Genomic DNA, 72089 nt, shown 5'->3' on the forward strand with positions numbered 1-72089 from the left:
AGAAAAAAATTAACAGTTAATAAGGTACCAAAACACAAAAAGGAGATTTAGGGCCCTTGCTTGGCCATCAGCCGTCTACATGTTCTAGGGTTTTTGTCTGGTCAATGAACAGAAAAATGGTTTTCTTGTTTGCTTTGAGGTTATTTAACTATTTCAGTACAATTACTGGATAAAAGGCAAGAACGTGCTGTTCTGATTGTCTTGGGTCTCTTTCTTTTAGTGGCCCCAATATTTACCGTCTGTCATTCTTCCTCATCTATAGGTGTTCTTTGTATCTGATTTCTTCAAACGACCAGTTGTCCCTTCTGAGGCACTTGATGAGGACTCGGAGGAGGCCCCACAGACCAATTTACAGGAGAACACTACCAATGGACACCACTATGGGAGTACCTGACAGACTACACTAGACATAAACTGAAGGCTATGCATCAACTAGCTAGCCACTATCGCCTAAACCTATATGGTTATGGAGGACCAAAGAAGTTCTTTGGCATTAACTGCTTTTTATGTTTTTCTTTGACACGATTCGTCACAAAGCCAACGACTCCACCTTCAAGCTCAGGCAGGTATTCCCTTCAGTTTGATGTGTAAACTTTGACTGCAGGAAGAAAAGTGCACTAAGAAAAGTTATGCTAACATGGGACTCAAGTAAACAGAAGCAGAAATGTTATTATGTATGCAATGTATGTAATTCTTATCACTGCCATGGAGATTTTGATTTCACCCTGTCTGTTTGTCTGTTTGTTTGTCAGTGACCAACATATCTCGATATATAATGTACAGAATCCAGATTGCCATGAAATGTGCTGTGCACATTTATGCTCCAAAGAGGAAGAAACTTAAAGATTTTGGTGACCCCATGACCTTTCCTCTAGCGCAACCATCAGGTCAAGCGTTACCATTTCAAATGACCATATCCCTTCACCCCTTAGTCATGTAACCCCACCTTGCCTAATGCCTATAGTGCCAACATGAGGCCAAACTTTCACCTGAGCAAACGGTAGAGATTTTTAGGCCTTGGCAGAGGTATATATGCAGTCTATTGAGTGCATTCTTGTTTAATGACAAAACACAGTATGTTCAGTTTACCTAAAAGACTAATGATAGCTTTACCTTTTACAGTGTAAGCTTGTTGGAAATGTGGTTGCAGGTATATATTGGTCTGTGGCTGTCATGGATGAATGAAATTCCATTTGCCCAGAATATAATGAGTGTCTGTGTGTGCACACTGTAAGCAGGCTTGTAGGCCTGTGAATGAGAAAACCCGGACTGTAAAATGGAGTCGGAACTCAAAAATAATATATTTCTTGTATATATTTTTTAATTATCGCCTTAGCCAAATTGTTGCTGCTACGTATTCTTCCCTCCCTGCAATCATTTATTGTAAACAAATTTGATGGAAAATTATCAATGCAATGATTTCTTTTTTTTTATACTGTATTTATAAAGCTTACTTTGTTTGTCCACGGTACTGCTCCGAAGCTGTAAACATTCCTTTTTTTTTATGTTGTGAACTTGTGACAGAAAATAAGTTAATCTCTGAAACTGGTGGAACTGGTTCTTCATGCATTAGTTTAATGTTCAAATGTTCATGGTAAGGGTATCAAAGGAGATTAGCCAAAGATCATCCTCTGACATATTTGAAACCTGCTAATTAAATTGAGGGCCTGACTAAAGCTGCTATGGTTTTGTCTATTGAAACAAAAGCGATAACTCTCACACATTGTTGAGGGTGATATTGATACTCAAAACCTGTTTGGCTGGGCGACCTATTACCTACTGTATCCTGCCTGTCTAGTTAAGTTAATGTCAATCGAAATGTTAATGGTTTGCCTTTCATCCCAGTATAAGTCTGCATTATAAGAGACAGTAGATCGATCTTCCAGTTCAAGCAGTGTTCTGCTAAGAGGTGTGGTCAACTTGCCCTACATGGGGAAACGTTCTGTCAATACACAGGCTTGGATCCTGTGCTGTAAATGGCAGAAGATCTTCTTTGGAGTTGAAATCCTATTATAGCAACAGAGATATCTAGGTTAAAGGGAGGCAGAGGCTTCACAGTCAAAGCATTAAACAACACCAATCACATTTTAACTCGTGTAAATTTGGCAACTAGTGGATTGTGATTTTTTATAAGACTGAAATACCTCTATGATATAAATTAGGCTATTTATGATCAAAGTCATTCTCATTTTTCAAGCTGCTAGATACAGTATATGAGGTGATAAACAGAGTCTAATGTGATTTTGATCAAATTGGTCATATGACATTTGGAATGCCTTATTGAGAAACTCAGAAAAAAGGCTATTGTCAGCACAAATTTGATAAGAGAGCAAAATGTTTATTTTTCTGACATTTGCGATACAAGGGTGTTCAGCACACAATTGCCATCAAGATTTAATTAATTAAAAGCTCATAAAGTCATGACCTTGTGAAAAGATGTAATGTAGTTCATTCATGATCAGGTTGAAATCAAGGATGTTTGAAATATCTGGTGAAACTTCCTGGGGAAGTTGCAGGGGAACTACAAGGAGGACAGATGCAAGTGACAAATGAGACATCTATTATGAATTTGTGCACCACAGATCAATTATATTGGGCTGTTGCAAATTATGATTATATTAGGGCTGGGTGATATGGACACAAATATCTCAATATGTTTTGACCAAATACCTCAATATCAGTATTGTGATAATATATTTTCCCCCAAATATTTTCTAAAAGCTGTGTTGCAATGCAACACGTTGTGAGATAGCTCAGCTACTTCTGCAATATTTTGACATTCCTTTAAATTTTTGAAAGAATAAAATGATTAAAACCAGGAAAGACAACACGTATGTAATATCACAATATTATGATATCCAAAATCCCAGACGATATCTAGTCTCATATCACAATATAATGATATACTGCCCAGCCCTATATTATATATTGCAATTATACTCTACTATCAGTACTACGACAAAATGTTGCATTTGCCACAACTTCATTAGTCAATTCTATCCTGATGTGAATTGTGACTGTTTATCTGAGCTATTGTTGTGGAAGCAGCAGTGTTGTCACCCTGTCCCAGACAATAGACCTTATTGACAGCAACTCCATTCTGTCTCTGTCACATGTTGCTCATGCTGTCACCAGGCAATGATGCTGCTCGTGATATAATAAATGCAATGCCACTGTGTGCTGTGGAAACAGTCGAGGGAATCTTCACCTCAAGAGCTACATTGTGTTGTAAAACGGGTTATGAAAGGAACTTCAGCTTAATAAAAAATGCAGCCATATCAAGCACACATGGATCTATTCATGCCATCTTCTGCTTTAGTTTCTAAATTTGTTATTTCGTCATAAACAACTATTGTAAGACTGCCTAGATGTGCTTTGTTGGTATGTTAATAAAAAAAATGCATCAAATTCCTTTTGTCATATATGCCATTTTTATGCCTCTCAGTCCTGTGACAAAAGAAAAGAAGTTAAAACCAGAAAATAGAGACCTATTTCAAGTCAACACTCCAACCTGGGTGGCACAGAAAGCTGTTGGTTTGGAGCCAATTATGGCCCGTCTTTGTGGAGTTTCCCCGTCTTCACAAGGGTTTCATTCGGGTGCCCTGGTTTCCTCAGACACCAAAAGACATGCATATTAGCGTCCCTCCTGCCAGTGCCCAAAGGATCAAAGCATTGGCTTTAAAGCTGAAGCTGGTCCCCGGGCACTGAGCAGTGGCTGCCCTGTGATCCTAATACTTAGCCACTTGAACTCCAGCATCCCTATATTCTGGAGGGAACGTTTGCCAAAAATAGTCAATCTACAAGCTCACAAGCTGTGAGCTTGTTGATCGGCTATTTTCAGCTAAGAGATTTGGTGTAGAGGGAAAGAGTGCACCAAATACAGCTGCAACTCAGATCTATTTGACTTAGAGAAATAAAAGGAAAAAACAGTGCCCTCTACCGTTTTCCTTTGAATGTTCAGCTCAGAATCAGTTCTTGAGATTAGGATGGGTCAAATGTACATTATAACTTACTTTGGTAATAACAAGTCATGTCTCAGTGGATAAGGTGAATATTTGTTGAAAATGAAAAAAAGTGTTATTTGATGAGGTAGGTTCACTAGGTTGTATAAGAGGATGTAAGTGGCCTTGAACCGTGCTTAAGCCATGTAATACTGAGGTAGGCTATTAGAAGTTGAATACTTAAGGTGAGATGAACACAAAGAGGCAGTTAATTTGAAGCTTTACCAGATGCCGTAGCTCATGTTTAGCTCTGGTCCATAGCTTTAGTTCTCCTTCCGACGCTATGGACCAGAGCTAGCTCCTGTATAGAACGATGAACTGAAACAATTAAGTCCTATATACGACTGTGTCATATCATATCTACAAGCTCACAAGTCAGAACTTCTGAATTATTTGACAATATAAGGGTGCAATGTAATAAATACATTTTTAATTGATTTATCGATTAATAATCCATCCTTATTTTTGGCATGTCATTGTAGGTGAAGATTTTGGGAGAGATTAGAGCTTTTGAGTCCTGAACTGCTTTAAAATGTTTACCAATATCACCATCTACTGGACACATGAGTACTGCAATAACGAGGAAACCCACCAATAATGAGTGCAAATGCTTAAGATACGTTGTTTTGACATTTTATCAAAAACATTGCCAGGCATGTTACATTAAACACTTCATAGTATTCACATTAAAGCTACTTCAGGAAACAAACGGGGCAAGGCATGATGGGACAAAGGACAGATGATGGTCGATTCCTTTTGACAAACGTCACCATGTTTATTGTATCAAACATTTCAGGCAATCCTGCAAACCAGATTTTATTTGAGGCAAGGCTTACACTTACACTGTCAATACAATCATACAGCGCAACAGCGTTGATGGGCAAACAGGAACAGTACTCATCAACTCTTATGCATTTGTCCTCGGTAGAATGCCCTACGGCCAGCTCAGTACATGTGGGTTTGACAGCCTGGTGTATGCATCGTTAATTCAACAAATGTATCTTGGAACGAAATATATTTAAAGCAACATTTAAAACCCCAACAAGTGCCTACTGTATGTTCTTTTCCAAATAGTATGTTGGCCCATCTGATGTGCCACAAGTGAAATGTGCATACTGGTTCACCAACTTCACTGCTTCGGATTATAATCAAAACAGAATTTTACAGCATAGTAGGGTTGTAAAAGTTTATTTTTCGGAAATCTGTACAGGGAGTTTTTGGCCTTCAGTGTGCTGACATACATAAAGCATGAGGACACAGGACACATAGCATGGACACTGAAGATCAAAGAGGAAGTGCTAGCAGTTACTCGAAACTGGACAGGAAGGTCAACACAATCTGCTTAAGTTTAACATCTGCCGCCTCAGAGATCTTGCCATCGTCCCTGAAACATGAAGTAAAGAACAGCTGGTCAGGACGATTCAAAATAAGACATTGTGGCGTCAAGAGATATCCTGACGCCCCCTCACTCCACGCACACCTGTCCAATTATCAATGTGGCAAAAAACATCTCACCTAATTGACTGCAACAATTCCTGGTGGCTGCTGAGGATGTGTGCAAGGAAAGCCTTCTCGAACTTTGTGATCTTGCTGGGGTCCATTTTGTCAAGGTGACCTCTGACACCAGCATAGATGACTGTTACCTGCTCCTCGATGGCCATGGGGCCTGAAGGGAGGAATGCACACAGCAACAAGTTTAGTATGTTGTGTATATATTCTTTGCATTTTATTTCCACAAACCTACAACAGATTTGATGTACTCACAGTACTGTCCCTGCTTGAGCAGCTCAGTGAGCCTAACACCCCTGTTGAGGAGCTGCTGGGTGGCAGCATCCAGATCAGAACCAAACTGGGCGAAGGCTGCAACCTCACGGTACTGGGCCAACTCCAGCTTCATGGTACCAGCCACCTACCGAAGACAGACTAGGGTTTAGGATGTGTGTGATTATACCCTTCAATTTGAAGAGATATACGACCCATGCTGCGTTTCTATGCAAAAACTCAAGTAGAGGCAAAGTGAAATCTTTACATTTTAAATGTAGAGTTAACCTACCTGCTTCATGGCCTTGGTCTGAGCAGCAGAACCTACTCTGGACACAGACAGACCCACGTTGATAGCTGGGCGGATACCCTTGTAGAACAGCTCAGTCTCCAAGAAGATCTACAGCAGAGAAATAAAGCAAAATATTTTATAGCAGCAACAAATGTTTTTTGTATGTGCCAGATTAGCAACCACCATTGCATTTAACCAACAGAAGTCCAGTGACACACCTGTCCGTCTGTGATGGAGATCACATTGGTGGGGATGTAGGCAGACACGTCGCCGGCCTGGGTCTCGATGACGGGGAGGGCAGTGAGGGAGCCACCGCCAAAGTTGTCGTTCATCTTGGCAGCTCTCTCCAGCAGACGGGAATGCAGATAGAACACATCTCCGGGGTAGGCCTCACGACCAGGGGGACGACGCAGCAGCAGAGACATCTGACGGTAGGCAACAGCCTGGGGAGGGACAATGATCCAGCCATTAGTCGTGCAACTATAGCCTTCAATTAGAGTCAGGTTTTTTTTTCTTCAGATTGCCCACGTTTTTGCTACTTTGTATTGTAATTTGGTGGTGGGGTAAACAAAATATGCTACGCAAGTTAAGGTGCCTCCATCTTTTTTTTTTTATTGCACAGATATCAATATGCAGAGTAATAGCTCAGTATTCACACACCTGCTTGGACAAATCGTCATAGATGATCAGGGCATGTTTGCCGTTGTCTCTGAAGAACTCTCCCATGGAGCAGCCAGCATAGGGGGCCAGGTACTGCAGGGGAGCAGCGTCGGAGGCGGTGGCAGAGACCACGATGGTGTACTTCATGGCGTCAGCGTCAGTCAGCCTCTTCACCAGCTGAGCCACAGTGGATCTCTTCTGGCCGATGGCCACATAGATACAGTACAGCTTCTTTTTCTCATCGGTTCCGTCGTTGAAGCGCTTCTGGTTGATAATGGTATCAATGGCAATGGCGGTTTTGCTGTAGGAGGAAATTAAGACATGATGAATTTTTTTGGGGGGGGTAGACGGTGATGTTGCCAGATTTTCAATGCAAGGATATCGTTTTTTCATTTGTTGAAAATGTGTCTTACTACTACTTTGTATTGAATTTGGTGGCAATTTTATGTATATAGTTTCCCTCTCAATTTTCTTTAATTTTAGACAAGGGTGTCCTACTTTTTTCTGAATTAGACCATTTAATGACGATGTCCCATCTGAGCGATCAATGCATTCGTTATGCTTATTTATACTGGCGTACGAAAGTGTAAAACTCTCAATCGGTTCAATCTCTCAGTTACGCACACACAAGACTACAGGGCAGGTTGTGGAGGAATGATACTTAAGTTTTGAAGTGGAGGTTTGTGGTTATAAATGTACACTCGCAGCGAATTACAAGTGGTCAGATGCGCAGACAGGTAAAACAAACTCACCCAGTCTGCCTGTCACCAATGATCAGCTCACGCTGACCTCTACCAATGGGCACCAGGCTGTCCACAGCCTTGATCCCAGTCTGCATGGGCTCCCTCACAGAGATACGGGGAATGATGCCAGGGGCCTTAAGACCCACACGCCTACGGATGCTGGAGCCCAGGGGACCCTGAGGACAAAAAGGGGTGAATAGACTAGGGCTGACCCAAATAGTTCAAATAGAATATTTTCAGTCATAGTAATAAGTCGCTTGGTCACAACAATGCCATTATGTATTTTTAACACATAGTAAATGTAACAGAAATACAATGGTGACAGTTATTGTATATGAACATACATAACATTTAGTGCCATATTTTAAACTCTGCATAGCCCCTACTTGGGTGAAAAAGTCAAAATGACTCAAGGGCAAGTTCCCCGATTAAAAAAAAAAGGATTAGCTCATGAGGTGCCAACCTTTCCATCGATGGCGTTTCCCAGAGCATCTACTACACGGCCCAGCAGCTCCACACCAACAGGAACATCCACAATGGCACCAGTCCTTTTCACAATGTCACCCTCCTTGATCAGCTTGTCATTACCGAACACCACAACACCAACGTTGTCAGGCTCCAAATTCAGAGACATACCCTGGAAAAGAAATGATGCACCATGTTAGTGTAGAAGGATTTAACAGTAGTAAATAGTAATGTATTTGTATTTATTTTTTTGTCTCAATGGTCCCTTAAAAGCACTCGGCACCACCCAGCAGAGTTCATACACAAACCAAAGAGTCACTGTCTGCAGCCCTTGCACACCAGAATTGCACCAGAGCAAGACTGGCCAGCTTAATAAGCTGCAGGAAATAGTAATATATTTTGCCCAAACTGCATGTTCCTACTTTATTTGTACTGCATCAAATCTACCATTTACCTTGAGTCCAGAAGAGAATTCCACCATCTCCTCTGCCTGGACATTCCTAAGCCCATACACTCTAGCAATACCATCACCGATGGACAGCACACGGCCCGTTTCCTCCAGGTCAGCGGAGGTGTCGGCTCCCATGATTTTCTCCTCTAGGATGGAAGACACCTCAGCTGTGCCTGAAAAAAATATATATATTTGGCTCAGACAAAAGCGGTGTCCATTGAATGTGACCTTCATGGTAGACATGACATTTTTTTTAAAACATGGCCTCCTTACGCATTTGAAGGACAATATCAGTGATCAGAACCTGGATCACGTGTTCAATGACAATAACTTGGTTAAAATAGAGTTAGAAGTTCAAAGGGCGTTAACATATAGGAGGGGGCGTGTCTGCCCAAAAGAATGTAAAATATCCAAAGACTGAATCAAGCTATCTGGGGTGCACACAAAAGCCAGATTAGACATTAAAATGACCCCAGCTAGTTTTGTGAAATACCCTTTTTGGTACATGCAAGTGTCCAACAAACTAAAACCACTTACAAGAAATAAATAGGCATGATGCATGAATGATTACATTGCACTGTGGAATTCATCTCAGCTTATACAGAGACAAGTAGCAGTTAAATATTCATAATTAATAAATTAATTGTTGACCCACTTAAGCACCTCTAGTCAAGTAAGTAAAGTCATGTTCCTTCTCACCTGTCTTTGCTGCCAGCAGTGCTCGGTGTGTGTGCAGATGGTTGACCCCAGCGCAAGCGACTGGCAGTGCCTTCGACACCTATAGGCCAACAACAGTATGAGGACATTCACAAGGTTCTCATAATAAAAATATGCAATCTTCAATTTAAAAAGACAGAACAAGACACTTGGGACATTATGTTAACATTTCCAGTGCAGACTGTGTGTCTACAGAGGAGGACATGCGCTGTCAGCCTTCCTGACCTTCAGACCGTGCTTCAATGGGACGACGCTGTCAGCTAGCGTTAGCGCTTAGCACCTAGCACCGCTTAGCTTAGCTTAACGTTTAGCTTGCATAATGGCTAAGCTCAATGCAAGACGAAGACGGCAATTTAACACGACTCAAATGCAAGGGAAAGGCTTAATTTAACGTATAATATCAAATTGTTTCCATTTTAAGACATGCCTCGCCGCCTCCATTTTGGATCGTGCACATTTTGTCCCCAAGTTCAAGAGCGGTGTGTTCGAGGCCTGCAGCATTATACCCTTCACGCCCGCAATGTTAAACTGTCAAACAACATAATTTCCAGATACACAATCCTTTCATTTCATTGGAATGCTTACCAATCCAGCCCTCCTGGGAAGGGCTCTGGCAAGAGCCGCTGCAACTCTGACTGACAGCATTTTGTATGGGCGATGTGTGACCTGTCCTACACTTGTGGCAACGACCGTCCTGCCTGCAGTGTGAAAAGTAATGGCAGAGCGGAGTTCTTCTTCTATTTATATTATGACCGACGTAGTTGTTGCTGTGCGTCGACGTGCTGCCATCTAGTGAATGATACTGCAAGGACAGGAAGTACCCTGTATGGAATTGAGTACCGAAGTCCTGACGTCACTCGCTCATCCCAATGGGTTGCGGAAGTATTTGCTCTATGGAGAATAACATTGGGTGATCTTAGAATCGTCTCATATGAGAAAATTGTGGTGCAAAAATAAGCAAAATGCGACGGCAATATTGTCAGGGAGGTTGGCTCTGTATTGTTTATGATAGTCAGTCACTCATATTTGATACAGTCTGTTTCTGGCAAAAATGTAACTGTCCTTCACACAAAGGGTCATTGAAACTAATGCTATCTCATTATTTCATATTCATCCAATGCAATTTTTGTAATGCAAACCTTTTTATTTTTGTTTAACCAAACCAAATAATTTAACTTACCATATTCATCCCAACCAGTTTTGACCTCTGTGACCTCTGCTCTGCCCTGAGCCCCTCTGGCACATGACATTTCGTTTTATCACTAAAGCAATAAAATGTAATTCAAGTTCATGAATTTATCCATGCATGTAATTATTTTTAGTATTATATTGCTTTATCCTGCCCTTAGTTATAATTGTATCCCAGCACTGCATTTAGCTATATTAATGTTTCAGTTCATAATACTACTACTACTACTACTACTACTACTACTACTACTACTACTACTAATAATAATAATAATAGTAGGCCTAATAATAATAATAATAATAACAATAACAATAATAATAATAATAATAATAATAATAATAATAATAATACTTAAACAACTACAGCCTGTCCCTATTGGCCCATAGTTTGAATGAAGTTTCTAGGTGAAAGTAGGCCTATGAAGTTATTAGAGCACAAAATAAGTGCTCTAGAAAAAAAATCTCTTTCCCCCATAGATAAATGTAAACAAAAATACATTTTAATTTTTATTATTTTTAATAAACTTTACATGGATGAAAAATGGATGAATAAAGTTAAATATTTAAAAAAAGTATTACATTTTTTATTTTGATAACAAGCACAAAGGATTGGACAGCATTTCTTGCACAAACTACGTGGAAGTACATGCCAAAGAAGTGGCAGAACTTAGAAATAAATATAAAGCGGGAAGATTAGTGTGGGCTCGGTGTGCACTTAGCGCACAATAATCCTACTGTATAAATGCGTGAAATCTGTCTGTGTCTGTAGTTCATCTAGCTCTGGTCCATAGCGTTAGAACTCCTTCTAACGCTATGGACCAGAGCTGTTAGTTCACTTATCTCGAGACGCACACACACACACACACACAGGCCGCTGCTATAAGCAATATAAGCGGTCACTTAGGGCCACAACAGGGCCACAACCACTAGGGGGGGTGGGGAGGGGGGGCACATGCAGTTGAATGCAATCCGCCTGTGGCCCTTCCCCCTCCCTCCTTCAGCAACTTCACTCCATCCAAATCTCCCATTGATATTAGGCCTGTACTTGATTCATGAACAATATGCTTAGAAAAATAAAATCTAGATCTGGTCCTGAAGGGCGGAAGAAGGGGAAATTGGAGGTGACCAAAAGAACACAGGATAAAAATAATGAATCTAAGTGAAATTAATATCTGATTTGTTTTTCTTGCCACATTACAATCATGCTTTTGGACAAATTAAACAGCTGCCCGTCTAGAAATAGATAAAAGCATTATAATATTAATATGCTGGTTTTGAAACGTTTCTCTATCATGCATATTTATTTTTTAATTGCTTTTTAGCTAACCTGAGTAGGATTATAAACATAATGTTTACCTCCATTGTAAAGCTAGCTTTTCTTGTTTGAGTGATTGATTGATTGAATACTTTTTATTAGCAGTTTGTCCCAAAAAAAAAGCATAGGAAAGTACAGTTCAAACAAGGTCTGCTAAGAGGATTTGAAACACAAGAAAGCCTATGGCTTGTTTCCATTGGGGTCCTTTGTACTCAATTCATCGAAACATTTAATGACAGACAAAAATACAATACTATGCAAAACATAATATAAACAGGGGGGGGGGGGTAGCTTGGTAGTTAGCTAGCCTACTTACTGTCCCAATAACCTTTTCTTACTAGCTATGATAAATTGTATTTTTGTAGATATAATTTGGACATATTGGACATATTGTGCTAATTGGATCATTTACATATTTGGATACAATGGCATCTGTTGTGTGGTTAATACATTTTGATTGTGAGGACTTTCTTCGATGGTCAAGCGATGACTAGATAGTTTTACAGTAACTCATATCTATTGTTTTGTGCAATAGTGTAGTGTTAAGTTCATTTAGAATATTTTGCACTAATTGTGATTTAAATATGTTGATTATTTATCTGTTTGAATATTTCAGTTCAATGTTTTTTGTTTGTAATCCTTTAAGCAAGAGCTTTGTTGTTAATTCACTTGTCCATCTCTATGTGTTTAGTTTGGTGGTGTGTGTGGTTACACACACACACACACACACACACACACACACACACACACACACACACACACACACACACACACACACACACACACACACACACACACACACACACAAATTCTATTATTGTTATTAAAGCTGCTACAGTAGCCTTTTTTATCTTAAATGTTTAACAATAACACAAAAAATCCCCGATTATGATAATGTTGATGATGATTAAATGCCTGTGTTTAATCATCATCATCACACAGTCCAGTAATATCGCCCCCTTTCGTGTCGGATACAAAACGACACGTCTGCTGCTTTGTCAGCCGAGTGAAGTGAGCCCAACGGGCCTGTAGATGGCGCGGTTTTGCGGATTTTGAACAGCGCCATCGTGTCCATTCCCGTCGTCGGGGCTCCAGTCTACTCCAGTCAGACACCGTCAGACAACCGAACCGTTAGATGCCGTTAACCGTCTGAATGTAGAGAGATCCGCATGGGCTGTTCTATCTCTCCAAAAAGAACCCCAACGGAAAGATAAGACCAGGATCCAAGGATGGTTTTAGTGCATGTCGGATATCTGGTTCTTCCCGTATTCGGCTCAGTAAGAAATAGAGGTACAGTATGTATATCGGTTTTAAATCCCCCAACAAACATGTGCCCTGTTTATCTTAATATTCACACTGCAGCTGCTAGCTAGAGCTAGCTTAGCCCCTGCTAGCTGTTGTGTTAGCATCGCGCTACCTTAGCTTCCTCAAATCGGACGGAACAAAATAAGAGGACAAAAATTACCCGAAACGTGACATAGTTTTGACTTTTTATTCGATAACGACACGTATAAAATACCAAGTGACTTGTATGTCGCCTGTTGTAATTGTGTCCTATTGTAAGATAAAAAATGTCGCCACTTCAAAGAGAAGCTAACTGGCTGGTTGGGCTCAGACTATTTACTGGAACTGGAACATCCTCCACTGAAACATTTCACACGTTCGGGTTGGAAGGTCTAAGGAAGACTCGGATAAATCACACAAAGAACCTGCGTAGAATTTGCGATACACAGCATTAATCAACGAATCCCAAAAAATGTGCTATTTATTGTTAATGTTTAGGATGCGTCTTTTTTTTTTTCCTACCGTGACGTTATGGTTTATTTGAACTATTAAACACCGCAAAATAGCCGGAGCCCTGCCAGCCAGTCAGCTTATCTGTGTCTGGATGATGTCATTTGAAGATCATCTGCTGCTGCTGTTTGCGACCATCACAAATTCATCACGTTAAACAGGCCGATTGATTTAATTGAGACGCTTAAATGATTTTAAAAAAAACCTGATTGATTAATTGACGCTCACTTCCGTGTCAACATTGTCATCACTCGTCGTTTTAATTAGCATTTGGCAAAACCTAAAGCAGCAGCTGTTTGAAGCTGTCTGGACAAACAACCCAAAACATACCGTTACAGTGTCAGGTCTATTTTTAATCAAGCTACAGTGTAACATTAATTTCACAACAGTGGCATCAATGATTTCATTGTGCTTTTATTTCTGTTCTTATTCCCTGTTTCATAGTATCGAGGCTGGCTCTACATTCTGCATTTATCAGATCTATGTCGTCCCCCCATTGTGTAGCTAATGATCATCTGCTGCTGTGTGGTGTGGCGTGGCCTCTGCCTGTTCTCTGCATTTAGCTGTATTGTGAATCCCTTCTTCATTTCCTCTTTCCATCAGAAGACGACATTGGTATTAAAAAGCACCCCCTCCTAAGAATGTATTCAGCCATAGATTTCCATGTTAAACGGACTAAAAAAAATAGCTAACACCTTTAGCAGAGCACCTTTTGTCTTTTATTTTTTCTGTCAAATTGCTGTAGCATAAACATTTGTAGCTCCTTCTAGATGATCAATTGAATGTCATTGTGTACCTCCCATTCAGTCTTGATAGACAACATGCTGTAAATTCCTGTAAAGTGGATACATTTTGCATGATTTCAATTACCGCACTGCATTGTTGAACACCAGATATTGGCTCATCCTCCTCTTCTCCACACAAGGTGCATTGTACATGACTCAGATGACATTTAATTAAACGCATGCAATTTGGAATCATATGCATGCCCGTCTATTGATCAGCTTAAAACATATCCACTCAGCATTCTTGCCAATGCTGCTATGTGATCACTTCAAATGATTAAACGTACACTGCACCTGCACACAACAACCTGCCATAACTGTCTCCATTTTTGTGTAATCCTTTGTTCCCCCTGCAAATTTCTAAGCTTTGAAACACACTGAATTGTCAGGTCTGTTTGGCCTTTTGAGGGCAAAACAAATCCCTAAACCTAAAGAAAGCAAAACCTACTCACTGGTGGTTCATCACGTCCCAATTTCCCCCCCACTAACAAAGGCCAAAATGCTATCCATTTCACAGGGATGCCTATCTCCTGACCTGCACTGCTAAAATATCCTCTATTAGTAATAACGTCTTTATTGTTTGGTTGTGGTCTCTCTTTACCTTTTTGTTCTGGTAATAGTACTTAAAATGCATGGTCACATTTATGATTCATAATTTTTTGTTTTTTGTTTTTTCTACATTGACTAGTGAAAATCCAATGTAATCTTTCTGTAGTAAAGATGTACCCTGCTGTACTGGAATCATGTGCTGTAGCCAACACGTTTGCTCATTGGATGCCGCTTTTGTTCTTTTAACCCTATATGGAGCATGGTGGGCCTTGCCTTCAGTCTATGTTGTTTATTTTTGTTGCATGGTATTATATACTATTATTATTACAGAAAAAAAAAAACACAAATTCCACATATACTAATATTTTTCAATAAAGAATATAGTGTTTTTCCTAACCTTCAGTGTGCTTCTTGCTGATTTCCATTTATTGTCCTCCCTCTCCCTTGTCCCTACCTGCCCCCCACCCCTCCACCCCACCCACCTCCTCTCCCGCTGTGACAAAGATAGACAATTTTCAAGCTTTCTTCATCACAAGCCCTGATTGAGTCTATCTGCTGTCATTCATGGTGGTTGTTTTCACTTGAGACACTTGAAAATGCAGCGTGCTTCTGTACAGTCCTGAGTGTGAGCCTCGAGACCAAGGGCACCAAGGTCATCCCTTGTCTGGTTTATGGTAGTGCAGAAAAAAATTTGAGAAAAAAAAACAGATGAGGATTATTTACCAGAACACACAATCTGTTTTTTGTTAATTCCGCTGGATGTGCTACAGCAGTGCTGCAGATTTCAAGTGTGCTCCCTAGTAAATGCAATGTAGATGTTTGCCTATTTCCTCATGTTTTTTTCAAAGAGTTAAACTGTTTCCATCAGAACTTGCCATACATGTCTTTTACACCATCAAAGCAGGGCAAAAATGAAATGGAATTATTTTATGTAAATCACGCTCTGTTATACTTGGAGTAACGCATACTGCTTTTGAGTTACGGCAGATGGGTTGTAACGGTGCACAGTAAATGGAGCATTCCTGTGCAGATGTTATTTAGTTTCCTATTGCCAAGGTATTCCCAAGAGGCCTAATATGTTTTACATTTGTCGTTGTAACTTCACAACCTTTACCTAATAATGAAAGCGTGTAAGTCTAAGCACAGTAGTAAAACCATATTGTGCCATAACACATGTAGGCCTGTCTTTCTCCCCTTGGAGCCTCAACTGCTGTCGTTTCACTCCCCAGCTGCCAAATAGCTGTGGTTAGTGAGAGCAGAAAAGCACAGAAATGGCATTCAAGCTATTTCCTCTAAACTCACGAATGGTAATGGGCTAGAGGAGCATGCAGAACTGTACAGTATGTATGGGAGAAGAATAATATTGTCAGAGGCAAAGATAGACTATGAAATAATGAATTTATTACTTTGAGTCACTTTGTAAGTCTAGTCAAGGGGTTGCTTTGTTTCCATAAGATCTACTGTGTAGAGAGATTTTAAGTAAATAAGCAGTACATCTATTGAAAGATTGGTTGAATTGCAATGGATTTCACCCAAATGCAGCAACCTACTGGCCATAATTTCCAAGAATTGCACTGGATGTTATATTCAAGTTATTGGTTGTTAAGCCAATCGCTTGTTCTGGTCCCGTCTTATTGCCTTAAGAATCAGAAGACCAGGAGTGGCAATCGAACCACAGCGCGGAATAGGATATCAAAGACCATTTAATCACGTTTGAAAGTTCACACAGTGCAGTGGTATTCGATGTCATGGGACTTGTGGTAATCATCACTTTCCCATCCCACAGACGTATGTTTCACCATAGGTAAGCGTTAGGGCTTCATTAAGATGTTACACACACAGTGACACCACATTTTCACCCACAGTAAATTCTACCTCATCTCATCTTGAGCTGTCTGACGAGCACTCTTATCCTCCCCCTCACAGGATCCCATTTCAACCGGCAGCAGCAGCAACAACAGCAGCAGCAGCAGCACAGTCATGCTACCTCTTGCCGGCACTTCCAGTTAGGTCCTCAGGCGCCGCTGCCCATGGACTTCCCCATGCCACACCCCGGGCAGCCCCAGTCAGGCATTAACCCCCACCTGGCCCCTCCTGGCCACCAGCATGGCCCCCCGCTCCACGCGCCCCTCAACCCCCTGCCCGCACCCCAGTTCCAGGACATCCCTGCCCCTCCCTTCCTACCTCAGGCATTACACCAGCAATACCTCCTCCAGCAACAGATCCTCGAGGCCCAGCACCGACACATCCTGCCACCCTCCAGGTATGGACCCCGCTTCATGTTAAAGGGATGAATGCTGGGGGGCACTCAAGGTGATGCAGGGGTAGTTCTTGCCCACCCACTGTGGAGAATAGGGGTTTGAATCCTCCCCGGCGGTGCCTCCAGCTTGGCCGAGCGTCCATATAAACTCAAATGGCCATGTTTGGCCAAGGTGGGGAGGGTGACCTCTGTCGCTGCTCTAGCTACATCTTTGTCAGGACGCATGGAACTAGGAGGAATAGGGTATTCCTCCACATGCATTACTTCCTCCCAGTGAACCCTCCCAATGCTCTTACTAGGACCAACTGTAGAAGTTGGCAATAAAAAGGCGCTGTTCATAAACAAAAAAACATGACGCTATATTGTTTTATGCATGGCCATACGGTTCCAGCTACCTGCTATTTCTACAAAACATAGTTTTGTGTGTGGTCAGTTTCTTTTCTTGTAAGGAAGCGTTAATACCACATTTAAGGTACCTTTCTTTACTTCTGGAACCTGACCACATGCAGTTTGCAACGGATGCAACTAATACAGTGTAAACATTGTTAATCCTCCTTTAAACAGACGCACCCCAGAGAGAGTTCCTCATCAGCCCCACAGACTGCGGCCTGGGTACGAGTTTGCGCCTCCTCTCCACGTCCCCCCTCAGCCTGTGGTCCAGCAGCCCCGTTATCTGGCTGAGGGAACAGACTGGTAAGAAAACCACCCAATAGAGTTGAATAAATAGATGAGACAAGGTAAAATGAGATGCCGCAAAGCGGTTATCTTATACAACTATTATGGGTGTACACAAACATTCTGATACTAAAACATGTTTTGGTGTTCATTGTCTTGTCTAGGGACCTGAGTGTGGATGCTGGGCTTCCCCCCCACCAGTACCACATCCATCCTTTACCACAGCACTATCAGCACTACTTGACCTCTCCCAGGATGCACCACTTCCCCAGAAACAACGCCTCAACGCAAGTGGTAAGCCCACCTCAGCGCAGTCTAATCATGACAGTAATGTGTCAACGAAAGTTTAAAAGATTTGACCATATTCACACAGTGGCCATTTTGCTCTTATTTCATACGCATGGAATTTGGGGAACCCCCCCACAATTCTCTTATGGGCTGGCCATCCGAAGCCATCCCTGATTTTCCCATTGCAGGAGTGATGTTCGCTTGTTATCTTCCAGGTTGTTCATGAGATCAGAAACTATCCATACCCCCAGCTCCACTTGCTGGCACTGCAGAGTCTCAACCCCTCCCGCCACGCGTCTGCTGTTAGAGAGAGTTATGAGGTACGTTCGGCCGCCCTCGCTCCTTCCTCTCTCTTCATCAGACACACCTGTCTTGCCTAATTTATCATCATCTGTGACCGATGCTCCCGTCAGGCTCAAGTGTGTAACCGATTTTCTTTCTTTATGGATTCCAAATCTCTTCAAATGTATTTAATCTTGAGACAATTTTCTTGTCATTTGACCTGTCACTGAGGACTCGAGCACCCTATGGCTCAACATCTATTTGCTGAGTAAGGCTCAGCCATTCATGACCATTAAAATACCAGCTTTTTCTCTGAAACCCTCCATCATGTAGTCTTTCTCCATAGATATTCTTATTTACCGTCTGATTTGGTTTTAAACTTGGCTGGTGATTCCGGGATAGCAGTTCTTCCATTTCTTTTGTCAAATACCAATTGTACTAAAAAGGCTTGTTTTTTCCTTGGATCTTATGTTTTTCCCCTGCTCTTGTTCCCTTCGTAGGAGCTTCTGCAGTTGGAGGATAGGCTTGGCAGCGTGAACCGTGGAGCAGTTCAGACCACCATAGAGAGGTTCACTTTCCCCCACAAGTATAAGAAGGTAAGACAGAAGAACCCAATCCTTACAGAACACAAGTTGTGCTTGATGTGGTGCCGTATGATGCAATACATCAGTGGGCACATAATATGTAGGCCTGTCACAATTCGCGACATCCCAACGCCTAATCCCAATTATTTGAGATAATCGCATTTATTTTGGGGCAATTAACATCGTTTCCATGTTGAAAAATGTTCATACATTTTCAAACATTTACCAGAAATAGCAGAAATAGCAGTAGATCAGCTATTTCCGCTATTTAAATAATTTTTTGAAAGTATAAAATTATTATTACAGTTATTTGTCATATCTGCTCCGTGCAATTTGTGATTTCAAAGCCTTAAAAGGCAAACAGAAATAACATTTTAATTCATACGTTCCAGTGTTCAATGCCATAAACTTAAATCGTCAATTGCAATTATTTGTGTGACAATTAATCGTCAACTTAAATTTTTTAATCATGACAGCCCTAAATATATGGGGGTGAAATTCATATAAACGAACTGGTATGAAAAAGAAGGGAACGTTGGCTAGAGAGGAGCAAATGCTCAGACACATTTCTCTGTCAACAGATATAAGTCAGACAGGTCTGCAGTAGGTCCGACTCAGAGCGAGGGATGACTCATCTCTCAGCCTGCTGCAGAGGATTTGCGTGTGAAATGAATTAAAAAAAACACCCTTTGCATCTTTAATTAACAACACCTGGATTCGGAAGGTGTTGGAATATCAGAATAAGAGGATGTTGTTGATTCCATTGTAGTTGATCCAGCCTCCACCCCCCCACCCCCTCCACCCCCAGTATTGCAGATGGGATCAGATTTGAGTGAATGTGACTACCTTAACCCATTAAAGCCTGAGGTTCCGATTCTACAAAATGTCTTCTAAATCCTAACAGTTACTATGTAACTATATCAGTGGTTCTCAAACGTTTTCATGTCAAGGACCACCCAAAAAATTATATGTATTTGGCCGCCAACCCCCATCTCAAAATATTTTGTTCCAGGGACCCCCCAGAAGCAGAAGTAAAAAATGTTGGCTTTAAACATTTATATATTCAAAGATTTGCACACATTTTCAAGATTTTTCAAAAATAGCAGATCTACAAGCTCATAGCGCGGCACTCGGTGACGCGCTATGAGCTTGTATATCTGCTATTTTTGAATAGCCAAAGTATAAGATGATGGTTATAGCTAAAAATCTAAAATGACACGGATGCGTTCCCGGTCTTAGTGGATTAAGGAGGTACCTCTTTGATTTTGTGCAGGACCGTGTCTCATGACAGCCATGGCAGCAAAATGACAGCTCTTACCCGTTCCAACTGCACAGCACACACTGTATAATTTACCTCATTGTTTGCCTTTGTTTGCTTTCCCGCTCCAGAGAATACCCATGGACCTGAAAATGTGTCTGGAAGACGAGGAGTTGGACACTGATGAAAAATGTACTATCTGTCTGTCGATGCTCGAAGACGCGGAGGATGTCAGGTATAACCATACATTCGTAAATTGCCGTTTCTTGAAAGGGAATAAATTCATACCACCCGCCCCTATTCATACAGGCATCTTTTCCCGAATGAAGTTCACTGGAATGGTGAAACATTAATTACGGTACTCTGGATCTTTCTGAGATTTCTTATTTCAATGGAAGATTATTTTGCTTTTGTCGCATTCCTGAGCCAATCATTTGATGACCAGGTCATCGGTCAATAGGAGACTCAGTAGGAGTTTTTTTGAGTATGCCGGTCATCAAATTATTGGCTCAGGCGACAAGAACTCTCCATGAATTCAAGGCTTCACATGGGGTTTGTAATTGATAGAAAATACGTAATTATTTGGGTGAACTACTCCTTAAATGATAAAACATTGACAAACCTTAAGTGAACCTGTTCAAGCAAATTAAATCCAACAGAATAGATTGCTCAATCCAATTAGCCATTTAGCTCTTTCATGAACATATTGACATTAAAACTGGACTTAATGTTATGGCTACAGTTTTATATAAGTGCTCAGGAGGCACAAATTGCAATCAGTCATATCATTGTATGCTAGCTATTGTTTTCTCTTGCAGGTTTGTAAGCAAAATGTTGTTGTCAGATAAAGTGTGTACTTTCAGAACTGTACGGAAGCCAAAAAGATTGAGAACCACTGATGTCGAGAATGTTGTCTTTTGAGATTAGACGGTCCTCTCTGACAAGATGCCTGTTGCATGTGATGTCACCAACATGCAGAATTTCCCTGTTAACCTTACTCTGTGGTGTGGAAGTGCTAATGATTGTGTTGATCACTATTTTGGGAGAATGCACGCTCCCACCAGATGCACTCCTAATCAGTCCATGCCACACTGGGCTCCATTATAGAATTAAAGTTAAAGGAGCACTTCACCCATTTTTAGCCTTCATTATAATTGGTCCTCACTAATGCTCATTTCTGTCTACTTGCTCTACGTCTCAGAGGTGGGCTGCAGACAGTTCAGTAACCTTCCATCAATGACATAATCTGTGGTCATAAAAAATTCATAAAAAACTTTCCAGGAAGAGAAAGGCTGTAGTTCCCAATAGCTTGGAATATCCACCGATGACGTCATTGGAGGAAGGTTTCTGAACTGTCCACACAGACACAGAGCAAGTAGACTGAGTGCTCCTATAAATATATATATGCAGTATATATATTTTTAAAGAAATGTGGTGCTGATCAGTTCAGCGGTTTGTGACATTAGCTCTGGATTGACTCACTTATAGACGGCTAAACCTCTTCAGAATTATTGCTAAGTAAAATCTAGCTGTATATTATGGCTATGAGGCAAATCCTTTCACAAAATCGTATAGCGCATGACCAGTGTTAGCTCAAGTTAGCATACAAGATTTTCTACTGGAAGTGGAATAACAAAAGAAAGAATAACCTGAGTACATTTTGATCTATTCTACAGTGAAGAGGGATAATATGGTGCGATTATATAATATTAAGTAATATCTATTTTGGTGGGATTCCTCAGACACTATTTTTCTCAAACCTCTGTGCCCACTGTCAAAGCTCGTATTATACTTTCTGACTCATAGACTGGAGGACACACAGCTGTGAGTCATCGGCAAGTCACTTCAATGCCGTTGACAGTAGGATAGCCCAGTTTAGTAGCAGTTCCTCTCACCAAATGTTCTTTTAAAAGAACGATCTCACTATACAGTGAATTGCACCCTTGTTCTAACGTTAGCGATTGATACGCTGTCTGGATTTCCTTCTCTTTTTTTCTTCTTTTTTTAAACCTTCCACCTTAACAGTATATTCTGTCTTCTATCATCCCCCTGCTCAGGAGATTACCCTGCATGCACCTCTTCCACCAGGCGTGTGTGGACCAGTGGCTGGCCACCAGCAGGAAGTGCCCCATATGCAGAGTGGACATTGAGACCCAGCTGACCCCAGACAGTTGATGCCTCCTCCTCCTGACCCTTGCAGCTTTGGATCTGGTCTTGTAATCCTCCCCCCCGCCCCTCCCTTCCCCCAAGGGGGAAGCTCTGCCAAACGTCCCTCTTCCTCCCTCTGCATCACTCAACAAGCCTGCCTTCTGAGCCAGCCGAAGAAGACAACCAATGTGACAGAGGGATCAACAAAGCACACTCACACACAACACGACAGGGAACGGGGGTTCACGCGTAACGTGGACGGACGGAAGGACGGACGGACGGACGGACGGATCGGGATAGGTGGATGTCCAAACAGATTGACAAACGATTGGAGGCGAAATGTATGTATGGACAGATGTGCTGAGGCTCCCTGTGATTGTCTGTCAGATTATCCACTTAACCATTTAACCACAAAGAATTTATAAAATATTCTAAAATATAGACAATCTACGAGCTCACATGTCGCATCGCAACGTGTTGTGACCTTGTAGGTTGGCTGTTTTCAAAATAATTTTAAAAGGTTTGTGGTTTTGTGGTAGAAGCCATTTCTCTGCCATTACATTTAACCCTCTGCCCCCCAGGCCTGTGAAAAATCCTTTAAGCTGCACTCTAGCCCAGCCCTCCCTCAGCACATCTGTACAGAACATTATCAAATGATTAGCATGAGGTTGTCTAGTGTGAACTCTTGTAGCTGAATGCCCGTGGTGTACTGGAGTGTAGTGCTGAATAAGTATTTACAGAGTAACAGTGTTGTGTAGCAAGCAAAAAAAAGAAAAAGAAAAAAAAAAGAGCCTTTCGCTTCAAGAAATATGTACGTATGTGAAAAATAAATCTACAGACAGGGCAAGTACGACTGCGTGGGGATGTCTGGTGGTAGGTGAAGTCTTCATAGGCACTGAGGAAGGAGGTAGCTGTGTGAAAAAAAGACAAAAAAACAAACAACCCCCTCCCCCCCTCTCTCTCGTCTATCACGGTTTTGGATTTACAGTTAGTAGATGCCATCGGAGTCGATGCTAAATCCGCTACCTGCAGGCATGGCTTCCAGTGATCTGTGTAGTGTCGTAGTTGGGCCTCTAATACCCTAGAGCAGAGGCCTTTCAGATGTGCATGCTGTATGGCAGGCTTGGGCTGTGTTGTTATTGTGGAGCAGTAGAAACAGGGACTGTGTCTGTGCATGTGAACCGTATACTATGATTCTGATGACCACCACTCATCCATAGCGGAGGACGAGAATGCACCTAGTAACCCCCCTCCTCCCCCTACTCATCCTGATGAGATCCAAGTTGCCCTTGGACACCGGGCTAAGGCCTGATTTATACTTTGTCGTACGACGTGCCGCTCTGCGAAAATAGCGGATCTGCACGCTCACAACAAGTAATAGATTTGCTATTTTTTGCCAAGCGACACCGCCGTACAACGGCTTATAAATGAAGCATAAGACCAGCGTAGCATTTTCTCTCCTAATGACTGCTGCTAGTAGGTCTGTGTCGAACAGCAACTTGGTATCCGTCGCCTCATTCATGGCATGATCATGAGAGGCTGGCATGGGCTTGAGGATGCAGTGCCTGAGTCTTGCCGTTGAAGTGAATTGAGAACGACATTTGTATGACCTATTACCAGAACCTTATTGCCTATTGAACAAGCACATGTGATTTCTATAGTGAATTGCCTCCGTTGTGTTTTGGCTCAGTTCATTTCAATCTAAGTTGCTCCCATCATTTGATAAAAGACTGTCTGGTGTTACAGGGAAAAGTAAAACTAGTTTGCCTATGATATGTGCTAGAATGTGTATGATTGTCTTCATGGTAGTAGTGTATGGTATTGCTAGAACGACCATAATAAGTTCAGTGATAGAAGCCGTTTTCTCTATATCATGCATGAACCATGTCGGATTAGTTCACTTGAAGGAGGGTGAAAGGGAGAAAAAGCCATCCATTAAAAAATACCAAACAATTCTTCTTCTTAACATTAAGTTCGAATTTTCGTTAGATTGTCTCTTTCTTCCATATGTTTCTTTCTCTCTTTTTTCCCCCCTTTCTTTAAATTATTTGTCATATGATTTTTGCTCTCATGCCAATTTGGACATGGTACTAATACGCTTAGTGCTTGTGTCCATCTTTACCATATTGAAGAAATAGCTGCAATGCTGCAAAAACATATTTATTGTTGTTATAATGTAGCTTGTGTTTTTGTAAATGCACTATAATATGGAGTTGCCTGATCTTTTTGGTTTGGTGGTGTGGGGTCTCCTTGTCCTAGATTATGTGTTTGTATTCAGTTGAAAGTATCTCCATGCTTCCTCGTGGTCTTTTGGAGGGTAACTTGACTGTTTGTGTTGCATTTTTCCTTTTTCCTTCGTATGAAACCTCCATCCAAAAAAAGAAAATACTACAGATGGATGAACATGGAGGCTTGCTAGTTCACATAGAATGCTGTGATTAAAGATGCCTTAAGTATTTAACAATCATTATTTATTACTAACTGTAGCTAGCTAGCTATTGTGGTGGAGTATTTAATGTCTCTATCTCATAACTTTGCAATTTAATCAATATATTTATTTAGAAATAACAAAATATTGAACAAAAAAAAAAAGAATACCTCATTATGCATTGGTTGGTGGGGATGCTTTTGCATGCCATTTGTGTTTTCTTTTTCAAAGGAGAAAAAAAGAAACTTGTTGAATATTGACTAGGGGTGTTCTAAACACTATTTCTAGCCAGCATGGTGCTGTTGATCTGGATTACATTCCATCCATGTCATTTCTTTTCTTTTACTTTTTTGTTTAGAATTTTATCCTCTGCTTGAGTCTTGTGGATGAACTGGATCAAGCAGATGGTGATGGCATATAGCCCCTTTGTCTTAGCATGGCTCAACAACTGGCTTGCTTTTGAAGTATGATACAGCTTTACTTTCAGTAATCAACCATATTTAATTTGGAGTTTATGGGTGTCGTGTTTTGTTTTTTGATTTGACCATGTTTATGATAATCCATACTATCTGGATCTCAGTTCAGTGCTTATTTAGGACCCACATAATGAACTGTATTATTTGGAACTATGTATTGCTGGCAATTGCGATGTTTGTGTTGGGCCGAGGAGGTGGCTAACATGCTAACCTGAGCTATTGATTTATGTTGAGCAAATTTCTGGTGTATTACTGTGGTATACAATATAGATAGCGTGTTTTACACCTGGGGATAATAAGCTAACCACATTTTCGGTGTGCATTTCTTAATAATATTCTACTAATCCTGCTTATTATTGTACCATTTATTGGATTGGAATAACGCTGGCTGGTCTTACTATTATTTCATTTCCTGCTATCACTGGCCTTACCCCATGCCCTCCACAGTGTACCCCATTACTCCAGAGCGAACTGGACAGTAGCCATAGTATTAACTCAAGCTGGTGAACCGGAATGAACAGTAGATCTTAAAGCACAAGCTTTTTAATGCATGTCCTTCTCAGGTTTTCCTATGTGTACGTGGGAGTAGCTCTGTAGATGTGTTTAATATGATGCTGTACCTTCTTGAATATTTCAGATGTTTCTTTGCTGCTGAAAAAATGTTGATTATTAACCTGCCAGTGAAAAAGGGAAGTGGCCATCTTTGTACAACACACTGCTGTTTTGCTGTAACCGCGCAATGTTTTATGATCTTGAGTATTTTATAGAAAAGTAGAAGTATGTATCAATAATATGAAAGCAATAGCTAAATCATAATGAAGAATAACATGATCAGTGAATATTGTGGAAAATCTTTAGATTCACTCTGGGTGGATTTTGTACTGTATTTATTACTAATGATGATGCAAAAAGTTGCATAGCTTAACCCAAACTGTTCTGTCTCCTTTTTTATTTATTGTCTTGTATATGATCTTTTTGTATGTGTTTTTCAAATAAACTGCCGAAAATGCTGAGAACGTATCTAACTTATGTCTCGTTCTACTGTGGTATTCTCTGCTTAAGAAAAGCCGTCTGTAGCAACAGCATGCAACAGCAAAATACGCCCTTTACTTTTTTATTTGACTGTTTTGTACACCACCCAAATTGCCCTTATACAATTTAGAACCATCATTTTTAGAATCTTAATACATGATTTATCATCTCCGTTTTATTATGAATACCCATATGTTTCCACACACTTTAAATATGTGAAACAAATGTATAAAATGTTGCGGTAACAGTTTTCAGACTGATTTGACAGATGCTGTACATTTGAATACTGGCATTTCTTTCTGGTAAGACGCATGTAAACAATGTATCTGGTTCAGTTCAGTCCGTTCATTTCAAATCTCTCACTCAGTTGACATATCATATGTTAAGAACTAGCAGGAAGTGTTCCTGAAGTCCTCATCCGCCCAAGTCCAGAACTGGGCTTGGATCCAATGTCCTTTATGTACTGTAAGCCTCTTTCCTATCACCTAATACCTGGGGTACAGCACCCTCTGAATCTGCCCATCGGCCTTAAGTGTGTCCAACCACTTCGCACATTGGAAGATAGTGGTCACTGAATTGGCTGTATTGGTCACTTCAACGCACTCCAAGTACCACCCTGCACTGGGCCCGGAGTTGTCGTGCTCCACCTTCACTCTCAGCAGCTCGCCCAGATCCAGCATCTCCAGAACAAAGCGGTCCGTATGCCCCCGCTCGAAAAGGTTACGGAATTTTTGCTTCATCTGTCGTATGCCAGAGTCCCCGTTGACACCGTAAAGGGTGATGAAAACGTTGGCGTCTGTGCCTGCCCCTTTGACGTCCCCAGTAATGACAATGATCTCATACTTGACAGGAACGAGGTTGCGAACTTTGCTCGCAAAGCTCTCGATGGACTTGTAACACTCGAAGGTCTGAAACTCGTCCTTTTTAGATGCCAGGGGAATCCGAGCATCACAGCGGAAGAAATACCTATAGTAGACAGTGGGGATAGGCGGAGACATGGTGTTTAGGATCAGCATTACCGAATTGCTGTTTACATCATTTTTATCCCTCGATTTTGTAACCCTTTTTTCAACTGGTGCCAATTTGCTAAGTGATCCTGGGCACTACACTTCCCCCACCAGCCTAGGGAGGCCAGGGCCGAGCTCATGCCTCCTTCAATGCATGAGAGCCAACTGACCTTCTTGTCACCTGACAGGGGGGAGTTTCCCTGGTTGGACGTAGCGTGTGGAAGGAACACGTTATTCCAACCAGTTCCCTTGCCCTCCATCAGGCGCCCCAGCTGACCAGGGGGAGGCAGTATAGTGACCAGGATTACTACATGTTTTTGTGAGGGTATTAACTACCCTAGGAGACAGGGAGAACATGCAAACTCCACACAGAGTAGGCCCTTTCGCCAACCCCACCTAGGGTATGGGCGCTGGTGACGCGGAGGAGAAGAAACGCCCCCAGCGCCCACAGCGTCCCCGGCGGGAATCGAACCCAGGACCTTCTAGCTGTTTACTTTCAGGGTTCGATTTGCATGCATGCATACATACATGCATGATGTTTGATATTTATTGATTATATCACAATTTAAGAATTGAATGAAAAATGGATGTTAGCCACATTAACCCTTTAAACTCCCCCTTCCCCTCCATAGCGAAAATAGCCGACGTACAAGGTCACAATGTGCCTTGTGACCTTGTAGATCGGTTATCTTCGCTATTTGTCATACAATGAAGTACATAGGGATGAATCAGTTAAATCGGTTTTGTTTGTTATTTCACAAATCGAACCCTGGTTTACATGCTTATGATATTCTAACTTTCACTCACTTGTTTCCAAGCTCCAGTTCTGTCACCACAACCTCCATGACATGCCAGAAAGCTTCCCCCTTCACCTTCTTGCCCTCTTTAGTTAAGTGGCCGAGGCAGATGCCAGCTATCTGCCCCACGTGCTTGGATGAAAATTCAAACGTGTCTGTGGCACCACTGTAAAGAAACAAAAAGTTAAGTAAATTCATTCAAGTCAAATCCAGTTTCAACTGCAGTGCATGCATACAGATAGGTGGTAAAAATCACTGGTCCTCCGCCAGGAATCTTTACTCACACAACTGATGACTTAACTCTCCTGGGAGTCTGAGAATAATGCTTGTAGAACAGAAAATAAAGGTACAAGGGTGGAAAAACAAGTGGAAGAGAGATGATTCTGCAAGGCCACATATAAAGCAAGCGAGGGTCTCTCTTTGAGCTCCTACCTTTGGAACTTCTTTTTCTTATTCTCCATAACAAACTCCTTTGATCTGGCTTTCTTTCCTTCCAACACGATGTAGGCATTTTCAGAGGTGTCAGCATCATCTGTGCTAGCGGTTGTTGTAGCGATCTCATATTCTGAGACATAAAAAAAAGATAGAGGTTGGGCAACAGCAATAATTTAAAACAGTGTTTCCCCAAACATGGGGCTGTGACCCATTTTGGGTGCATCCAAAAAAAGAAATCCCGAAAGTTCTAAAATGTTTCCAAAACATTTCTGAAATATTTTCTCTTTTATAATAGTGAATATTTTAACTATTTTTGAAATAGGATTAAGTGATTAATTCGTTTATCTGATTTAACACCAGATGGCTGATAACTATCCAATCAAATCCACTTTATAGAGCACATTTAAAACAACAGCGTTGACCAAAGTGCTGTACCTCAGTAAAACAAATATATATATATATATAAATATATAAAAAATACTAAGATTAAAACTTATATAGACAGTATATACTATATATATATATATATATATATAAATATATAAAAATCACACCCTGTGTGAAGTGGGCGGTGTCTTGCTAGCTAATCACAATACTGAATGGAGTCAACCAATCATGTACAAAAGATAAATACATTTATTGAAACACTCTTTATGATGGACGAAACCATAACTTGAAAAAAACAAATTAATGTTTTTTTTCAAGTTATGGTTTCTTATATAGGGCTATGCACATGTGTCATGTGACACTGGCCAATCACAGTCCTGAATAGACTGTGATTGGCCAATCACGGTGCAGGGTTAGGCAGGGTACATTTTTGGCCAATCACAGCGCAGGATTTGTTGTACAAATATCCAAACCTCACTTATAGGGGCGGTTTCACCGCCCAAAAATACTAAGATTAAAACTTATATAGACAGTATATACTATACTGTCCAGTGTATATACTGTATATAGACAGTTGGACAATCATAAAATCCATTGCTACTAACTGGTTTTGTCACTGAGGTCCACATTGTCATTGTTAGCACAGGCCAGCTCTCTCATGATCTGCCCGTCATCTTCGCCACTTGCCAGCCAGCGGTCACAGGGGAACCTGAAGGTCTGGCTCATGGCTTCATCCTTCACATCAATGAACTCAAGGTGCCACCCTGGACAAGGACCTATGTTGGGGCAACAGTTTCTCGTTTAATAGTATACTATGTCAAAAAACAAAACAGAAATGAGTTGAAATTTCTTGAATTATAACTGTAGCCTATCAGAATTACAATAGTCAGAATTACAATTCTGGGAAAAAACAAAAAACTCGGAATTGCGAGAACTGGCATAAAATGGCTTCCATAAAAACATACCATACTGTCATCAAAAACAAAAAAAGAACCTATTCACCTGTTTCCTAGGCTGTGTGTTTTCCACTTCCTGTTGGATTTCATTGGATATCATAGTCATCTGACCAGTTTCATTGGATTTCATTGGATCAAATCGACAGGAAGTGGAAAACACATAGGAAGTGGAAAGCCTAGGAAACAGGTGAATACCTTCTCAGAATCTAGGCCCAAATCCTTTTTGTCGACTCCCACTTACTCCCATTTGTGGACAGACACCAATTTCATCCAATCGGGAAAGGGAACCAATTTATCAGCTTCAATTCTATATTGTTCCAATCCCAATGTTGTTTCATCACTTTTAATTGTACTTGTTTATCTTTATCCTGTGTGAGTTCTCTCACATGATTAGATGAAATTGGTATCTCAACCTGAAAATATATTTTCTTTTTACTAAAGAGGTGGAGAGAAAGGGAGACTCGATAATCCATTCATTTATTCATTCATTCAAGTGCAGTGTGGAATGTTACTACCCTTTATGTACAGTTTCAGACAGTGCATTAATTATGGGCAAACATCTATGGCAATAAAAATAATCTCATTCTGATCAGACGGCATTGAATATGATTGATCATCTTGATTTTGTGTTGGTAAATCATGAAAACAATGACGAGCTTACTTGCTGGTATGCTTTTCTGAAACTCATCCCTGCCATCACTTCCTCACCTTTGTTGTCATGCCACACCCGGGCCTTGGAGAGCTCACCAATACTGATCATGTCAGGGAACCGAAACACATCCTTCCCTTTACGTTCAAACTTGTTCCTGTTAGTGCTGTGCTGCAGATGCAGTGTCCCTGTGTCCCCGTACTCTCCAAAAAACATCAAGCACACATTGGCATCAGTGCCAGCATCTGGAATATAACAAAGAAAAGAAGGGCAAGACCGTTACACAAAGGGACAGAGCTGTACATTGAAATCCTACAAAAACTTTAAACATATTTTTTTTATCTTATATTAATATTTTATTTGGCTTAAGGGAGGACTGGCTGGCGGGCTGGCGGGCCGGTGGACCACGTCGTCACGCTCAAGTCATAGAAACAAGCTTATTATAAAAGTTTATACCACAAACAAATGTTTTCCTTCATTCCTTTTCCTTTCTAGAGTATCCAGGACAGATCCTTGTTCGTACTGTAAGTGGGTTAAAACTTTGATTCGGTCCATTTGGGGGTATTCTTAGGTTGAGGCTGATCATCAGTTTTAGGTTCAGTGTCATCAAAATTGTATTTAAAACCAATTACTAACTATTATAATTGAAATAATAATAACTAGAAAAGGGCACTCCACGGAGTGTATATCTCTACCCAGGGCTTTGTAAGTCGTGGGTTGCAGCCTGAGGAAGCTGTGAGGAGGAATAGATGTCTACAACATACGGGTCAACGTATTTTGGTGGAAATATTTAACTTTAAATGTATTATGATGAAAAGCCAATAGGGTTTTCGGAAAAGATATTTCTTGATAGATTATTTCGGTTGCTCTAACAAGCCTTTAGAGAGTTAACAGCTTTTTCATATGCCAGAAACTACAGTATAGGACAGTAGTGTGTGAACCCACTTCCAAGGTCACTGGTCTGCACTTCGATGGTGTAGGTTGTTTTCTCCACCATCTCCTCCTCATCCACAACAGCTGCCAGCTCGCACACTGTGGTCCTCTTTGGTCCTTTGGTCTTCGACAGCCACTCTTCATAGGTGAACACATATACCTCCTCGGTGGTCAAGTTCCGCATTGTGATCTACAGAAGATATTGTGACAATGTACTGTACAGTAACAAAGCTTGGCTGGGAGACTACATATACCAGCCAGGCAGCCACAGGTTTATGTCTCACAAACTATCTGGAGAGAGCATGGCACTAAAAGTTACCTCAAAGGTTAATCAAAAGGTAACATTTTATAGATAGAAGTGCTCTTGAAGTAATGGCAGAGGCCATCCATAAAGATCTTTAAAAGGAAGCTACAGACCTTTCAAAAATACATTAGTGAGGTTGATCCTTAAACTCCACCCCAGAACACGTCTTCTCCCGGCTCATTTTATTAGCCTCAAGTGCTCAGAGGGGAGGAGAGTGTTGTATCACATATTAAAAATGATTATGGTCCACAGGATTGTAAACCAGGTGGGACCCAAATATCTAGTCAATTACCTTTCTACGGTTAGTGATATACACGGGTATTCCACAGATTCTACCACAGATTCTTCACCTTTCCATTTATAGTACTCAGATTTGCTTTTTGCTATTTTCGTTGTGTAGTACACTGGAAATTGGATTAATGTATTTATTATTGATTGTATTGTTCTGTATGTCTCTGCCACACCCCCGCTGCTATGACCTGGTCTCTGTCACCAACCGTGTCAAAGAACCAGTCTGGGCGACTTCCCGTGCCATCAATTCGGAGTCTGATCTTCTTCAGAGGAGCAATGTCATCTACCTCCAGGTTGAACACGTCGTCTTGGCCCCGTTCAAACCTATAGTTGCATTTGAAGTATCAGAAAAGTCAGTGCCAATAGCCGATGCCACACAGCTAAATCCAGATTTGACTGTCAGAGGGTCTCTTCATTACTGATGCATATTCAAGTCCCTTGAAGTGAAGACTGACCTGGTTTCGCACTTCTGTAGCATCATCTCCTCTGAGCTACCGTTGGCTCCATATACAGTCATGAAGATGTTGGTATCTGTTCCTGCATATTGAGTGTCACCTGTGACAACTGTGGTCTCATAGACAACCTAAAAGGAACATAACATTCCATTATTATAACATTTTAGTGTGTGCGACTGTGCGTGTGTGTGTGTGCGCGCGCGCGCGTGTGTGTCGTGAGCGTGTTTGTCTTTTCAAGATTTAAATCTTATCATCCAAGGCTGTTTTTTTTGTGACTTTCGAGTGAATCACCTTGCGGATAATGTTGAGCATGCTGGAGTCCAGCACGTTGAACAGTCTGGCGGTGAGACCGTCTCCTCTGTCTTTAGCCAGCCAGCAATTAACATTGAAGATATACTTGATACCTTTAGTTGGCACGGCAACTGACAGCTCTTCCACCAACCAGCAGCTCTCTGGGGTGATACCGTTGTGGCCGAGCTGAGGGTGAGATAGAGAGAGCGAGAGCGAGATGATAAAGCAAAAGAATTGCAGCAAAAGAATAGCTCAAGGCAAACAAGAATTAATTTGATAAATGCGGAGTAGTTTTAAAAAGACTAAATTCTCACCTCCACCCTTTTGATCTCTCCTACATCATTTCCATAACTAACAAACGTCTCCATTGTGCCAGGAGCGAAGCACTTCTTCCCCTCTGGCAGGTCCATCCACAGGCGCTCCGTCTCCGCGTCGTTGGGTCCAATGAGGATGACATAGACCCTGGCCGTGGTTTCGGCGTCACGTTCATTCACCGTGGACAATGTGAAGTGATAAGGGATGACTGTGTGAAATAGAAGAGGAGTCAACCACTTCATTTCAAAATGTTTTTCACACAGCTGTGTACACTGCACCGTACACACAGTATGTTTCTCAATCTTGAATTGAAAGGGATCCAAGTCGTGTGTTGCTGTTTGTTATATAAAATTGCCAAATGGTAAATGGTGCATAGCGCCTTATCCAATTATTTCATTCACCCATTCACACACACATTCAGACACAAAGCCAGGAGGAGCCAGAACAAACCAGGAACCTTCCGTTTGCAAGATGGATGCTCTACCTTCTGAGCCAGTGTCACCCCCAAACTACAGAACAGTACACATTATATTTCCAGGAGAAATAAGAATAAATGCATGGTTGCCTTACTTGGACCCTCCTCTACAACGGCTGCTGCCTTCTTTTTCTTTTTCTTCTTGTTGGCATTTCTATCCAAGTCCAACTTGGCCTGGGCAATCCTCTTGGCGTTTGGATCAGTGTGTCTCTCACTTCCCTCATAACCCTGAACACAACACAACACATAAGATAAACAAGCTAGACATAACAAGACAAACTTATGCCTGTTGACAGCAGCTAACCGAAATCTATTAACCCAATAAGACCGGGAAAGCATCTGTCATTTTACATTTTAACCACTATAACCATTATTTTATACTTTGGCTATTCAAAAATAGCAGATATACAAGCTCATAGTGCGGCACCGAGTGAATCTTTGAATCATGAATCTTTGAATATATATATTTTTTTTAAGCAAACGTTTGTAACTCAAATCTTTGCTTCTGGAGGTCCCTGGAACAAAATATTTTATAGCCAAATAAATAAATAAATGACACGTTCCCTGTCTTAATGGGTTAATTAAAAAATGAAATAAAAACAAATTCCTGTTGTATTCAGTTGCTGATACACATTAGTTGTTCTAAAACAAAACCAAACCAAACCTTGACAAAGAAGGTTCTGTTTATGCGTTTGTCCTCTTTCTTCTTTGATAGCCATCGCTCGCACAGGAACATGTACACCTCCTCCGTATCCTCGTCTGCCACCTCTACCTGGTCAAGGTACCAGTCCGCCCCAAACCCAGAGTTGTCATGGAAAATGCGGATCTTATACACCTGGCCCAGGTCCACAGCCTCGATCGTGAACTTGTCCACCTGGAAGCCAAACGGGATATCTCAAATACAATCTTGACACTCTTTGCAACAAACGACAGCCCAGCCTTGTCAGTTCTCAGGTACTTTAGGATGCCATCTCAAAACGGGGACAGCTGGGGGAAAAAAATGCACTGCCCAAGTCATGATTGTGTCTTTCTCACGTACCTCTCCTCTTTCAAACTTGTTGCTCTGGGTCTCAGATTTGCTGAGTTTGCGTGGCCCAGTGTCTCCCAAATCTCCATAGATGGTGAGGAAGACATTGGCATCAGTACCTGCTCCTGACATATCACCCGTCCGCACAGAGACGTGGTATACGTGAGCTACCACAGGAGAAAGCGGTGTCAGTCAATGATGAAAGTGATCGCTTAGAATTCCACCGTTTTCACGCAGTTACTTTCTTTCTTGAGTTTGACCTAGTCTCTCAAGCGAAACTGTCATTGTAAAATGCTGTTCACACATTTCAGGATATTAACCACTTAAGCCCTACTTCATTGTGCAATTAATAGCGACAATAGCTGATCTACAAGCTCACAACAAAGCTCACGCTATTTTCATTAGTTTTTTCTTTTAAGATTTTTTTTTTTGTGCTACCATCTCTGATGTGACACACATGGGGGACCTACTTTCCAGGGCGTCCTCTACCTCGATCTCAGTCAGTTTTATCTTTTCCTTGACGAGTTTTTGAGTGATTATGTCAGAGGGAACCAGCTCCCTCACTGTCTCCCCGTCCTCCTCCGACTTCGCCAGCCAGGTTTCACATGGGAAAATGGTTGTCTCCGAACCCTAAACCATAAAACAGATATGAGTCCTCAAAGTGGGTTTAACTGCTGCCCTTCTTACCTGCCTACAGCATCTATCTCTCCATCATAACATGTAATTAAATATGTGTGTAAATCTATTACAATTTACGCGTTTAGCAGGGTAAACACATACATCAAATGCAGAGAGACTAGTGCCTCAGAAATCTAGGATCATAGGTAAACCAAGAATCTAGCATCAGTCTAAACAATATAATATCAAAAACATAATAATCTTTACATTGAAACTATAAAAACTATAGGGTGCCAGGTAAACAAATGAAGCATCTGTCTAAATAACATGCTATCTAAATTACATTTTAACTTTTGCATAAGACTGCATAGTTGTCAAGGCTAAGGAGGAGTCTGAAGAGTCTTCGGATTACGGCAGAAAATTTAGAGTGAATCTGCAGTTCTAACTGCAGATTCACAGATGTGTATCTGTCTATCTGTCTATTTAAAAAAAAAATTGGGGGGTTGGGGTTTTTCTTTTTTAGCTTTCGTTGACAGACTGGAAAGAGACAGGAAATGTGGAGAGCGAGATGAGGAAGCAAAGAGCCCAGGGTGGGATGTTTAGTAATCTATATAAACAGAAATGTGCATAAATCGTCATGAAAGGATAGCCAAAAGAGATTTGGGACTTTTAGTACCTTTCCTTTTCTTAACAGCCGCCTGATCTCCACTCGGTCAAGGTGCCATCCAGGATTGGTGCCTTTATTGTCGTGTCCAATCCTGATTTTTTCTATGACTTCACCAACATCCTCCAACTGGGGAAGGACAATATAATTGAGCATAATGGATTACTGTGTCACATCCATACAGTATATTCAGGGTATAAATCTTGCTCCCCTGCACAGGCCAGTAACCACAGAAGAAACAGGGGAGGCTAAAACCAGCGCCCCGGGACGCCAATTAAAAAAAAATAGCAGATCTACCAGTAGATCGGCTGTTTTAAAAATAATAATAAAAAATGAATCGTTTTGGACAAGTTATTTAGCTAGTTTCATGCAGATCCATGCACTCACCTCCACAATGAACATATCCTCAGCCCCCCTCTCAAAGTACAGCATTCTCTCTCGCTCGTTTACACACAGGGATTTCTGCTGTGTGCATACGGCCTTACGGCCGTATAGAACTATGAAGACATCGGCATCTGTCCCAGCGCCAAACTCATCACTGGTGTATACCTTTATCTCATATGGCACAACTGAAAAGACAAAAGATATGTCATGATTGTATGTTAAATATGACAGTGGTGTAAAGTAACAAGTACATTCACTCAAGTACTGTACTTTTCGTAAATGTTCAAGTACTTTTACTTTACTGGAGTATTTCCAATTTTCAGTACTTTTACTTCTACTCCACTACATCTCAGAGGCAAATATTATACTTTTACTCCACTACAATTATTTGAAAACTTTAATTACTAGTTACTTTGTAGATTTTGATTATTATTATTACAAAACATACATTACCCACTTCAGCCCTATGTACATTTTGGCCATTTGAAAATAGCCGATTGCGACACATTGTGAGCTTGTAGATCTGCTATTTTCAATCGATTTTTTAACATTTTATACATTTGAAGAAAAAAATAATTGTGAAACGGGACATTCTGCTTAATGAGCACTTTCTACTTTTGGTACTTTAAGTACATTTTGATACCAATACGTTTGTACTTTTACTCAAGTGAATTTTGAATTACAGACTTTTACTTGTAACAGAGTATTTCTACATTGCAGTATTGATACTTTTACTTAAGTAAAGAATTTGAGTACTTTTTCCACCACTGAAATATTATGATTCAAGTATGATATAATATATACAGTATATATCTATATACATATGAAGTCACTCACATGGCGTGTAGAGTTCTGTCTGTAGGTCAGCAGGGAAGAGGTCTCTGACTATGTACCCGTCATCCTCTCCTTTGTCCAGCCAACGGCCACATGGGAAGCGTAGTCGCAGACCTTGTGATACGGCGTCAATCTCCACCCAGTCCAAGAACCATCCAGATGAGGGCCCTGGTAGCAGTGGTGGAAGAAGTACTCACATGTTTTACTCAACTAAAAGTATCAACACTGCAATGTAGATATACTCTGTTACAAGTAGAAGTCCCGTATTCAAAATGTAAAAGTACTCATTGTGCAAAATGTCGATGCAAAGTAATAAGCATATTCTGGCATTAAGTATTCTGTAAGTTATTGAGCTACAGAAGTTGACATTATTATTACATCACTCTGAAGCTCACCTGAATTGTCGTGGCCGATACGTATCTTTTCAAGGTCTCCCAGATCTACTGCCTCAACAGTGAACTCATCCACCATTCCGTGTTCAAACTTGTTCTTATGGGTCTTGCACGCTTTCAACATGATTACCCCTGGGAGATTTGAGTTATTAGTTAGTTATTTAAACACACACATTTAAATCACATGCAGCACACACACCACACTGTCATAACAATAGGACGAGGCATTTGACTGCCGACACCGCAGACTTACCTGTATCATCATTTTCACCAAAGAGGATGGCAAAGACATTGGCATCAGTTCCGGCGTGCTTCTTTTCCCCAGTTTTTATTTTCAGAGTGTATGTGGTGGACATGGCTGTAAGATGCCACACAAGACGAACAAAAACAAATTGGTGCCAGATTTTGTAATGTTACATATTTGCAGAATCTGGTTTGTTTACATTAGTTTATGTGATAAAAGAGTGACTTTGAGAGCTGTTGTACCGAAGTCAGTGAGAAGACCATTTTGTAATATGAATTTCTAATCAATGGAGCAAATATTGAACATGCCTCACCAATATTTGTAACTACAGTTAACCACACAATCCAAAACTCTGCCAAAGTCAAATCTTGCTTTAAAACCTATACAGATATACTTCAGTTGACCGGGGTCTGTACGACATCCCTTAATTTCTTCCCACTACAGCAAATATCTTAGCCAAAAATAGCCGATCTACACAACCTAATAACGAATCACACACTGTGAGCTATTTGCACCAAATGTTTGCACATTATGATATGTCAAGAATAGGGACGTTATGGTTCATGTGGAAAATGCACAATGTTTTGCTGGAACTCTATATGCAGTTTTTCAGCAATACTTAAAATAGCAGGGTTAATTTTTCATCCATAATATCTCCATGTAAAAAAGATGTTTTAGCAATTGTGTCTTGTTTGTTTGTACTGTCCTTTGTGTTAATGGTACAATAAGATACCAGGGTTGTGGCTCTTTCGGACACTGTTTTTGTATGCCTTTTGTTATTGACCTGTGTGTGAAAATATAAAATAAAGAAACCTTGAACAAAAAAGAAAAGATGTGTTACCTTTCTGCTCGAGGCCCAGGGCGGTGGCCCCCTCATCATCATCGTCTTTCTTCATAAAAGCTTCGTCCACGGGCACCAGCTCTCTCGCTACCTGTCCGTCATCCTCATCTATCGCCAGCCAGCGGTTACATGGGAAGTAGTAACTACAGACCCACGGACAGAAGGTGATCAGCAGACATGTTTTACAAAGTAACTAGTAACTAAATAATTGTAGAGGAGTAAAAGTACAATATTTGCTTCTGAGATGTAGTGGAGTATAAGTAAAAGTATTAAAAATGGGAAATACTCCAGTAAAGTAAAGTTTCCTCAAAAATGTACTTAAGTACAGTACTTGAGTAAATGTACTTTGTTACTTTACACCACTGCATTTAGCAGACATTCTTATGGACTTGAACAGACACCCTGCAGTGTTGAGGCAATAGCTATATACTTTGTTGTACGATGATGTCTTTTTTTCCCGCCTATAATGACATGCCTAAAATAGGGATCTCAGGTTGTTGAAAGTGGTTAAACGTACGTGGTGTCGTCCTTCGTGTCCGTTATCTCCACGCGGTCCAAGTACCAGGCTGAGTATTGGTTGGTGTTGTCATGACGAATACGCAGCTTTTTCAGAGGGCCCAGTTCAACAGCTGTTACGGTGAAATTATCCTCCTGGGAAATAAAATCATTATCCATATAAGACAAGCATCACCGGATTCTCTGTTTGGGAAGCTTTACTTGTTAACACATCATTTACAAATTTACAAAGCAGAGACGGTGGCTACGATAACATGATCTTCTTTGCTGCCCGAGGAAGACCATAAACAATCCCAAAACCAGAATCTGGGGATCCTTGCCATTAATATATCTGGATCTTGCATTGTGCCAGTCAAAACATATGTTGTTGACTGAAGCCTGAGTTTTCTATATAAATATAATCATTTCACACAGGATATTGTTGTTATAAAAGAATATTTGTGTTGTTGTTGTTGTTGTTTGTTTCCCTAACTAAAAAGTCTAATACATCACATTTCAGTTTTATAACCGGGGAAAAACTATTGTATGTTCAGCAGGTTCCTCCTTAATAGTTGATTTTAAATATTCAACAGCTAGTGTGTATTTTTGGCCATGGCTGACTTCACTCATTGATTTCTATATGAAATGTATATGAGTGGCTGCTCTGTAAGCAAAAGTCCACTTCACAACAGTGAATAGACTCCTGTTACATTTGATCTGAAGAAATCAAACCAATTGTCTGTTGACAAGAGTTCCGTGATCCTACAGAGCCAGGTGTAATGTCTACATAAATAATTCACTGGCTTGAATTAATTAAGTGATGAGTAAAAGTAGGACAGGTTGAGTGACTCTTGAGGGCCTGATCGGCATCACAGCTGGCTCGCCTGCAGGAGCGCATGTAATCCTACCAGAACACACTAGTCCCGTCCCATCTACAGCCTGCTGGAGGGCTCATGTTGCGTGGAAGTGTTAGTATCTTTGACTAACTCCAATGGGATACCCTTTTCAGCGAGGACAAATTTACGGCCTGTGGCAACACAGGCTCACATTACTATCACTGTCATTTGGGGAATGACTGACAACTAATATTTCTAAGAATGAGGTCCTGACCAGGAAGTCAGCTTCTAAACCAATAGAACAATAATGTTAGACCTATTCAATTCAAGGTGTACCTTAAAGAAAGAAAGAAAGAAAAAAAAAAACGTGGCTACTTTATTTGATATTATTATCATTACATTTTACATCATGCTTTATATGAAACAAATTAGAAGCTTCTTATGTTGTTTTCCTGCAGGCATTATCATCTATCACCTTGTATTGTTGTTAGCAAGCTTAATTCTTATTCAATGAAAACCTTTGTTTTATCTAGCCGATTAACACAATTCTCTTCTCTCCGTTTCACCTCGTCCATCGTACCTGTTCACTCTCCCACTTGTTGAGGTTGTTGGATTTCTTGAGATAGCGCTCTCCGCTGTCCCCGTTTTCTCCATAAATATTAATGAAGACCTTGGCATCGGTCCCAGCGCCGCTCATAGAGCCGGTGACGACGCACACATCATAGGTGTTCACTGTCAGACAATAGAGGGGATGAATTACTGACACATCTTTGACCTGTTATATGTAGGCCAGGCCGTATGGAAACTGTGTCAAATCAAACCACACAGTATGCATACTGTGCTACTAGGCCTGTCCCCGACTAAGGATTTGTTTAGTCGACTCTAATTGGCGACTAATTGCCAATAGTCGACTGGCAGTCGACTAATAAAAACAAAAAAATAATATATATATATATATATATTTTTATTTTTTTGGGGCCAAAATACATTTTATTTCAAAGGGCCAAGTCTACACAGTTTGTTTTGTCTCCAGCAGAGTTTCTAGTGTCTCTATCTCTCTCTGGAAGAGGTTGCACATGAACTCTGCAGCCGCACTGAGGCGCTCCAACACAAACAATACCAATACAAAGACGAGGAATAAGAAGAATAAAGTGGAAGTTACGTGTGGTTGCAGGTGTAGACTTGGCCAAAAAACTATTTAAAACATTTTTGGCCCTAAAAAGACTAGAGTCGACTAAGAGACACGTAGTCGACTCGGACCCCCCGCGACTAACCAGTCGACTAGTCGACTTAGTCGAGGTCAGGCCTATGTGCTACACTTCCTCAACCAACATTAGCTAAAGGCTTAAGCCTCGTCTAAAGCAACCTACACATTGTACTTGTATGATGTGCAGAAAATAAGTAAATATCATGTACAGAAATGCTCAGTGTGTATCCACAGCTTTCAATTGGGGTCTCTTCCACTAATCTAAATTCTTACAAAATGTCCTGTGTGATATCAGCAACACACTTTCTATGTTCTTTTTGTGTGAAGTACATTTTTTTATATTTGAAATTTTGGAGGCATGGCTTTTTAAATGTTAAAAGTAGAGTTGCCTCTCTTCGTAAGGCAGTTTTAATCCCTTTTCAGACAGCATGCAGTGAAACATGACTGGAAAGAATTTGTCGCTGTCAGGCAGAAACTTTCATACTGTCTCCATAAAATCTCCATACTGTATTTAATCCTTTTATGTGTTTTTATAAATTAATGCCCTATTCTATACTTTGCCTAGTTTGCCATATGACCGTGTGCTGCAAAAGTAGCAAAAATAGCAGATCTACAACCTCGCAATGCATTTTGAGCTTGTAGATCTGGTCTTTTTGAACATTTTAGCAAATTTGGCAACAATGACATGCCCAAAATAGGGATTCCAGGGTGAAAGTGGTCAAGTCTGTCTGTGGGTTATTTAACCAATGAAAAGTATTAAAAACAGACTAAATAATAACTACATTGGATCAAGTGGAACATGGGTTCTCTTGTGGCCATTTCCTGAAAATAAAGGTTTTGGATATGCAGTACAAAGTCTCTGGCCGACAGCGATGTTATGATACATTTAAATGCACAAAGTCATGAGCATGCATATCTTTTATCCTGTGCAAGGTAACAACTTTTGCAGCTGTTTAAGTGCCACTGGGCTGAAATCAAGCTCTCCCAAATCCCAACTAAAATATTTGAAACCTGATTTATCAGATGCATCTTTGACCCATGGCATCTGCTTAGGGGGGAGATCCACTGTACTGTAGGTGAAAGATGGGGCACGGAATTAACCGGAACACCACTGTGGTCAATACTCCGTCACTAGCTGTGTGTGCTGTGTAGGGCAGCAACTAAGGATAATTTTCTTGGCAATTATTCATTCAATTCCTTTCTTCGATCAATTGAATAATCAAAAATAGCTTATCGTCAAATAGTCAGCTATTGTTAGTATATTTGCCTTATTTTATTTTTTTTACATTTCTAAACTTTTCGCCTATATTAACATGCCCAAAAAATTGATAGATTATGAATCGATTATTTTAAATGATCGATTCTTTTTTATAATGGATTAAATCAATTAGTTTGATTAGCTCTTGCACCATGTGTGCGTACCTTCCAGTTCCCCTGAATCGTCAGGCAGTAGCTCCACCACCAGCTCCCCGTCATCCTCTCCGTGGGCCAGCCAGCGGGAGGCAGGGAACAAGTACGTCAGCACCACTTCCTGCATCTCCTCCTCTCCGTCCCCCTCTTCATCGCTTTCCTCATCCTTCTTCTTTTTCTTCTTCTTCTTCTTGTCGTCCTTGTCCTTTTTCTTCTCCTTGGGCCTCATGGCCATGATGAGACGCCTGAGCTCTACCTTCTCCAGGTACCAGCCAGGCCCGATGCCTTTGTTGTCGTGACCGATGCGAATCTTGAACACCTTCCCCACGTCTTTGGCCGCTATCTGCCAAACGGACGGAGAGAGGGATGACTTACAGTACCATATGGCAAGGTTGCTATTAGGGCTGGGCAATATATCAGTATTATATCCATATCCTGATATGAGACGATATCATCTTGATATCGTGATATATGGCATATGTATTTTCCTGTTTTTAATCATTTAAGCCCTTTTTTATACTTTCAAATGTTCAGAAATGGCAAAAATAGCTGATCTACAAGCGTGCAGATTAATTTGAAACATGTTGTGAGCTTGTAGGTATGCAATTTTAAAAAATCGATCCATCCATCTATCTATCTATCTATCTATCTATCTATCTATCTATCTATCTATCTATCTATCTATCTATCTATCTATCTATCTATCTACTGTATCTATCTATCTATCTATCTATCTATCTATCTATCTATCTATCTATCTATCTATCTATCTATCTATCTATCTATCTATCTATCTATCTATCTATCTATCTATCCATCCATTATATATATACATATACAGTATAGTCAGTCACTATAGTCAATACAATATTATCGTCACAATATCTAGTTATTCGCTATTTGATTTTGTCCATATTACCCAGTTGCTATGCCTCAAATGTTAAACTGATACTGATACTTCATCATGCCATTACACTGGAATTTGAGCCCTTTGAAAACATGACGTGGGACGCCTGCCCTAATGGTATGTGCCTAGTAGAGCACATACCATTAGGGCTGGGTCCTTGCACAGCCGCCCTGAGCTCAGGTTCAACCCTGGGCTATTTGCTCTCTCTCTCTCCGCATTTCCTGTCTCTTTCCACTCTGTCAACAAAAGCAAAAAAAAAAGAAAAGCCCCAAAAATATCTCAAAAACAACCCCAAAAAACAAACAAATATGAGGCACAATCGTACCTTGAATATGTCTGTGGTGTTCTTCTCAAAGTTGTTGGATCTGGTTGCAAGGGTCAGGACCTCTGTCTTCCCATTTTCTCCATAGATCTGGATGAACGCATTGGCATTGGTGCCAGCGAATGTCACATCTCCAGTTATCACCGTTACTTCATAAGTAATAACTGAAAAATAAGAGTACGCAAAAAGCCCATGGATACATTAATTAATATTGGACAGTATGTGGGTTCTGCATGCCATGCACATGTGCAAACATTTGCAGCTTATATTTCTGCCATGCATATTATGTGTATGGATGCATAGTTATGTGTAGGGTTCTCTTTGCTGGGGGGGGGGGATTCATGCCTCTGCTTTTGATATGCCCCCTCTGGTAATTCCTTTTTATTACTGGTGGTGGGGATATCATTCCAGTCAAACTACACGCATTTCCTTTTGGAAAATGTAGAATGTCTTACAAAAACTTGGACTATACCAAATCTCTTTGCCAAAGATAGCCGATCTACAAGCTCACAATGCGTTGTGTTGCATCGCGTTGTAAGCTTGTAGATCTGCTATATTTGCTCTGTTTAAGCTGATTATGTGTGTGTATTATTTTGACTGCAAGGGGGAGTTGTTGCCTACATTGTTCAGTGTCCAGGACCTCACTGGGGTAAAGCTCCACCTCTGTCTTGCCATCGGCCTCTTTTACGTCAAGCCAGCGGTGGGCAGGGAACATGTACTGTTTCCCATGGAGTGGCACTGTGACCTGAACACTGTCCAAAAACCATCCAGCGCGCATACCTTCATTCAAATGGCCGATCATCAACCGGTTGATCTGTAATAACAAACACATTAAGCAGAATATTCAAAAAGCTTGGGGACTGTATAGAGTATACAAGGCTTGGTTTTAGGTGCATGTGACTGTTGAGCTGCTGACTGTTGACTTTAACCACTCTCAACCTGGAGTCCCTGTTTTGGGCCCATCATTATAGGCACAAATTCAGAATTCTCAAAATTCACAAACACATTGTGAGCTTGTAGATCAGCTATTTTTGTTATTTGTTGTACTACAAAGTTATAGGGGTTAAGTGGCTGACAGACTAGTTTGTCTCAATTATGTCCCACCTGTCCAATGTCAAAGGTTTCCACAACGAAGATGTCAATCCGGCCGTCTTCGTAGTAGTTCCCGAGGTCGTTGTCTGAGACCACTAGCATATTCTTAGTGGTGTCACCTTTCTCCCCGTAAAGCTTGCAAAACACCCTGGAGTCTGAACTGGCCCCAGGGACGTCACCTGTCTTCACTGCAATTATATAATCTGTATCTAACACACACACAAGGTATACACACAGATATACACACAATCACATACTGTGGGCATTTATACCTTCATCAAACCGAACTCACAAATTACACCCACAAAATTATATTAAATTATATTTTTGGATTAAGTAACTCCCAAATTACACCCACAAAAAAAGAAGGAAAAAAAGAAAGAAAGAAAGTAAAACGCACTTACTGAAGAGACGTTGCCCTTCTGCTACTGCCACTAACTCCCTAACAATCTGTCCATCATCCTCACCACGGTCAAGCCATCTAGGACAATATAACACAAAAAGCATCGTTATCTCACAGTCTAACATCTGTTCCACTAGAAAGACTGAAAGACTTCAGTAGAGTGCATACCTCTGCCAACACTATGCAATTGTCAAGATATTCCATTTCCACATGTGGGATAGTTCAGCACTATATCTGTTCAGTGGCTGGGAATGAGCTCTCCAGCATCCCCATTTTGTTTGATTGGGCCAATAACGTAGGGTTTGCCCCACATGTCTACTGATAGGCACGCACTGTTTCATGGTATTACGTGGATCCACGCTCACCAACACACACCCCTTTAGCCAATCAGTTGGAAGGGTTCACTTCTTCCCTGTCCCATGATGAGTCTGACCAAACTTTCCACAAGGATTCATGCAAATCTGATCAAAAATCTGAGAGATATCCTTAGAACAGTCAAAGTGTTGTGTGAATCCGTTTGAAAGTTGCATTCCCTTCCCATGGCCACACAGCCCAGTTCTTCCTTATCCCATGACCACACTTTCCACAAAGTTTTATGCATGCAAATTCGATCAAATCTTTTGGAGATATCCTACTAACAGTAAAAAACTAACAAACAAACAAACAAACAAACAAACAGAATGGAACAAAAACATAACTCCTTTTATGAGCCTACAACCCACCTATTACAGGGGAACTCCATAGCATGGGCCTCAGCCTGTCCCTCCTCTCTGACAAGCACTTTTTCCAGGTACCAACCACAGCCACCACCCCGGCCATCATGTCCTATCCTCGTCCGGCGCACCTGTCCGATGGTCACCGCCTCGATTAAAAACTCATCAAACTGTAAGAGACAGATTATAAGGAACATATCGTTATAATACCGTTTACCCATTGGCACGCTGACATCTGCCATACTATTTGAGCAGATACACTACATTATCAGATATGATAATTGGACTGTTGATGCCACTAATATTTGTTCTGGAATATGACATGATAACAACGTTACAATAGGTATGACATGGTTGTACGCACGTTGCCTTTCTCAAACTTGTTGACGTTGTTTTTGCAGTTGATCATCATCCGCTCCCCGGTGTCACCCAGATCTCCAAAGATATTGACGTAAACGGTCGCATCTGTGCCACTGCCACCAACAGTGCCCGTGCATATAGTCACTCTGTACTTGATCACTGCCAAACACATTCACATCCTCTGTTCAGACTTTCGCGGTTATTCTCTGTAGGACAAGACTGCCGATTTTGGTTGCATGCAGGTGAATTCACACCGCAAAAATCCTGTGTTTATTTATCCATTTGTATGCTTTCAGAGTTAAAGTAACACTAAGGGTAAGGGTGCAAAAGTTAATCGAACTGATCGATTCAGCGATGGAGTGTTGATTTAGGCTGAAAACAAGCCTTAACCCATTAAGACCGGGAACGTATCTGTGTTATTTTAATATATATTTGGCAATTCAAAAATAGCAGATCTACGCAATTATTATAAAAAGAATTATCATGAAAATGTGTGCAAATCTTTGAATATACATATTCAAATCTTTGCTTCTGGGGGTCCCTGGAAATAAATATTTTAAGATGGGGGGACAAGGTCGGCAGCCAAATACATTTTGGACATGAAAAGGTTTGACTGATATATAGCAACATATGCTTTAAAAAAACTGTTAGGATTTAGAATATCTGCACAACTTTTCAAGATTTTCCCCCAAAATAGCAGATCTACAAGCTCATAGCGCGGAACTCGGTGCCCCGCTATGAGCTTGTATATCTGCTATTTTTGAATAGCCAAAGAAATCTAAAATAAAGATGCGTTCCCGGATTGCATGGGTTAAACAGTGGAATATGTCAGCGCATATGAACATACCGGGCAGTGGCTCTGCGATCAGATCTCCAGTGGCAGGGAGTTCTCTCACCACTTCATTGTCATCCTCATTGACGTCCAGCCAGCGCTCACACGGGAACTTGTACTTCTCCTTTGTTAATGTCTTCATCAGAGTTGCCTGGGCACAGGAAGAGAGCACAGGAAAGCTTGTTTGCTTGTTGCAGGCATCAGGGTTTGAGTGGCCTTTTAAACTTAAGAACCATAGCGTCCCTATTCTGGTCATGGCACAATACGCGAACATTTGGCTGAAATAGACACAAATAACAGATCTACAACCACACAACGTGTCGCATTAGATTGGCTATTTTTTCGACAAAGGGATTTGATGTTGCGGGGAAAAAAGTAGGGGACCTGGGGGACAGCGGTCAAAAGTTTCATTTAATCTTTTAACTCTAAATGTGCTCTTATAGATTGATATCATTTCACAACAACAACAGAAATGATAAATAGTACATTGAAAGAGAACTATAAATATGTATATATAAAGTAGGAGAGCTACTTAAAAAACTGCTAGTGGTGTGGCGCATCAACAAGCTACTGTAGTAATAATAGATCTACTCACCTTACTGAGATGCCAGCCTGCGAACTGACTTCTCTTCTCATGCCAGATGCGAAATTTAAGTAACTTCCCCATTTCAGGCAGCTCAACCTATCAGACCACAACAAAATAAAAATCAGATTCTACTAGTATTTACTACTAGCATACATGCATGCAATGGTGGAAAGTAACAAGTACATTTACTTAAGTACTGTACTTAAGTACAATTTTGAGGTATTTGTACTTTACTTGAGTATTTCCAGAGTATTTCCAAAGTCCAATACTTTTGCTTCTACTCCACTACATCTTGGATCCAAATATTGTACTTTTACTCCACTACATTTATTTGAAAACTTTAGTTCTTTAGTTATTTTGTAGATTTTGATTATTATTATAAAACATACATTAACCACTTCAGCCCTACATACTGTACATTTTGGCCATTTGAAAATAGCCGAACTACAAGCTCACAATGCGTCGCATTGCCTTAACATGCCGCGTCGCATTGCTTACAGTACCTATGTTTTTCTTGCCTACCTATGTTGAATGCACTTATTGTAAATCGCTTTGGATAAAAGCGTCTGCTAAATGACTGTAATGTAATGTAATGTAATGTAATGTAATTGTGAGCTTGTAGATCTGCTATTTTCATAAGATTTTTATACATTTGAAAAATTGAAATGGGACATTCTTCATAATGAGTACTTTTACTTTTGGTACTTTAAGTACATTTTGATGCCAATACTTTTGTACTTTTCCTCAAGTACATTTTGAATTCCGGACTTTTACTTGTAACAGAGTATTTTCTTTATTGCAGTATTGATACTTTTACTTAAAGTAATACTAGGTAACGTTTTCAACAAAACTAAAGTTAAATTGTATATCTTTTGTCAGTGGCAAAAGTTTTACAACACCCACTCCATGAATTTCACCCCCGGAAGCCTTTTATTTATATATTTTCTATTGAACGGTGAAGGGGGGGACTTTCCCGGGAAAATGACGTTCCTGGCCAACGTCATGACGTCGTGGCCGACGTCCCCAGGAACTACCGCAACGGTTTCCTGTTTGGCCAGGAACTACCGCGGTAATAGCAAAAAGGAACCTCTCGCTGATGTTAAGAGAATGTAGGATTGGAAGATCGAAAAAGAACAGAAAAAGAAAGCACAGCTCATGGTAACTAATGCTCCACTGGCTAAGAGAAACGATCCGTAGATAGTATAAAACAATTAAAAGATCGCATTTTGAAACGCTTCCGGCTTCCGGTGAAAACGAATGGAATTCTGGGTAATCGAGGATTACGGAAATTGTATGCAGTGACGGTAGTGACCAGCAGAGGTTGCTAAAAATCGTTATTTGGGATTCTGCATTGTACAACTTTAAGTAAAGAATGTGAGTACTTTTTTTCCACCACTGCATGCATGTGAGGTATAGCTGCAATACACAGCTGTCCATATCAAAGGCATGAGACACTTACCATGAACTTATCCGTCATGCCCTGTTCAAAGTTGTCCGTCTTGTTGTCCAGCCTAATCATATCTGACTTGCCCTTCTCTCCATAGATCTGGAAGGAGATGTCTGCGTCTGTCCCCGCGCGGTCTATGTCTGACGTCCAGATCCACAGGGACCAGGGGTGCCCTGACGAGAACCAGAAAATATATTTGATTATACCTTATTAGTCCCCGCAGGGGGAATTCAGTTTTCAGCTTCACCCGCAGCTGGAGGTTGCTCAGGGGGAGCAGATAGGGGTCAAGTGTCTTGCTCAGGGACACTTTGACACATAGACCGGGGTTGGGAGGCGAACTGGTGACCGTCTGATTACCAGATGGCCTCTCTACGGCCGCCCTAACAAAATGTGGAATATATTGTGCGGTCTTGGGCCATTATTCCTATCTTGTAAGTTTAATTAGGGGTCAAACCACCAAAGGTGCTGGAACCCTATATATATTTTTTTACAGATTTGTCTTTTGTTTGTAATTGTTAACTGTATATATAATGAAAGTTATACAAGGAAGACACCAGCATGTAAACAACAATCGGTAAGACTTCATATTAAGTTCGGGTCAATAATGCATTATAACACTTATAACACACGATATTTGGTGTGTATCAAAACCAAATAACACTTGGCTTACTCTTCTGTCTTTTCTGTCTGAGTGAAACCATCTCGTAGATCTCCCGCTCTATCAGGCAATCTGCCTCTCGCTCGTCCAGCCACTTATTGCAAGGGAAGGTTTGCTCAACCCCTGTGAAGGGACAGTACACCACCACCTGCAACAAGTGTTAAAAAAACACCCCTTACTTACATTACAGCAGTGTTTCAGGTTAGTTTTAAACCCCTTTGAGGCCCTTTTGTGATTATAGGCTTTACAAATAAACTTGAGTAGAATTATATCTGTGTGTGTGTGTGTGTGTGTGTCTGTGTGTGTGTGTGTGTGTGTGTGTGTGTGTGTGTGTGTGTGTGTGTGTGTGTGTGTGTGTGTGTGTGTGTGTGTGTGTGTGTGTGTGTGTGTGTGTGTGTGTGTGTGTGTGTGTGTGTGTGTGTGTGTGAGTTGCCATGCACTGTACCTTTTCACAATGCCAGCCAGAACTGACCCCTGCGTTGTCATGTCCGATAGTGACTCTGCTGAGAGGGCTGAGGAGGGCAGCGAGCTCAACATTGAAGATGTCTGTCAGACCACGCTCAAACTTACCGCCCTCCAAAAACACCTGAGTCAGAAATGGAAAACGGATCATTTAAACACAATCCACAGCTCTAGTTCTGACACTGACACTGTTCAAATGGCTGAAACAGGCAGGGGTTTGATGGAAAGTTTGTTATTCACTGTGTGCAAACACAGCCCATGAATTCATTCCCCCCCCCCCCCCCCATTAAAGCATTGAAGCGTGAAGCATTGAAGCATGGACTTATATTTGGGCTGAACCTGTTAGGTGTGAACCAGACCGTCTTTGTTTTTCATGAAGTCAAAATGACAACCATGACAGTAGACATTAAATCAATGTAAAACACATGGTTTTATCATTTATCCAGTAAAAAGTGCTTTTACAGCCTTTCTTTCTAACCCCCCATTCTCATTACCTTGCCACTGTTCTTCGTACCCTTGGAGCCATGCATCACAATGTGTATCTTGGAGTTGGTCCCAGCACCTCGGATGTCCCCTGTAATGATCTGAATCCGGTACACAATGCCTGATGGGTACAGTTACATGTCAGACAATCAGAGAGTCTGCCAGCAGCACCTCTCTGCCTCATCACCCATACTCCCAGAGGGGATGAGCAGGAAAATCTGTCAGATCAAAACACTGATGCAGTCTGACCTAAGAATTAATCCTGTAATAGCAGCTGGTAAGCCGGAAAGAAAATGTTTTGTTTACTATAAAACCCTGCTGGCTTCTACATAAAACTGTCTGCGACTGAAAAAAAACGCTCATGCAGAAGATTCAAACACAGAGTAAAGATTGACCCGGGAACTTATTTACAGTCATGGCAAAGTAAAACCTAACAGGAAATTGGCATCAGTATACTATAAGGTGATCAAGTAGTTCTCAGGTGGACTGAGAATGATGCGTGGAATTGCGAATATACGTGCGATCACTCTCAAACTACAAACAATGATGGACATTAAGCACCCATTTATTTTTGTCGTAAGTTTTTACTCCTCTCCATCTAAAAAAACCCACATCCAAGCAGTCTATCAAATATGGTGTACATAGCGTTGTAATGAGACATCACTGATGTCATATTAATCAAAACGTTCAACCATCCCATATACTGTATGTGAGATACAGACTCCAACATGTACAACAACTACATCAGGTAAAATTTAAAGGAGTATGTCTCAAACGGATGGGCACGTACGTAGTCCTGTCTTGCATTGTTTCCAACTTGCGTGGCGCCTGGCACCAGTCTGGTATACAGGTATAGAGCATCGCAGTTCCCGCCCACTTCCTGGTTTTTCCTGGTGCCGGAAGGAAAAACTCAATGCATTTTTCCCATTGACATTTCCAAAAATATTTATATCAATTAATTTAAGCCTAGAATCAAGCCATCCAGGGTCCTGGTGAATCATGACCATAAAACGTTTTTTTCTGTGATTTATTTTATTTTATATTTAATTATATGATATACTATATTTAATAAATACCCTTTGTTTTGCCGTTTTCCAAAAAAATCACAGAATCAAACGTTTTATGGTCATGATTCACCAGGACCCTGGATGGCTTGATTCTAGGCTTAAATTAATTGATATAAATATTTTTGGAAATGTCAATGGGAAAAATGCATTGAGTATTTTGCGGTGGAACCCGGAAGGGGCGGGAACTGCGATGCTCTATAGTAAAGTCTCTGCCCCTCCCTGTTTGTCCATGATTTGCCTTGCTCTGCCCCTCCCATGTCCTGCTCCTAATTCTCCTCGGCCAATCACCTCTCCCCTCTCCTCTGTTGCTAGAAGACTCTGATTGCCCTGAGTACCGTCAGCTGAGCCTGGTTGGGTGACAAGCTGGATCCAACAAGTGCTGGATCCTTAGTTAGTGTGTCAGGTTCTGTGTTAAACTCTGTCTGTGTTTAACTTGTACTGTTGTTATCCTGTGTCGTTCGTCAAGTAACGTCAAGTTCATGTGATCCTCATCTCCTGCCTTTGTTTGAGTTTGAGTTCCTGCACTTGGGTCCTAACACCAGTTCCTGACAGTAAATACAGTATATTATTACTATATGACTATACAGTATAACTATATATTATTTTCTGTGTTCCATTTTATGCATTCATTGTAATGATCAAATACAGACCTGTAGGCTCTGTCCCTCCCACTAGAATGTCCCTCTGGATCTTCCCATCGTCCTCATCAATGGCAAACCACCGACCGACGGGAAACTCGTACACTATCTTGTTCCCCATATCATCCAGTGTCACCTGCATTGAAAAGGAAAGTGAAAATGATTATAATAATTAATAACAAACAAGGCAACCTAGAGGTGTGTATATGTTACAGGGAAAATGGCATTCCAGGGAAATTGAAAGGGGTACGCTTGTTTTCATGCCCCTCATGCAATTCTGTAGAATCAACGCTAGAGGGCAATGCAAGCCAGACATGAGCCCCACACCACACACGCACGCATGCACAAACCAGCACGCACACACGCATGCGCACACGCGCGCGTGTACACACACATACACACACACACACACACACACACACACACACACACACACACACACACACACACACACACACACACTCCAGGGGGCGGGCCTGGCGGGCTATGTTAGTGCAGTGAGTGGCACTTGGGGCAAACGCAGTCCCCACACAACATCATTTACGATTCTGTGCCTATCGGTACATAACTCGGACGGCGCTTAAGTCGACTAGCAGACCATCGGCAGGTCGTCGCGGGCACTCGCGCCTGGAGGCGCTCGGGCGCGACTCCTCTGCCTCAAGGTCTGCTAAGTCGGAGCGCCTTCCGTCATGGTCCAAAACTATACTTTATCAGCGAAAAAAAAGTAGTCCGCGGTTGTTTGAAAAAGTAATGTCCCAAGCTGGAGTCAAACCCCGGCTCCCAGTGGTAGTGGGTGGGGAGTCCAATGATTATCGAAGTGCGCCACTGAGGCTTGTACTAGTGGTGCAAAGTAACAAAGTAGATTTACTCAAGTACAATTTTGAGGTATTCGTACTTTACTTGAGTATTTCTCTCATATTATCCATTTTATTTTCAGCGTTTCCCTAGCGTAGCTTCCTGGTTAGTATGTTGTTGTTGTGGTCGTCGTCCTCGCATCAAAGCCCCGCCTCGCAGCACCGCCCCGTGCCTATAAAACAAGCGCTCCCCTGTCAATTTCCCTGGAATGCCATTTTCCCTGTGACATATATATGTTCAAGCTCAAATCTGTTTTAGCATTTGCAGCACACAAGTGTAATAATTTACAGACAGACAGACTCTTTACAGTTAGTGTCGCACTTGACTCCACTAATAGAAAAATGTGTCCTTAATCAACAACCTGGCTCATTAATACTATACATGTTGTGTACCATTATAACAGGACACAGTCCTTTGAGGTGGTTATATTCACGACAATTGCTTTGCCAAGTTATACACATGTCAAAGTGTCAGTAAATAGTGGATGCAACAGGGGGCTTGTGTTGACTAACAAATAGGGTTGAAAGGTTCACTTCACTGGGTTCAAAAACATCTCAACAGGGGAAAACAGGATGAGAGAAAATGCAATTAAATTAAAAGGTGGTGGCTCGCTGAAACAGCAGTATCATATTCATGACGCACTGTCTGAGCAGAGCCCAAGTGGAGCCGGCCTCAAGTACAGGTATAACGCTAGAATGGTTGTGTTTATTCATTACCTTATGGTTAAGTTCAGGTATAAAGCTAAAATGGTTCTGTTTAGGCATTATTTTTTAGATGGTTAAGTTCAGGTATAAAGTTAAAACGGTTGTGTATACACATTACATTATGGTCAAGTTCAGGTAGCTATAAAGCTAAAATGGTTCAGTATTCAAGTATTACCCTATGGTTAAGTTCAGGTATAACATTAAAATGGTTGTATTTAGGCATTATAAGTCATTATAATTTAGGCGTAAGTTAAAGTATTACCTTATGGTTAAGTTAAGGTGAGAGTATAACCTTAAAATGGTTGTTTTAGGCATTACCTTAGAGTTGGATAAGTTCAGATTTAACATAAACATTTAGGCATAACACCAAACCAGTAGCAGATCTACAAGCTTTAAGCTTGTGGATCTGCTGTTTCCGCTATTTTCAATTTATTTTTTAGTATAAAATTATTACTATGTCAGTAATTTTTTTGCATACGTTATTACAAAGCCTAAAAGGCAAACACAAATTACATTTGAATTCATATGTTCCAAATGTTCAATGCCAACAACACAATTAAATTTTGTATTTAAAATTTTGTACTATTGTTCCAATAGGTCTGGGTCAGGGTAGGGAGGGTGATTATTAGCTGTAGGGGCCAAAATGTATATTTTGCTTGTTATCTTATTTTTGTTAGTTTTTTCCCACGCTTTGGTTTGATGTCCCACTTCCCACAGTAATCGACTGATTAGCTCCTGCTGTGTGTCTGTTCATTACCTTTTAGTTTATTTCAGGTGTGTGTCTCAGGCTGCTGGGTTTTCAGTGAGAGAATGGGGGTGAGCTAGGCTCAATATTTTCTGTTGACCGTTTTGCTTTATACGTTTAGGGCGCTTAGCCTACATTTCATTAATCTAATTTTCAGTAACATTTTTTGGACCATATTATTTTGTATGAATAAATCACCTTAACTGCAATAAGTTTTCTGGTTTTGCTTGGAAACGCGTCACACAGTTCCTGCCGAAGCTCAGCCTCATAGCACCACTTCTAAATGGTTTTTGAATATTGGGAAGAAGTAGTTGCTACAATATTGTCAACAGAAAATAACCCGCACCACGACTCATCTATGGACCAGGATTCAAATGGATTGGAAATTAAATGAATGGACATTTGATCGTGGTGTTTTGGGGTTAAATGGAAAATGGATCAAGTTCTGAAATGAATGAATTTGGATCGAAACATTGGAACATGATGGAAATGGACATCGCAACATTTGGACTTTATGTTGCCCCTCTGTGACTCTGAATGAAGCCACATTGACCGCGGCTGCGGTGGAAATGTTTGTGTGACAGCAGCAGCGCATCACAGCCTTGAGCCTTCAGAAGCGGTGAGAAATATATTCGCATTGCAGGTTCCTTCTGTGTATTTGTTGTTCATTGTTTGAACACAGTTGGAAGTGCTGCCGCTTGTCCATTGGGGACTGTTGTTGTTGGTTGTGGCTGTTGTTGTGCGCGCTGGCTGGCAGCGAGGATTGCGTGAGAGTCGGACTGGGTTTGGCTGCTGCGCTCCATATATGGGCGCTCCTTATAAGGCGCCGCTGCGCTCGTTCCACTGTGTGCTGCTCTGTTGGATTGGAAATCGCCTTGCCAAAGTTGCCAAGGTGAATGTGCATTATCTGGGGTGATGTTCAATTGTTGCTGTGTATTCTGGATGAATTGTACATGTTGGAAATGTCAAAATGAGTGATATAAACGTCACAAAGAGCGACAAAAAGGAAATGGATCTGGAACAAATGGAGGAGGAGTCACGGAGGACGGTCAAGCTCACGGCCAAAGCGCTGGCTAATAAAATTGAAAAGGTGCAGAAAGACCGCCACTCATGTGTGAAACAACTTCAAGTGCTCACAAATGAAATGAAAGGGCAAATGAAAAATGATGAAAATGCAAAGGATGTGCAAAGCACAATGAAGGATCTGAAAAATGTATATGAAAATGCAAAAGCAGCACATGATTCACTCATTGTATTGATTCCACAGGAGGAATTGGAAACTCAAAATCTATGGTTTGCACGTGTTACAAAACACAATACAGATTTCATAACTGATGTGATGCTATGGCTTGTTGGTCTTGAAATGTCAATTCAGCAAATAAGTACTGCTGATGAATCCATTCCTGCAAAGGCAGATACTGAAGCTATTGCAACTGAAGAGGAAGGCTTAACTGTTGGGCAGCAGGAGGAAAGTGAAGCGCTACCTGTTGAGCAGCAGGATGAAATACCACACACTAATGCTCAACAGCACCCTTCTAAGTCACATAAGGCAACATCTGCAATATTTGACCTACAGGAAACGATTCAACCTGAGGACAGTGCGTCAAATATAAGCAAGAAAACAAAGGGATCTAAAGTTTCGAGTACAGCATCAGCACGTTTGAAAGCTGAGGCAGAAATGGCTGCTCTCCTTGTTCAGCAAAAAATGATCCAGGAGAGACATGACCTGGAGGTACAAATGGAGCAGCTAAGAAGACAAAATGAGCAACTAAGAAGGCAAAAGGAGCAGCTGGAGCTGGATACAAGCATGGCTGCTAATGTAGCAAAAATGAAGGTGCTAGGTTCAAGGAGATCTGGTGTTTCTATTAAGTCTAAAGTGACAGATGGAATGATGTCATATTTTGAGAGGGGACAGCAGGCAGCTGTTTCCACACCACATTCACAACCCACACTGGGACAGGTCTCCTCACAACCCAGTGTTGCCAGGCGGGCACCAGCACCAACTGTAACAACCACAGGTGGCGCTGTGGCTCCGGTCCATTCACTGACAGCCAACACAACAACAATGGCTGTTGGGGCATCAGTGCCAGTGGTCACTGCCACCGGGGGAGATGTGGCTCCGCCCGTCCGGTCTCGCACTGCAGCACCCTTTGCAAGCCAGATGGGCACCACAGGTCCAATTGAACAAGACCACAATAATATATATTCTGTCATGGAGAAACAAAACGAAATCACAGCTTTACTCGTACAACAACAGAGTCTGTCTTCTATGCCCAAGAAGGAAGTTTACATTTTTGATGGTGACCCACTTCAATATCACACTTTCTTAAAATCATTCGAACATAGCATTGAAACCAAGAACTCAAATCCCACAGATTGTCTCTATTATCTGGAACAGTACACCCGAGGACAACCAAGGGAACTTGTGAGGAGTTGCCTACACATGATGTCGGATAGAGGTTACAGGAAGGCTAAGTCTCTACTGAAAGAGCATTTTGGCAATGAGCATAAAATCGCTACAGCCTTCATTGAGAAAGCTCTTTCATGGCCGTCAATTAAACCTGATGACACTAAAGCTCTGCAAGCATATACTCTCTTCCTACGGGGATGTTGTAATTCCATGGAGGATGACAACTACATGCATGAGCTTGATATGCCTTCTAATTTGTTGATAATCATTAAGAAGGTGCCCTACCGACTAAGAGATAAATGGAGGACTGTGGTATGTGATTTCCAGGAAAAACACGACCGAAGAGCAAGCTTCAAGGACATTGTCGTTTTTCTTGAAAAACAAGTCAAGATCATAACGGATCCCATTTTTGGTGACATCAAAGACACTCCAGTGAGTAAGGACACAAGAAAGTTCAGGTCACAACCGCTTCCCAGAACAAAAGGAAGTACCTTTGCAACCACTGTGATGGCTGCAAAAGAAAAAGGAACGAAGGAAAGTCAGTTTACTGTGAAGAGCTGTTTATTCTGTGACGGTGGACATGCTCTTGAACTGTGTCCACAATTGGAAAGGAGGACACACAATGAGAAATTCACTTTTCTAAAAGAAAATGGAATATGTTTTGGCTGTTTGTGCAAAGGACACATCAGTAAAGACTGCAAAAGGAGACTCAGTTGCAGCGTTTGTAGTTTGAAGCATCCCAGAATGCTACATATCTACCAAAGAACCAAGGAATTTAATAAAGACCCAGCTGAAGGGAAGGAAACCACCAAAGACAGAGCCATGGCTTCCGTGCTGACAAGTGGTCTTACTGGGGCCGGTGAAGACAACTGCAAGCTTGCAATAGTGCCGGTTCAGGTAAAGGCCAGGAAAGGGAACACAACAGTGCATACATATGCATTCCTTGACCCAGGTAGCACGGCATCGTTCTGCACAGTGGGGCTAATGGCTAAACTCAACCTTCAAGGAAGAAGATCGAATATCTTGTTGAGAACTATGGGTCAGAGGAAGGTTATTGAAACACACATTGTTTCAGGCCTAGAAGTGGCTGGACTGAACAGCAGCGACTTTTGTAATCTTCCAGGCATATATACGCAGAGGACTATGCCTGTGAACAAAGGAAACATCCCACAGCAAAATGACATCGATCAGTGGCCTCATTTAAGGAATGTTCACTTACCTGAACTTGACTCTGAGGTAGAGCTGCTGATTGGCTCAGACGTACCAAAAGCACTGGAGCCAATAGATGTCATCCGGAGTGTGGGAGATGGACCGTACGCTGTAAAAACCATACTTGGTTGGACAGTTAATGGGCCATTAGATGGAAAGAGTGATGATGCTCAGGAGCAGTCAGTGATAAATGCCAACCGGATATCAGTTGTGAAACTTGATCAACTGTGGGAACAGCAGTTCAAGATTGACTTTCCTGAGTGCATCAGAGATGACCAAGAACATTCAAGAGAAGACCAACAGTTCTTGAATTTAGTCTCAACATCTGCTAAACTTGTCGATGGCCATTATTGTATTGGACTACCTTTAAAGCAAAGGGAGATATGCATGCCTGACAACAGAAGTGTTGCCGAACAACGCACACTGAACTTGAAGAAAAGATTCAATAGAGATCCTTCTTTTCATTCTGAATACACCAAGTTCGTGTCTGACATGATATCTAAAGGTTACGCTGAGAAGGTACCGGACGATGTCTTGGAACGCAGTGACGGAGGAAAGTGGTATCTACCACACCACGGGGTTTTTCATCCACAAAAGAAAAAACTCAGAGTGGTGTTCGACTGTGGAGCGACGTTTCGAGGGGTTTCACTGAACTCTCAGCTCTTACAGGGGCCAGACCTGACCAGTTCTTTGATTGGAGTCTTGGCCAGATTCCGTAAGGAACCGGTTGTCATCGCTGCTGACATAGAAGCAATGTTTCACCAGGTGAAAGTACCAACTGAAGATCGTGACTTGTTACGATTCCTCTGGTGGCCAGATGGAGACTACTGTCGGAACATGGTGGAATACAGAATGACCGTACACCTATTTGGAGCAACTTCCTCGCCCAGCTGCGCAAACTTTTCCGTTAGGAAATGTGCTGAGGACAACGTCAACCAGTTCACTGCTCAGGCCATAAATACCATCATGAACAACTTTTACGTTGATGACTGCCTGACGTCAGCAGCTACAGAGGAAGATGCAATAGCACTGTATCATGAACTACGAGCAATCTGTTTCAAGGGAGGCTTTCTACTTACCAAGTGGATGAGTAACAGTCGTCAAGTCTTGGCTGCCATACCTGAAACGGAGAGAGCAAAGGAAGTGAAGAACCTTGATTTAGATCATGACGATCTGCCTGTGGAAAGAGTGTTAGGAGTACAATGGTGCGTACAATCGGACGTCTTCAAGTTTAAAATCCTCTTGAAAAACCGACCTCTCACAAGAAGGGGAATTCTTTCTGCAGTCAGTTCAGTGTATGACCCCCTAGGAATGTTGGCACCGGTAGTCTTGACTGCAAAGAAGATCCTGCAAAATTTGTGTAGGAAAAAGATTGGTTGGGATGATGCAATTCCAGATTCCATTGCACAGGAATGGATGAGTTGGATTCAAGATCTTCATATGTTGGAAGATTTCCAGGTTGACCGATGCTTCAAACCCACCAGCTTTGGAACAGTAACATCAGCTCAACTGCATCATTTCGCTGATGCTTGTGAAGACGGTTATGGGACTGTTACTTACCTTGTACTGCATGACAACCATGGTCAGGTACACTGTGCTTTTGTGATGGGGAAAGCAAGAGTGGCTCCGTTAAAACCAGCTACTATCCCTAGAATGGAGTTGACTGCTGCTACCATGGCAAGCAGAATGGACACACTATTGAGAAAAGAGCTGCAGATGGAACTAGCAGACTCTGTATTTTGGACCGACAGCACATCTGTGCTCAAATACATCAACAACAAGACTGCAAGATTTCGAACGTTTGTGGCAAACAGAGTTGCTGCAATCGTCAAAGTCTCACATGCACCACAGTGGAGATATGTGAACTCTGTTAACAACCCAGCAGACATGGCTTCACGAGGCTTGACAGTGAAATCCTTTCTGAAGAAAACCATATGGGTGTCAGGTCCTCAGTTTCTTCTTCGTCCCAAGGAAGAATGGCCTCAGAATCCTGACTGCTTGGAAGAAATCTCAGCCAAGGACTCTGAAGTCAGGAGCATAACTGTAAATGCTGCTCAGATAACATCTGAAGAAGTGGATGCAACAACTCGCTTCATCCATTACTTCTCATCCTGGACTTGTTTGAAGAAGGCCGCAGCTTGGATGCTCAGACTTAAAGGACTGCTTCTCAACCGTAGCAGAAAGAAGAAACAAGCAAGCAATGTCACTGCTCAGCTTCAGAAAGATAACATCCATCAGAGAACTCTGAGATCTGCACAGAAGGAGACAAGAAATCTTGAGACCTACCATGGTCTCACTGTTGAAGAACTGGCTACCGCTGAGATGGAGATAATCTGCTTTTGCCAGAAGAAGAGATTTGCAGATGAAATCTCAAGTTTGAAAAATGGAATGAATGTCAAGAGGACTAGTCACATTCATAAACTCAATCCCATTCTGGACAATGATGTATTGAGAGTGGGCGGCCGACTTAGCAGGGCTGCAATGCCAGAAGAAACGAAACATCCTGTCATATTGGCCAAAGAGTTTCACGTTTCAGAACTAATTCTTCGGCATATCCATGAACAGGTGGGACATGGTGGTCGCAACCACATGTTATCCAAACTACGCCAGAAATATTGGATTCCTGGTGCTACTGTTGCGATCAGAGGAATCATGTCAAAATGTGTTGTTTGCCGCCGCACAAATGCTATACCTGGACAACAGCAGATGGCAGACCTGCCTCTGGACAGAATCTCTCCTGATGAACCTCCATTCACGTATGTTGGAGTCGATTATTTTGGACCCTTTGGAGTGAAACGTGGCAGGAGTATTGTGAAACGCTATGGTGTCATATTCACATGTTTGGCTATAAGAGCGATTCACATTGAAGTGGCATCATCACTTGAAACAGACTCGTTCATCAATGCCCTTCGCCGTTTTACAGCCAGACGTGGTCAAGTGAAAGAACTGAGATCTGATAATGGGACCAATTTTGTGGGAGCTCAACGTGAGTTGAAGGAGGCGATTCAAAGTTGGAATCAAGCCCAAATTCACAATGCAATGCTCCAGAAAGGAATCAATTGGATCTTCAATCCCCCTGCTGGCTCACACCATGGAGGTGTTTGGGAAAGACTGATTCGATCGGTGAGAAAGGTGCTCAATTCCACACTTAATGTGCAAAATCTTGATGAGGAAAGTCTGCACACCATTCTATGTGAAGTTGAAGCTATCCTCAATAGCCGACCGATCACCAAGGCTTCTACAGATCCCAATGACCTTGAAGCACTTACCCCGAACCACCTTCTGCTTCTGAAGACTGCACCTTCCATGCCACCAGGACAGTTTCAGAAGGAAGACATATATGCTCGCCGCAGGTGGAGGCAAGTTCAATATATGTCGGATTTATTTTGGAAAAGATGGGTCAAAGAATATCTTCCCCAGTTACAGGAAAGACAAAAATGGTCTAACATCAGACGCAACTTCACACCAGGAGACCTCGTGATCATAGTGGATGACTCAGCGCCTCGGAACTCCTGGCTAACTGGGAAAATTGTGGAGACCATTCTGGACAGAAGAGGACTCGTACGTCAAGTTCGAATTAAGACGAAGACCGGCTTTTTGAACAGACCCATCACCAAAATCTGCTTGCTACAGGAGACGGAAGATAATTGAAAATTGACTTTGAAATTCACCTTTTTACCCCTTGCCCTTGACACTGACCTTTGCCCCTTTTTTGCCCCTTGAAACACTATACTGATTCACTACACTCACTACACTATACACTGTTCTTGAAGAAAGAAGAAAGAAGACTTTGCGTAAAAAAAATCGCTTTCGTATTGCTTTGAATGCCACTTACGATTGTGTAATTATCATTTGTTGCATAATAATTAGGGGCCGGTATTGTAGGGGCCAAAATGTATATTTTGCTTGTTATCTTATTTTTGTTAGTTTTTTCCCACGCTTTGGTTTGATGTCCCACTTCCCACAGTAATCGACTGATTAGCTCCTGCTGTGTGTCTGTTCATTACCTTTTAGTTTATTTCAGGTGTGTGTCTCAGGCTGCTGGGTTTTCAGTGAGAGAATGGGGGTGAGCTAGGCTCAATATTTTCTGTTGACCGTTTTGCTTTATACGTTTAGGGCGCTTAGCCTACATTTCATTAATCTAATTTTCAGTAACATTTTTTGGACCATATTATTTTGTATGAATAAATCACCTTAACTGCAATAAGTTTTCTGGTTTTGCTTGGAAACGCGTCACACAGTTCCTGCCGAAGCTCAGCCTCATAGCACCACTTCTAAATGGTTTTTGAATATTGGGAAGAAGTAGTTGCTACAATATTAGCCAATGAGATTGCATGACCTCAAACTCCTAGATTCAGAACATTTAGAAACAGGGTAGCCATAACCTAACATAAAAGGAGTACCCACATTTAATTTACATTCACTGTATCATTTGTGCAAACTTTACAACATGTACACGCACACGTACACGTATATACTCTTATTGCGAACACAGCGGAAGGAGGCGTGCCGAAGGCATGTGGAGCGCAAGTGGAGCTTACTATGAAACCGTGCTCGGGTTGTGTCTCTGTGTCTCTGTGTGTGCCGTGCTCGGGTTGTGTCTCTGTGTCTCTAGCCTCGGAAACCCAGGCTTTTTTTTTTGTTACAAAAGAAAAAAAGCCTGGGGGAGCGATGCAAGAACGATGGTCTTGGACCTTGTTATCTTCTAACCAATCAGAGTGCAGAGGGGCGTCGCTCTAAATTTGGTGACGTCAGCGTGCTCCGTGCACAGGCCGAGGGGGGGAGGGGAGGGGAGGCGGGGACATAGATTGGTGAAGCAATAGGAAGCCACGCACAAATCCAGGCGGCTGTGTTTGGGTCCGCCCTTCAAGACCATGGATTGAGCTCGTAGCCTCAGGCTACTGTGTCTCTGTCTGTGTCTCTTGTGTGCACTGCCTGCGTGCAGCTCCTCTGAGATAAGTAAATGTCCAATTTAGACGTACCATACATCAAATGAAAGGTCTTTCAAAACTGAACACACCTGTCAAGGATGCGTTTAAGCCCGCCCCTTCCCCCGGAAGCCACGCCCCGGAGAAGGCTCCTAAAAACTCCCCATTGAAACCCCATGTTAAATGAAAAGTGCCCGAATCGCTCCGAAACTTTTTCTACCCCCCCTAAGTGGGGGTCTACGAACAAATACGTTGGGCTTGGATTTTGGCTCCGCCCCCCGGAAGTGGGTGAAACAGGCACTTCAAACACTTTGTTGAATTGTTCAAAAACATTCAAAGTTTTTTTTTGGTGAATTTGTATTTTTCTAAGATGCTCCTTTTAACGCAGATTTTTTTTGTATTTTTTTATTGGTTACTTTTTTGTAAATTAGTTTTTTCATATTTATTTTCATTTTTTTGCGTTCGCTTCCCGCGTTCGCGCGTCTTACTTGTATAGATTAGACTAGAGTAGGACTTTGGACTCCTTTCATTGCTATGAATATACAGTACAGTAGATAATCATGGTTATCATAGATAGATCTGCTGGAGAGCTAATCCGTTAATGGAGCAGGGTTTCTCTTTACACACAGTGTAGGGTGACGCCATGCACTGTGTGTGTGTGTGTGTGTGTGTGTGTGTGTGTGTGTGTGTGTGTGTGTGTGTGTGTGTGTGTGTGTGTGTGTGTGTGTGTGTGTGTGTGTGTGTGTGTGTGTGTGCGCATGCGTGCGCTTTGTACTGTATCGGTGTGTATCTGTGTATAGTTTGAGTAAGATGATGCATTACTTGTGCATTGTGTGTTGTATCAACTTGTATGTGTGTTGCCTGTTTGTTTGTGTATTCACATGTGCCTGTATTTAGATCTGCATGTGTGAGTGTGTGCGCATGCGTGCGTATGTGACTGAGAGAAAGCGTGCTTGTGTGCATGTGGCCATTTGAGTGATCTCATTGGTTCTGCAGGTTGTACTGTATGTGTTGGAGGAGAAGGGAGGGACTATTGCATGTCTTAAGTACAGCAACACATTCCATAATAACTTATTTAAAGGACCACTTCACCCATTTTCAACCGATCTTCATATAATTGGTCCTCACTAATGCTCATTATTAGAGGCATCATTTCTGTCTACTCAATCTGTGTCTCTTAGGAGGGCTGCGTACATTTCAGAAACCTGCCTACCAGTGACATCATCGGTGGCAGTGGCTTCTATTTCAGTATGCTAACTTTCCAAGAGGAAAGTTAGCAAGTTAGCAAAGAAAGCAAACAGTAGTTTTTATTTGCTTGGAATCCCCATCGATGTTGTCATTGGTAGGCAGATTTCTGAACTGTCCATAGCCCACCAATGAGACACAGAGTGAGTAGAAGTAAATAGTGCCATCTTATAATGAACATTAGTGAGCACCAATTCTGTGAAGATAAGGTTGAAAATGGGTGAAGTGCTCCTTTAATATTTACATATTGTGAAGCACACAGCTGTTCATTTAAATATGAATAGAACCACAAAAAAAAATCCAACTGTGCTTTTGATTAGTTACCACTTTCAACCTAGCGTCCCTATTTTGGGCATGTCATTACAGGTGAACATTTTCTCTTTTCTTTTTTTTACGTCAGATTTCAAAAGTAAAAAACAAAACAATAAAATAGCCGATCTACAGGATCACATTGTGTCGCAGCGCGTTGTGAGCTTGTAGATCTGCTAGTTATGTCACGCGATACCTCTGTACGACAAAGTATGAAATAGGGTTTAAGTAGTGAGTTTTTAGAGATAGAAAGAAGGTACAGTATGTATCTTCTAAAAATGAAATATTGGTGAATTCTTACTTTGTCCACAAACCATCCTGCTGATGAGCCTTTGTTATTATGGCCGATGGTGATCTTTCTGACTTTTCCCAGGTTTGGAGCTTCAAGAGTGAACTTGTCTTCCGAACCACTTTCAAAGTTGTCTTTTTCACTTGCAAGTCGCCTTTCCCCTGAAACAGCAAAGCAAAATTTGAATTTTAGAAGCCCAACATGGCTTTAATTATAATACAGATGGAAATGAGGTGAACAAATTAAATACATATGCACTGCAAGTTCCATTGTGGAGACGGGTAGATCGAGTCCCACAAAATAACTACAGTCTTTACCTGTATCCCCAAACTCCCCAAAGATGTTGATGAAGACATCTGCATCGGTTCCACTGCCTTTCACATCAGCGGTGAATACAGAAACAGCATATTTGTTATCTAGAAATAGAAAGAATCAAAATGTATATAAAAGTTTATAAAATACAAAATGGTCATTAAAAGCAAGATCTTAAAAACAAGGCAAAATTCAGGCAGTGATGCACCATATGTAATCATGTTTAAAATGCAGTAGCACGATCAACTAAACTGTACTATGGACATAATACAGTTTAATACTCATACATTTGGGCATGTCCATGGGGTCATTGGAGCCCAGCAGGTCTCTGACAAAAAGGCCATCTGCCTCCACTTTACTGAGCCAGTTGTTACAACCAAAGTAGAATCTCAGATGTGGCCTGATCACATCTGTCACAACCACTCTATCCAGGAACCAGCTGGCGCTCATTCCTGTGTTGTCATGCTCAATTCTGTAGGAAGGGAAGAGAGATAGAAATCACATACAAACTTGACAGCACAGCAGTATATCTGGAAAACTATTTTACTTTCATTAACCTAGGTTGAGCAATATGTCTGTTTTTGAATGTACAATATCATGCTCCATAACAATGAACCTATAGTTTGAATGGAGAAAAGTATCTTCATTTACATACTAGTCCATATCTAGGCAGCATCAGTTTATTTCTTTTTTTCTTCTTTTTTTTTAAATGATTAGTTAAAATTAAGTTAAAATTACAATCACACAAGCTCTCTCTCTCTCTCTCTCTCTCTCTCTCTCTCCCTCTCTCTGTAACACGCACGGGCGTGCGCGGACACACACACACACACACACATTCAAAAATAGCCGATCTACAAGCCATACACACCTTCATGTGTGTGCATGTGCCTCACCTTCATACTATACAGTCACATGCTACTAGTGGTGGAAAGTAACTAAGTACATTTACTCAAGTACTATACTTCAGTACAATTTTGAAGTACTTTTACTTTAGGCCTTTCAGGTGTTCAACATAACCCCACACAACTCCCCCCCCCCCCCCCCACCCATCTACAAGCTCATTGGAGCCTCGGGTACACACAACCCATAGCCAGAGGGGCAGCACCCCACACTCGTCACCCCCCCTCCTATAATCCTCCACCCCCATACTACCATCAGCTATGCAAGCAGGTGCATAACTACACACACATACAACACAGTCAGAGACACCAAGACAAACACTGTGACAATGTGTACCTTTATACCATTATTTTCTGTGTGCAGCTCACACAGTTTCTACAGGAACTGCTTTTTCTAGATGTCAATGATAGTGCCCAAATACTTGTACGAGTCAATGATATATATAGTACATCTTGACCAATGACAATACATTTCTGTGTTGATAGGGTTGGGATGGTGATGTCTAAAATCAATACACATCCTTGTTCTTTGTCACATTTCACACTAAAAATGCTTCCTGACACAAGTTAGGGACATTTCATCCTCCATTAACAATTCTCTATAACTGTATCATCTGCTAAATTCGATGGTTGTCACACTGCGACAGTCGATAGTGTGTACAGGATGTAAAGGAGAGGAGAGCATTCACAGCCCTCAGTGGGCAGTACCGGTTGATGTTTTGGTTTTTGGACATACGAGGTTTAAACCCGAGACAATATAATATGAATTATTCATTCATTATGAGAATGCCAATTCTCTTATAACGTTCGCATTTCTTTAATTGCCAGCATTTAGCATTCAGTTGCTCTGTCTTAAACATGCCATGGGAGTCGCATACATTACCTTATCTTTTTAATAGGTCCAACATTGTGGGTTTTTAACCTGAAGACGTCCGTTTTCGCCTTCTCAAATGCAGTTCGATTTCTGAGATGGGAAATTTGAAATTGTATCATGTTAGTGTTTGAGTGCAATGCATGGGAAGGCAGCACAAGACCCATGCCAAACTGCAGATTTTGCTCTATTTGAAAACACTGTGCATGTGTGTCTCCATATAGCGTCAAATTGCATGTCCAAAATGTTGCATTTTCTGTGCCGCATTTTTGGGCAGACATATGATGATGCAAGCAGCAGTCATGCATTGTTCTAAATGTAATTCAACTCCAAAATCCAAAAGCAGAAGCTGTCTTCTGAGCATCCACCTTCTTACCACTACCACCCACTCAAGTGAGAATATGAAGCTATACCTCTTCTCTGTGCTGTTGAAAGAGAGAGAAAAGAAAAAGTTTCAATACATAATTTATTATATCAACAGGATGTGATTTTAGGCTTCTTTTAAACTCTACAGACTGTATTTGAAATGGTACCAAAAAAGGTTAATTTAATTTGCTTAAGAAACTTGCTTAATAAACTTGCTTCCTGTTATCACATTGCAGACCTAACATCCCACTTCTGATAAACTTTGAGGGAACTCACTTGCTAGCCAGGTGCAACTTGGGAGTGATTCCATATTCTCCAAACAGAGTGACGAACACATTGGCATCGGTGCCTGCCCCTCTTTCATCTCCAGTGATGGTCACCACTTCATACACTAACAGGATATATGATGTGGCAAAAAGAGATAAAGAGATTTGTTTTAGAGAGAAAGATTGCTATTACTCTGAGATAGAGAGAGGGGTCAAGTAAACGTTTGAGATTATGTATGCACGGGTGTATCTCTGCTAAGGTCTGATATGGGTCAGTGACATACTGTACTGTAAATTACCAATGGCTACTCAATGACTGGACTGGGTTTTCATTGCATACCGTAGTTTTACATGAAGACATCCTGCATATGACAAAGCTAGAGTAGGTGACATCAGGCCACTGTAAACCCTTATCTTGAGTTACGTGAAAACCTCTTTGTAGGGTAAAGATTAGTGTCATCACAGGACACAGGTGTCATGTAGCTGTAGCTGGAGATACCATCATAGCGGTGCGTGGATACTACGCTACATGGTGTAGTGTTACCAAGACAATTCATTTAAACAATATGCTCATTCACCCAGGAACCAGACAGTCCGAGAGGGCCAGTCCATATCACGTAATTGCAATCAATCAGAATTGGCTTTTGAAATAAAAGACTTGAAATTGATTACGTTTCATAAGCCGTCAAAGCAAGGCACTGGACCCCCGACTGCTCCAGTGGAGCTGCTTAGTGGCCAACAGTATAAGACTGTGGTTGTACTGGTCAGCTCCCAGGTTTTAATGTGCAGGGCGTTGCTGAACATTTGCTACTACCCTGTGTAAATAAAAAAGAAAAGTGGCTATATAATGGCATAATAACTGTGTCTGCTTTCTACTGTATATCCATTCACCCTGAGTTCTGCAACTGTGTGTTTATGTTTTAAAGGTTGAGGAAAAACGGAAAAAACACTCCTTTACCTTTCTTCTTATGGTAGTCGTCCTCGTAGTTCTCAGCTCTTTCTTCATAGTTTTGCAGCTCTTTCTCGTAGATCTCCATATAGTTTTCAATCTTCTTCTTCTTGCCCTTCTTGCCCTTGGCGTCCTCGTCGCTGTCCCCGTCACTGTCCTTCTTCTTCTTCTTCTTTCCCATGTTGTCCTTTTTCTTCCTCGATCCCTCCCCGGCGGTCTCGATCACATCGGGGAGCTTCCCCGCTCCGTTGTTGTCCTTCTCGTCATCTGTGCTCCCGGTAGGTTTATTGCTCAACTCATCCTCCTCGTCCTCCTCTACGGATTTCTTCTTTTTCTTGCCTTTTCCCTTGACCTTTTCTCCCCCTTTTTTCTTGCTGCTCCTCACATCAGTTCCCGACGTGTCAGAGTTGTAACCCTCCTCATCACTGGCGGACTTCTTCTTCTTTACCTTCTTCTTTGTCTTCTTCCTCTTCTGCTTGCCAGCATCCTCTGTCTCTGTCTCACTGACCTGCTTACCTTTGTTCTCGGGCTTTGGTTCCTGATCCTCCAAAACGTCGTCATCCACCTCTTTGGTTTCCTCCGGTGCCCTTTGAGAGTTTTTTTTCTTTTTAGTGGGCATCTTTAATTTATTCACTAACTTGTAACCGTAACCTGTTCTTGTGTGTTCCGGTGAAACTTGATTAAACTGACCTATGGGGCACCACGGCAGTGACCTGCCAGCAGGTTAAGGTTTGCGGTGAGGGAACCAGGCCAGGGCAGAGCGGCTCACAGACGGTTGTGTCACAAGCAGGTGCCTGGGGTCTCTGCTTGCTTATCCCCCACCCATGACAACAGCAAGATGCTATGACCTCATTAAACATGACAACTGTCTCGTTTGTCACCCGACCACCGGAGTTAACCCTCTGCTGAGTGGCGAGATGCCAGAAAAGGTTACCTCATTACAGGCATTATTGTCACTTTTAAAGTATGAAAATATGACACGAACAAGGCTACAGTACTGCATGTCTATGAAAATATGAAACGAATAAGGCTACAGTAATATAACTGCATATCTCCTTACATGACATCTATCTTTTACTTACACTTAGGGGAAGGCCATCTGATACTGACAAGCCGTTCTACTGTGACTGACTAGTAGTGCAGTAAGTAGTACTGAGGTCAGTGTTTTCCTTCACTTAGATGAGCTATGGCTAATGAGCCCAGGTCGCTATTTAACCCATTGGGAGGCTAAGAGAGTACTACCGCTAAGGCAGACTCCCAGGCTAGCAGAGGGAAGGAGACGCCGTACTTCTCCATTGCAATCTCATGCTGCAATCTTGTGTCAAATGTTTGATTCTTGCAAGTGACTCAGTAGTGCAACTGTCTATCAGCACAAAAGTGTCTCTATTTCCATCAAATTAAACTTCATCATATCAGAATAGCCACTCCTGATTGAAGACTGCCATATCACTTGTTGGTCAACAAGCACAATGTTCATATATCTGAGGGAAGCACAGTGTGTATTCAGACAAGAAACGGTTAACCACTTAAGCCTCATTTCAGAACTAGCTAATCTACAAGTTCACACCACATTGCATTGTGACGCATTGTACCAATTTGAGCTGCAGCTTATTATAGCTTACATTAGCTTATATTTATTTATTTAAATGTTTTAATACAAAAAAGTGTATTTCGATTATTTAAATGTTTCCGTTATAATGACATGGCCAAAATAGGGACGCAAAAAACACAGCAGTTTGTTTCTAGATTATAGTACTCATTGCATCCAGCAGAGGGAGGCAATTGCTTTCTATTTAGGACTATTTTGGGGGGAATCTACCAGGAGGACCCCATTGTGTTTCATAATCTGAATAAAAAAACTAAAAAACAACAAATAAAAACTATTGTTTGACATGTTTTTATACTACCATAAAGTGCTTACAAAAAAAGTGGTTGCCTGGTTGACATCTGTTTTGCCCATCACATTTTAATAAGAACTAGATTTAATATATTCACTTCATGATGTGATGGAATTTCAACAGACACGGAAGGAATTCCTTTTTGAGACTGGAAGTCTTTAACACATAGTGGCCTGTGACCTTCCTTTCCGAGGAGATAGTTCAGCTGCAGCCTGCGGGTTATGGGAATAAGCTTCCTGACAGATACTTCTCTGAATGATGTGTAAAAGATGGCTGGAAAGAGCTCTTTCAAGTCTTTCACAATGTTTATTCCAACAAGCTACAAAGGTTACTGCAGTCATTTGATGCTTTCAAACTCTTCAAGATTTATTTTTCTGTGACAGCTAGGGAGGATGCCAGTTTTAGACTACAGGAGCAGATAACATGGGTGTGCTGCATGCATACCCATAGGGGACCAGATACTGAACTCCTGAATGCAGCTACATTTTATGACTATCTGTGGTTTGTTTGAACACAGATTCAAAGGATCCAAATGGATTAGCTTCTTAGGTCCGAAGGCACGTCAACATCTGTCATTGACAGACTGTCACAATCTGAATGTGCTGTAGCATCAACAGACTGTCAGTCAGGCTGCAAACTTTTGCCCACAAGTTATGCTTAGCAGAATGTTGCACCATAACTTCATAACCTCTTAATAAGTATGTTTTACTGTTATGATTATGTTTACATTAATGTTAGATTTCAAATAAATATATAAATAAATGCATAATATGTTCCAAAAGGTTTTACAGTGTTTTAGAATGAAATAGCATTTATTTTATGTAGAATTTATTTTATAGAGGATGATTTACCTGATTATTGAATAAAAAATATATTTTGCTTAATAACTGGCCTTTTTTGTTTGTAGAACTTCGTTTTTTCTTTCCCCCCCTTTTTTTGCTGCAGAATCCTGGGAGGACAAACCCTTAATCATTAAAGTTAATCTAGCATGTTCCAACCCCTGCGTTTCCTGTCTCTGTCCAGCTGGTACATTGATGTATTGCTTCTCCATGTAGCCTACAGTACCTTTTAACATGATTCTTAAGAGAAAAAAATATAGGCCTACTGTAAGCTTGCACTGCTAACTTCAACTAACATTCTACTGCTGTATCTTAATGTGCCATAACAATAATATCTCAAAATGTAACCACTGTATCTCACCTACAGTATGGACTGGCTGATCCACTTGTGTCCTGGCTCCTTCTGTCCTGCAGGGACCTGTTAGCACTTCCTTCCCCTGAAAAAGAAATACAAGTAATCACAATATAACCTAAACCCAGGATAAACACATAAAAGCGTAATGAAACATTTGTTTCATGTGGTCCTGCTGCTGCAACATAAATAAAAATTAATAGTCCATAAACATACGTGCAATAAATAGCACCAATCAATGACATAACAGGCAGCACATCACAAATGACAAAAT

At 41.3% G+C, this 72089-nt stretch overlaps 4 protein-coding genes across 9 annotated transcripts in view; 2 read left to right on the top strand and 2 right to left on the bottom strand.

Annotated features, from left to right (window-relative positions):
- LOC308088432 (phospholipid phosphatase 1-like) overlaps positions 1-3280 on the top strand; it is a 9239-nt gene extending 5959 nt beyond the window's left edge. For both annotated transcript variants that reach the window (XM_080432890.1, XM_080432889.1), the window contains exon 7: positions 263-3280. In XM_080432890.1, the coding sequence (XP_080289016.1) occupies positions 263-394 (132 nt within the window). In that variant the 3' untranslated portion in view covers positions 395-3280. The remainder of the gene's footprint in view (positions 1-262) is intronic.
- A 1893-nt stretch (positions 3281-5173) lies between these two features.
- On the bottom strand, positions 5174-9826 carry LOC308089510 (ATP synthase subunit alpha, mitochondrial). The gene is made up of 11 exons (XM_080434282.1): positions 9676-9826; positions 9073-9151; positions 8377-8546; positions 7921-8094; positions 7467-7633; positions 6715-7015; positions 6273-6497; positions 6055-6162; positions 5766-5910; positions 5517-5667; positions 5174-5385 (listed from the first exon to the last, which is right to left on the bottom strand). Exons 1-11 carry the CDS (start codon positions 9733-9735, stop codon positions 5307-5309), a joined length of 1659 nt encoding a protein of 552 aa, XP_080290408.1. The 5' UTR covers positions 9736-9826; the 3' UTR covers positions 5174-5306.
- A 2897-nt stretch (positions 9827-12723) lies between these two features.
- ark2cb (arkadia (RNF111) C-terminal like ring finger ubiquitin ligase 2Cb) lies at positions 12724-26128 on the top strand. Of its 3 annotated transcripts, XM_080434374.1 has the most exons (9): positions 12741-12883; positions 13832-16525; positions 16648-16984; positions 17546-17674; positions 17821-17950; positions 18160-18264; positions 18727-18822; positions 20200-20303; positions 22126-26128. In XM_080434374.1, exons 3-9 carry the CDS (start codon positions 16752-16754, stop codon positions 22241-22243), a joined length of 915 nt encoding a protein of 304 aa, XP_080290500.1. In that variant the 5' UTR covers positions 12741-12883; positions 13832-16525; positions 16648-16751; the 3' UTR covers positions 22244-26128. The 3 variants fall into 3 exon arrangements, with proteins under 3 accessions (XP_080290498.1, XP_080290500.1, XP_080290499.1); XM_080434372.1 differs by lacking the exon at positions 13832-16525 and having other exon boundaries at positions 12724-12883; XM_080434373.1 differs by having other exon boundaries at positions 13832-16984.
- A 198-nt stretch (positions 26129-26326) lies between these two features.
- On the bottom strand, positions 26327-53356 carry loxhd1b (lipoxygenase homology PLAT domains 1b). Of its 3 annotated transcripts, none has more exons than XM_080433249.1 (37): positions 53265-53356; positions 52382-52505; positions 50676-50785; positions 50165-50305; positions 49732-49867; positions 49074-49234; positions 47624-47710; positions 47044-47179; positions 46201-46355; positions 45846-46006; positions 45125-45201; positions 44733-44929; positions 44250-44442; positions 43632-43792; positions 42412-42742; positions 40363-40514; positions 38969-39102; positions 38452-38594; positions 37620-37724; positions 37370-37498; positions 36978-37142; positions 36144-36325; positions 35769-35885; positions 34945-35104; positions 34487-34641; positions 34112-34321; positions 33543-33675; positions 32972-33180; positions 32658-32843; positions 32367-32494; positions 32118-32235; positions 31329-31506; positions 30443-30628; positions 29384-29554; positions 28389-28521; positions 27967-28122; positions 26327-27118 (listed from the first exon to the last, which is right to left on the bottom strand). In XM_080433249.1, exons 2-37 carry the CDS (start codon positions 52488-52490, stop codon positions 26638-26640), a joined length of 5886 nt encoding a protein of 1961 aa, XP_080289375.1. In that variant the 5' UTR covers positions 52491-52505; positions 53265-53356; the 3' UTR covers positions 26327-26637. The 3 variants fall into 3 exon arrangements, with proteins under 3 accessions (XP_080289375.1, XP_080289374.1, XP_080289373.1); XM_080433248.1 differs by having other exon boundaries at positions 53270-53347; XM_080433247.1 differs by lacking the exon at positions 53265-53356 and having other exon boundaries at positions 52382-52508.
- Positions 53357-72089: the final 18733 nt, after the last annotated feature.

Source organism: Gymnoscopelus braueri, assembly GCF_963280865.1.
Source record: "Gymnoscopelus braueri genome assembly, chromosome: 7".
Taxonomy (NCBI): Eukaryota; Metazoa; Chordata; class Actinopteri; order Myctophiformes; family Myctophidae; genus Gymnoscopelus; species Gymnoscopelus braueri.

Bases quoted from the DNA above. Each gene is read 5' to 3' on its own strand.
- LOC308089510 (XM_080434282.1), bottom strand. From the start codon at position 9,735: ATGCTGTCAGTCAGAGTTGCAGCGGCTCTTGCCAGAGCCCTTCCCAGG. The intron at 5,911-6,054 runs GTAGGTTAACTC...TGTCTTCGGTAG, and splicing joins AGACCAAGGCCATGAAGCAG to GTGGCTGGTACCATGAAGCT. The intron at 5,386-5,516 runs GTGAGATGTTTT...TTCATGTTTCAG, and splicing joins GAATTGTTGCAGTCAATTAG to GGACGATGGCAAGATCTCTG.
- ark2cb (XM_080434372.1), top strand. From the start codon at position 12,823: ATGGTTTTAGTGCATGTCGGATATCTGGTTCTTCCCGTATTCGGCTCA. The intron at 12,884-16,647 runs GTACAGTATGTA...TCCCCCTCACAG, and splicing joins CGGCTCAGTAAGAAATAGAG to GATCCCATTTCAACCGGCAG. The intron at 16,985-17,545 runs GTATGGACCCCG...TCCTTTAAACAG, and splicing joins CACATCCTGCCACCCTCCAG to ACGCACCCCAGAGAGAGTTC.
- loxhd1b (XM_080433249.1), bottom strand. From the start codon at position 52,490: ATGGGGAACAAGATAGTGTACGAGTTTCCCGTCGGTCGGTGGTTTGCC. The intron at 36,326-36,977 runs GTGAGTGACTTC...TTGTCTTTTCAG, and splicing joins GACAGAACTCTACACGCCAT to TTGTGCCATATGAGATAAAG. The intron at 35,105-35,768 runs GTACTAAAAGTC...TTTATGGTTTAG, and splicing joins GGCTGTTAAGAAAAGGAAAG to GGTTCGGAGACAACCATTTT.